This window comes from Mus musculus, chromosome 6 (genome assembly GCF_000001635.26).
Source record: "Mus musculus strain C57BL/6J chromosome 6, GRCm38.p6 C57BL/6J".
Classification (NCBI taxonomy): domain Eukaryota; kingdom Metazoa; phylum Chordata; class Mammalia; order Rodentia; family Muridae; genus Mus; species Mus musculus.
Window position 1 is genome coordinate 59,674,981 of NC_000072.6, and position 72,089 is coordinate 59,747,069.

The 72,089-nt window shown below is 37.4% G+C and overlaps 1 long non-coding RNA gene and 1 other non-coding gene across 2 annotated transcripts; one reads left to right on the plus strand and one right to left on the minus strand.

Moving 5' to 3' along the window:
• The first annotated feature begins 23,186 nt into the window (after nt 1–23,186).
• Gm35195 lies at nt 23,187–30,923 on the plus strand. The gene is made up of 3 exons (XR_377724.1): nt 23,187–23,217; nt 23,421–23,522; nt 30,774–30,923. It is a non-coding gene; the product is annotated as a predicted gene, 35195 (long non-coding RNA).
• On the minus strand, nt 30,766–30,894 carry Gm22622. The gene has a single exon (XR_003956584.1). It is a non-coding gene; the product is annotated as a small nucleolar RNA SNORA44 (small nucleolar RNA).
• Nucleotides 30,924–72,089: the final 41,166 nt, after the last annotated feature.

Sequence of the window (72,089 nt, forward strand, 5' to 3'; positions counted from 1 at the left end):
TTCTGTAAAGAAGGTATATTCTTTTGTTTTAGGATAAAATATCCTATAGATATCTGTTAAATCCATTTATTTCATAACTTCTGTTAGTTTCACCGTGTCTTTGTTTAGTTTCTGTTTCCATGATCTGTGCATTGCTGATAGTAGGGTATTAAAGTCTCCCCCTATTATTGTATGCAGTGCAAAGTTTTCTTTGGACTTTAGTAAAGCTTCTTTTGAACATCCACAAGGGCCCACATAGGATTCCCCACGGGATCCTAGGACCTCTGGTGAGTGGAACACAGCCCCTGCCCCAATCCAATCGCGCAGAACCTGAGACTGCGGTAAATAGGGAAGCAAACTACCTGGGCCCGACCTGGGGCACAAGCCCCTTCCGCTCCACTCGCGCCCCGAGGTACCTTGCCAGCGGAGGTGCCCGAAACCCGCAAGGACCCACACAATATTCCCCACAGGATCCTAAGAATCTAGTGAGTGGAACACAACTCCTGCCAGGAGTCTGGTTCAAACACCAGATATCTGGGTACCCTCCCTGCAAGAAGAGAGCTTGCCTGCAGAGAATACTCTGCCCACTCAAACTAGGGAGAGAGCTACCCTCCCAGGTCTGCTTATAGAGGCTAACAGGTCACATGAAGAACAAGCTCTTAACAGAGACAACTATAACAGCTAGCTTCAGAGATTACCAAACGTAAGAATCCTACTAACAGAAATCAAGACCACTCACCATCATCAGAACGCAGCACTCCCGCCCCACCTAGTCCTGGGCACCCCAACACAACCGAAAATCTAGACCCAGATTTAAAAATGTTTCTCATGATGATGATAGATGACATCAAGAAGGACTTTAATAACTCACTTAAAGAATTACAGGAGAGCACTGCTAAAGAGTTACAGGCCCTTAAAGAAAAGCAGGAAAACACAACCAAACAGGTAGAAGTCCTTAAAGAAAAACAGGAAAACACATCCAAACAGGTGCTAGAAATGAACAAAACCATACTAGAACTAAAAAGGGAAGTAGACACAATAAAGAAAACACAAAGCGAGACAACGCTGGAGATAGAAACCCTAGGAAAGAGATCTGGAACCATAGATGCGAGCATCAGCAACAGAATATAAGAAATGGAAGAGAGAATCTCAGGTGCAGAAGATTCCATAGAGAACATCGACACAACAGTCAAAGAAAATACAAAATGCAAAAGGATCCTAACTCAAAACATCCAGGTAATCCAGGACACAATGAGAAGACCAAACCTACGGATAATAGGAATTGATGAGAATGAAGATTTTCAACTTAAAGGGCCAGCTAATATCTTCAACAAAATAATTGAAGAAAACTTCCCAAACATAAAGAAAGAGATGCCCATGATCATACAAGAAGCCTACAGAACTCCAAATAGGCTGGACCAGAAAAGAAATTCCTCCCGACACATAATAATCAGAACAACAAATGCACTAAATAAAGATAGAATATTAAAAGCAGTAAGGGAGAAAGGTCAAGTAACATATAAAGGAAGGCCTATCAGAATTACACCAGACTTTTCACCAGAGACTATGAAAGCCAGAAGAGCCTGGACAGATGTTATACAGACACTAAGAGAACACAAATGCCAGCCCAGGCTAATATACCCGGCCAAACTCTCAATTACCATAGATGGAGAAACCAAAGTATTCCATGACAAAACCAAATTCACACAATATCTTTCCACGAATCCAGCCCTTCAAAGGATAATAAAAGAAAAGAAGCAATACAAGGACGGAAATCACGCCCTAGAACAAACAAGAAAGTAATCCCTCAATAAACCAAAAAGAAGACAGCCACAAGAACAGAATGCCAATTCTAACAACAAAAATAATAGGAAGCAACAATTACTTTTCCTTAATATCTCTTAATATCAATGGTCTCAACTCCCCAATAAAAAGACATAGACTAACACACTGGCTACACAAACAGGACCCAACTTTCTGCTGCTCACAGGAAACCCATCTCAGGGAAAAAGACAGACACTACCTCAGAGCGAAAGGCTGGAAAACAATTTTCCAAGCAAATGGTCTGAAGAAACAGGCTGGAGTAGCCATCCTAATATCGGATAAAATCGACTTCCAACCCAAAGTTATCAAAAAAAGACAAAAAGGGACACTTCATACGCATCAAAGGTAAAATCCTCCAAGAGGAACGCTCAATTCTGAATATCTAAGCTCCAAATGCAAGGGCAGTCACATTCATTAAAGACACTTTAGTAAAGCTCAAAGCACACATTGCACCTCACACAATAATAGTGGGAGACTTCAACACACCACTTTCATCAATTGACAGATCATGGAAACAGAAACTAAACAGGGACACAGTGAAACTAACAGAAGTTATGAAACAAATGGACCTGACAGATATATAGAGAACATTTTATCCTAAAACAAAAGGATATACCTTCTTCTCAGCACCTCACGGGACCTTCTCCAAAATTGACCATATAATTGGTCACAAAACAGGCCTCAACAGATACAAAAATATTGAAATTGTTCCATGCATCCTATCAGACCACCATGGACTAAGACTGATCTTCCATAACAACATAAATAATGGAAAGCCAACATTCACGTGGAAACTGAACAACACTCTTCTCAATGATACCTTGGTCAAGGAAGGAATAAAGAAAGAAATTAAAGACTTTTTAGAGTTTATTGAAAATGAAGCCACAACGTACCCAAACCTATGGGACACAATGAAAGCATTTCTAAGAGGGAAACTCATAGCTCTGAGTGCCTCCAAGAAGAAACGTGAGACAGCACATACTAGCAGCTTGACAACACATCTAAAAGCCCTAGAAAAAAAGGAAGCAAATTCACCCAAGAGGAGTAGACGGCAGGAAATAATCAAACTCAGGGGTGAAATCAACCAAGTGGAAACAAGAAGAACTATTCAAAGAATTAACCAAACGAGGAGTTGGTTCTTTGAGAAAATCAACAAGATAGATAAACCCTTAGCTAGACTCACTAGAGGGCACAGGGACAAAATCCTAATTAACAAAATCAGAAATGAAATGGGAGACATAACAACATATCCTGAAGAAATCCAAAACACCATCAGATCCTTCTACAAAAGGCTATACTCAACAAAAATGGAAAACCTGGACGAAATGGACAAATTTCTGGACACATACCAGGTACCAAAGTTGAATCAGGATCAAGTTGACCTTCTAAACAGACCCATATCCCCTAAAGAAATAGAAGCAATTATTAATAGTCTCCCAGCCAAAAAAAGCCCAGGACCAGACAGGTTTAGTGCAGAGTTCTATCAGACCTTCAAAGAAGATCTATTTCCAGTTCTGCACAAACTTTTTCACAAGATAGAAGTAGAAGGTACTCTACCCAACTCATTTTATGAATCCACTATTACTCTGATACCTAAACCACAGAAGGATCCAACAAAGATAGAGAACTTCAGACCAATTTCTCTTATGAATATCGATGCAAAAATCCTCAATAAAATTCTCGCTAACCAAATCCAAGAACACATTAAAGCAATCATCCATCCTGACCAAGTAGGTTTTATTCCAGGGATGCAGGGATGGTTTAATATATGAAAATCCATCAATGTAATCCATTATATAAACAAACTCAAAGACAAAAAACACATGATCATCTCGTTAGATGCAGAAAAAGCATTTGACAAGATCCAACACCCATTCTTGATAAAAGTTTTGGAAAGATCAGGAATTCAAGGCCCATACCTAAACATGATAAAAGCAATCTACAGCAAACCACTAGCCAAGATCAAAGTAAATGGAGAGAAGCTGGAAGCAATCCCACTAAAATCAGGGACTAGACAAGGCTGCCCACTTTCTCCCTACCTTTTCAACATAGTACTTGAAGTATTAGCCATAGCAATTGGACAACAAAAGGAGATCAAGGGGATACAAATTGGAAAAGAGGAAGTCAAAATATCACTTTTTGCAGATGATATGATAGTATATATAAGTGACCCTAAAAATTCCACCAGAGAACTCCTAAACTTGATAAACAGCTTTGGTGAAGTAGCTGGATATAAAATAAACTCAAACAAGTCAATGGCCTTTCTCTACACAAAGAATAAACAGGCTGAGAAAGAAATAAGGGAAACAACACCCTTCTCAATAGTCACAAATAATATAAAATATCTCGGCGTGACTCTAACTAAGGAAGTGAAAGATCTGTATGATAAAAACTTCAAGTCTCTGAAGAAAGAAATTAAAGAAGATCTCAGAAGATGGAAAGATCTCCCATGCTCATGGATTGGCAGGATCAACATTGTAAAAATGGCTATCTTGCCAAAAGCAATCTACAGATTCAATGCAATCCCCATCAAAATTCCAACTAAATTCTTCAATGAATTAGAAGGAGCAATTTGCAAATTCATCTGGAATAACAAAAAACCTAGGATAGCAAAAAGTCTTCTCAAGGATAAAAGAACCTCTGGTGGAATCACCATGCCTGACCTAAAGCTTTACTACAGAGCAATTGTGATAAAAACTGCATGGTACTGGTATAGAGACAGACAAGTAGACCAATGGAATAGAATTGAAGACCCAGAAATGAACCCACACACCTATGGTCACTTGATCTTCGACAAGGGAGCTAAAACCATCCAGTGGAAGAAAGACAGCATTTTCAACAATTGGTGCTGGCACAACTGGTTGTTATCATGTAGAAGAATGCGAATCGATCCATACTTATCTCCTTGTACTAAGGTCAAATCTAAGTGGATCAAGGAACTTCACATAAAACCAGAGACACTGAAACTTATAGAGGAGAAAGTGGGGAAAAGCCTTGAAGATATGGGCACAGGGGAAAAATTCCTGAATAGAACAGCAATGGCTTATGCTGTAAGATCTAGAATTGACAAATGGGATCCAATGAAACTCCAAAGTTTCTGCAAGGCAAAAGACACCGTCAATAAGACAATAAGACCACCAACAGATTGGGAAAGGATCTTCACCTATCCTAAATCAGATAGGGGACTAATATCCAACATATGTAAAAAACTCAAGAAGGTGGACTTCAGAAAATCAAATAACCCCATTAAAAAAATGGGGCTCAGAACTGAACAAAGAATTCTCACCTGAGGAATACCAAATGGCAGAGAAGCACCTGAAAAAATGTTCAACATCCTTAATCATCAAGGAAATGCAAATCAAAACAACCCTGAGATTCCACCTCACACCAGTCAGATTGGCTAAGATCAAAAATTCATGTGACAGCAGATGCTGGCGTGGATGTGGAGAAAGAGGAACACTCCTCCATTGTTGGTGGGATTGCAGGCTTGTACAACCACTCTGGAAATCAGTCTGGCAGTTCCTCAGAAAATTGGACATAGTTCTACCGGAGGATCCAGCAATACCTCTCCTGGGCATATATCCAGAAGATGCCCCAACTGGTAAGAAGGACACAAGCTCCACTATGTTCATAGCAGCCTTATTTATAATAGCCAGAAGCTGGAAAGAACCCAGATGCCCCTCAACAGAGGAATGGATACAGAAAATGTGGTACATCTACACAATGGGGTACTACTCAGCTATTAAAAAGAATGAATTTGTGAAATTCCTAGCCAAATGGATGGACCTGGAGGGCATCATCCTGAGTGAGGTAACACGTTCACAAAGGAACTCACACAATATGTACTCACTGATAATTGGATATTAGCCCAAAACCTAGGATGCCCAAGATATAAGATACAATTTGCTAAACACATGAAACTCAAGAAGAATGAGGACTGAAGTGTGGACACTATGCCCCTCCTCAGAAGTGGGAACAAAACAACCTTGGAAGGAGTTACAGAGACAAAGTTTCGAGCTGAGATAAAAGGATAGACCATGTAGAGACTGCCATATCCAGGGATCCACCCCATAATCAGCATCCAAACGTTGATACCATTGCATACACTAGCAAGATTTTATCGAAAGGACCCAGATGTAGCTGTCTCTTGTGAGACTATGCTGGGGCCTAGCAAACACAGAAGTGGATGCTCACAGTCAGCTAATGGATGGATCACAGGGCTCCCAATGGAGGAGCTAGAGAAAGTACCCAAGGAGCTAAAGGGAACTGCAACCCTATAGGTGGAACAACAATATGAACTAACCAGTACCCTGGAGCTCTTGACTCCAGGGTCAAGAGCATATGTATCAAAAGATGGCCCAGTCGGCCATCACTGGAAAGAGAGGCCCATTGGACATGCAAACTTGATATGCCCCAGTACAGGGGAACGCCAGGGACAAAAAGGGGGAGTGGGTGGGTAGGGGAGTGGGGGTGGGTGGCTATGGGGGACTTTTGGTATAGCATTGGAAATGTAAATGAGCTAAATACCTAATAAAAAATGGAAAAGAAAAAAAAAAGCTTCTTTTATGAATGTGGGTGCCCTTGCATTAGTAGCATACATATTCAGAATAGAGAGGGTTTTTTGGCATATTTTTCCTTTGATGCATACTAAGTGTATTTCATTATCTTTTTTGATAGCTTTAGGTTGGAAGTTGATTTTATTTGATATTAGAATGGCTACTCCAGTTTGTTTCTTTGGACCATTTGCTTGCAGAATTGTTTTCCAACCTTGTACTCTGAGGAGTCTGCCTCGGTCACTAAGAAATGTTGGGCCCTGTTTACATATCCAGTCTGTTAGTCTATGTCTTTTTATTAGGGAATTGAGTCTGTTGATATTAAGAGATTTTATGGAAAAATTATTGCTTCCTGGTAATATTTATTTATTTTGTATTAGAGGTAGAATCATGTTTAATTGTGCTTATCTTCTTTTTGGGTTGTTAAAAGATTATTTTCTTCGTTTTTCTAGGTGTACTTTCCCTCCTTGTGTTCGAGTTTTCCACTTAATATTCTTTGAAAGGGTGGATTTGTGGAAAGATTTTGGGGAAATTTGTTTTTGTCATGGAATGTCTTGGTTTATTCATCTATTGTTATTGAGAGTTTTGCTGGGTATAGTAGCCTGGGCTGGCATTTGTCTTATCTTTGGGTTTGTATGACATCTGCCCAGGATCTTCTGTATTTCATAGTTTGTGGCAAGAAATGTAGTATAATTCTAATAGGTTTCCCTTTATATGTAACTTGACTTTTTTTTTCTTCCCGTTAAGGCTTTTAATATTCTTTATTTTGTTCACTTGGTGTTATGATTATTATGTAAAAGTAGGAATTTCTTTTCTGATCCAATCTATTTGGTGTTCTGTAGGCTTCTTGTATGTTAATGGGCATCACTTTCTTTAGGTTTGGGAAGTTTTCTTCAATAATTTTGTTGAAGATATTTACCTTTTAGCTTGGTAATCTTGACACTCTTCTATACCTATTATCCTTAGGTTTCATGTTTTCATTGAGTCCTGGATTTCCTGGATGTTTTTGTGTTATGATCTTTTGGCATTCTGCATTTTCTTTGATTGTTGTGTCAATGTTTTCCATAGTATCTTCTGTGCCTGAGATTCTCTCTTCCATTTCTTATATTCTGTCATGATGCTAACATCTATGGCTCCTGATCTCTTTCCTAAATTTTCTATCTCCAGAGTTGTCTCTCTTTGTGATTTCTTTATTGTTTCTACTTCCAGTTTTAGATCCTTGATAGTTCTCCTGGGAGAACAGGTCTCTCCTGGCAGGACCTGTGTGTAACAGGCTGTGGAACAGCCTCCATGTTTCAACTTTCTTAATGTTTTGTACCTTCAAAAATTTAAAAAATATATGTTAAATTCAAGTATATTTGAAAGCTTCTTTACAAATAGTTTCAGACAAAGTACAAATGCTAAGAATCAATGAGTCTGCTACATCCACTCCAGTAATGACTTGCTTGACAGGTTTAGAAACCTTGAAACAGTTTCAAGGTGAAGTGTTTAACGGAAACTTAGTCTCCTGGAACTGTGGCTTCCCATAGCACCTATGCTCCAATTTCGTCCTTGCGAATGGATCTGTGTGATTCCTTTCAGTATTGTTTTGTTAAGGGTGACTCTAAGCAATGACTTGACAAATACCTAAGCAAAATTGAACTTTGCTTCCTGGCCTTCATCAATGCCCCAGGTAGTCCTTGAGCCGATCCTGGGCTTGGAATTCAGTAAGAATGTTGCCTATTCAGTGACATTCAGAATTGCCTCTAGTATTGTAAGAGAGAGAATGAAAGAAATCAGGCTTTACTATCTACTACATAGAGTTAGAAAAATCAGGGCAAGCTTAGCAAAGTAAGTTTAGAACTCTTATTATTGTTATATATGGCAGACTACATCACTTATTAGTAGAAAGCACCCCCCCACACTATCACTTAGAATAAAAGCAAAGTCACTCCCATATACAGGAATTTACAGTGATTTAGGAAGTAGATCAGGCTGTGGTTTTAGAGTATTGCATTATTCATGAGAAGGTTAGCTAGAGCTGAACTTTCTAATCCATGACTTGGGTGTGAAAGCCCTTGCCCTGGGAATGTAAAAGACCTCACACCTGGCTTTTAAGACTATAGCTGATCTTAGATAGAGCTAACTTTGTCTCAGTTATTTTATTGCCCAGTTCCTGCCAGTCTTTGTGTTTACATTCCTCTCTTTTGTGTAACCTCATTGTACCTTGCCGATGTGTCACCTAACTTCCCTATTTTCTTGTATATAAAAAGTTTGATGCTCAATTTGACATTACATTCAGATTCAGTACACTTCCTCGAGTCATGTAGTTTGTCACCCCATTCTTGCTGACCCTTGCTCACCTGCAACCAGAAACCCGTTCCTTACAGATCAGAGACCCAATAGAGGCTTATCTGTAGCACAAATCAATTTTATTCATTATGTTAAATACTAATTTACATAATTACAAAAATAAGCTTCATTTACTCTTTAGATGGTTTCAAATTTAAGAAATATTAGGTAACTAGAGAGGAACAAATCAGATATATGATAGATATATTGTCTTTAAAGACATCAAAGACCTATAGATTATGGAATAAAGGATGCATTTAAATCTTTTTAAAAGTTAAATGAAGAAATAAATGTCCTTTCCTGAAAATGACATTTCTTCTCTTAGCAACTTCTACTTCATTCTACTTCTACCATTCTACTCAAAGAAGATGATGAGCAATGAAGAACCTCCTTTTGATGTTTGCTTCAAATGTGATCAGTGAGCCACTATTTAAAAAAACAAACAAACAAACAAATAAAAAACCAAACAAACAATCTTTAGAAGAAAAACCAAATGCTGTGCAAACTGGACAAACCAGAAGCATGGAAGCTGACTGCCAAGCATTATAAAGACGAAGCAAGCGACTCCTTTGATATTCCTGCTTTTATAAAAATCTGTCATATCCTGGGTCATAAGGCAAGAGATAATTGCTCCCATGATTCTGAGAAATTTTATGCAACTCTCAAAGCAATCAGCTCTCTCTGTCATTTCTTTAGTTTTGGAAGATGCTTGTTCAGTGCTTCCTTCATACTCAGGTAATATTTATTCCCTCTGATGGGGTTGAAAACAAGATAGGTGCAGTCTCAACATCAAACGTAAATTGTTTAGGGTTTAAAAAAATGTTTTAGAACTAAGAAGATATTCCTTAGTTATAAATGCAAGTTTTGATAGAAAATGATTTAATAAATCTAACCTCATCAAGATAGTACCATTTACCAGGTTGCCAAAAAAATGGATTGAACACTGAATGTAAATTTTACTTGATAAGTTTTCATCATTATTAGTATTGTGTATAGTATATTAATAAAGAAATAACCTTTTATTTTTATTTAAAAGATGGAAGGTTTGGATATGTTTTTGTGCACTCTGTATTCAGACGTTCATTTCTAATCCCAGATATCTGCTTGTAGTCCAGATCATGACATAATCAACCATATCTGGTCTCTATGTTATATAAAAATTGGTTTCTGTGATCTGAGTGTTTATTAAACTATCTGATCAGCCATTTAGCTGGGCAGAAGAAAACAGGGCAGAACTTCTGATTCAGGGCATCCAAGTAGATAGAGGAGAAGAGAGAAGAACCACAAGGGAAATAAGGAGCAGAGAAATCATATGGAGAGAACAAGAGGATTTCACCATAAGATTGTTATGATTAAGCAGCCACGAGGACACTTATGTACTCAAAGAACCTGACAGGATGAAAGTTAATGAAAACCCCTAGACTGGCATCACTATTAACAAGAAAGTAAAAGTTTAACCTGCTTCAGAGAATGTTTGCTTTCCCAATGTTTTGACTGTTTTTTTGAACTCCTGTGTTTGCCAATGTTTTGACTGATTCTTTGAACTCGTGTATTTGCTAACTGTTGTAGCCCTCTCCCAAGTGACTTGGTTGTTGGGCTGAAATCAGAAAATTTCCCCAGCAACTGCAGATAGGACCAATTCTGAGTTGCCACACATATCAGCCAATGGCAATAGAGTTACTTCACCCCTGCACCTGCGCATGACTCCAGCCTTGTACCCCTCTTATATCTATTTCTTGTGAATCACCTTAGATTAAGAGTTGTTTGCTTAAAGACATGTGATTTGGAAATCCCCTACCTTCCCCCTCCACTTTTTCTCCCTTGAGGGCCTATAAAAGGAGGGCCCCATTTCACTTCTGTGTCGACTCCACTACCCCTGCTTGGGATACAAGTTGTCCCCAGAGCTCTGGCTTTCCCCAATAAAACCTCATGTGATTTGCATCAAGCTTGGTCTCTCATGAGTTCTTGGGGGTCCGCAGCTATCCGGAGACTTGATTGCAGGTCCCCCCTTGGGGGGGGGGTCTTTCATTTGGGGGCTCGTCCGGAACTTGCGTGACCACCCTCATCTCAGAAGACCCACTTGGAGGTGAGATTTCATGTCTGAAACTCTGTGTGTGCTGGTGAAGTTTGGTGTTGAACTTTCAATTTGCAGCTGCAATGTTTCATGAGAAACGGAGACCCAAGTCTTGAGATGAGACAAGGAGTGTGATCAGCAGACATGGTGGAATCACTGGCTGCTGCTCTGGGGGATGCCTCAGAGCGAGGGGAAGGGCTTCAGGAGTTCATCTGGAACAGGGTGATCTTCCTGGATTGGAAGAATTACACCCCAACCCGACCTTCTGCATCTCTGGATTGCTTTTGTCTGTCTAATAGGAGAAGGACATTTGTCAGTCTGTGTGGGTTCATTTTTTTGTGTTTGTTTTGTGTCTTTGTGGTTTGGACAGTGGGACAGACTGTGACAACTCCCCTAAGCTTGACCTTTGATCACTGGGCTGAAGTTAGGTCAAGGGTTCTTGACCTTTCAGTAGAAATTAAGAAGGGACCTTGGCGGACTTCTTGTGCCTCCAAATGGCCAACATTTAATATCGGATGGCCACCAGAGGGAACTTTCGACTTGACTTTAATCTTTAAAGTTAAAGCCATTGTTTTTCAGGATGGACCTAGGTCCCACACAGACCAGCAGCCATACATAACTGTATGGCAAGACCTCGTCCAGAATCCACCACCATGGGTTAAACCATGGATTCCACAGCAGAAGTCAGGCTCCTGAGCCTTGTCTCTCTGTGGAGATAAAGTGAAACTGAAGGTTCCCCTGAAACAGAACCTTTGCCTCGACCCTCAGCTCCCCCCAAAATCTACCCCGAGATCGATGGGCCTTCTGAGTGGCCAGAACCTCCTCCCCCTCTCTATCCTCTGCCCCCTCTTGTCCCCGAGTTTCCACAGCCTCTGGAGACAGCCCCTGGGGCCAATAGTGGTGTAATTACTGCACCAGCAGCAGGGACCTGAAGCTAGCGGGCTCGGAGCTTCTCCACAGATGAGGTTCCTGATACCACATCTACTTTCCCCTTGCGAGCTGTGGGAAACCCACCTGCGGAACCGCAGTCCCTGCAGACCCTATGATATTGGCCTTTCTCATTGGCTGATTTGTATAATTGGGAAGCTAATCATGCTTCTTTTTCTGAGAATCCGGCCAGCCTGACGAGGCTGACAGAGTCTCTCATGTTTTCTCACCAACCCACTTGGGATGATTGTCAGCAACTTCTGCAGGTCTGTTCACCACTGAAGAAAAGAAGTGCATCCTCCTGGAAGCACAGAAAAATGTCCCCGAAGTGAATGGAATTCCAACCAACCTGCCTAATGAGATTAATGCTGGGTTTCCTCTGGACCGGCGGATTGGGATTACAATACTGCTCAAGGTAGGGAGATGTTGACAGTTTACTGCCAGGCTCTGGTGGCAGGTCTCAAGGGAGCAGCAAGATGCTCCACCAATTTGGCCAAGGTAAGAGAGGTGATATAGGGACCTACCAAGCCCCCATCTGTTTTTCTAGAAAGGTTACTGGAGGCTTACAGACACTATACTCCTTTTGACCCGACCTCTGAGGTTCAACAAGCCGCACTGGCTATGGCTTTTATAGGGCAGTCAGTATCAGATATTAAAAGAAAGTTACAAAGATTGGAAGGGTTGCATGCCATGGCTTTGCAAGATTTGGTGAGAGAAGCTGAGAAAGTGTATCATAAAAGAGAAACAGAGGAAGAGAAGAAAGAAAGAAAAAAGTGTGAAGAAGAGAGGGAAAACAAGAGAAATAGAAGACAGGAGAAAAACTTGAGCAGGATTTTGGCTGAAGTAGTAGGGGAGCATGAGAGAAATAGTAGAGCTGAAAATAGACAGACAGGATACCTGGGCAACAGAGAATCCAGGTCTGGAGGAAGAAGACCCACTCAGAAGTTTCTGGAGAAGGACCGAGGTGCATACTGCAAAGAGAAAGGACATTGGACACGAGAATGGCCTTAGAAGAAGGGAAAGGCCCCTAAGGTTCTGACCTTAGAGGGAGATGATTAGGGGAGACGGGGCTTGGACCCCCTCTCCTCAAGCCTAGGGTAACCCTGACTGTAGAGGGGATCCCAATGGACTTCCCAGTAGACACTGGAGCTGAACATTCTGTGTTGAAACAACCATTAGGAAAACTTAAAAATAAAAGTACCATAGTAATTGGAGCCACAGGACAGAAACAATACCCCTGGACCACTGCACATACCATAGATTTAGGGAAAGGGCAAGTGAGTCACTCTTTCTTGGTCATCCCCGAGTGTCCCACACCACTTCTGGAGAGAGATCTCTTGACTAAACTAAAAGTTCATATCAGATTTACCCAAAAAGGGCCACGAGTAAATTGGAAATCCCCCAACTCCATGGTATTGACCCTGCAGCTTGAGGAAGAATATCGTGTGCATGAATGCATGAAGCAAGCAGAAGTGCCAGACCTAAAAGACTGGTTGACTGCCTTCCCTAGGGCATGGGCAGAGACTGGAGGCATGGGAATGGCTGTCAGAGTACCTCCTGGAGTCATGGGATTAAAAATGGATGCTACCCCTATAAGAGTGTGGCAATACCCCATGAGCTGTGAGGCAAGGGATGGAATTAGGCCTTATATTCAGAGGTTGTTACAACAAGGTATTTTGGTGCCTTGCCAATCACCCTGGAATACTCCTCTGCTGCCAGTAAAGAAACCTGGCACGAGTAACTATCGACCTGTCCAGGACTTGAGAGAGCTCAACAAGAGGGTCCAAGACATCCACCAAACAGTTCCCAATCCCTATAACCTCCTCAGTTTGTTCCCTCAGAGCACAAGTGGTACACAGTACTTGATTTAAAAGATGCTTTCTTTTGCTTAAAGTTACATTCCTCTAGTCAGCCTATATTTGCCTTTGTGTTGAGAGACCATGACACTGGACAAATGGGACAACAAACCTGGACACTGTTACCCCAGAGGTTTAAGAATTCCTCCACCCTTTTTGATGAGGCTCTACATCAAGATTTAGCCTCCTTCTGAGCTGAAAATCCCTAGATAACTTTACTTCAATATGTTGATGACCTGCTCCTTGCTGCGACCTCAGAGCGAGAATGCAGGTAAGGGACTGAAAAACTGCTAATGGAACTGGGTGTGTTAGGGTATAGGGCCTCCACTAAAAAGGCCCAGTTGTGTCAAACAGAAGTTGTTTACCTGGGATATACTCTTCGGGATGGGAAGCAGAGGCTGATGGAGGCTAGGAAAAAGACTATGACTCAGATACTAGTACCAGCTAATCCAAGGCAGGTGAGAGAATTCTTGGGCACTGCTGGGTTCTGCAGATTTTGGATACCCCAGTTTGCAACAGTGGCTGCCCCCCTTTATCCCCTGTCAAAGGAAAGCGGGGAATTTAAATGGACACTAGAACATCAGAGAGCCTTTGAGAATATTAAGAAGGCCCTGTTGACTGCGCCAGCTTTGGCTCTGCCAGATTTAACCAAGCCCTTTACACTTTATGTCAATGAAAGGGCAGGAGTGGCCAGAGGGGTTCTTACCCAGACTCTGGGGCCATGGAAAAGGCCCATGGTATATCTGTCTTAAAAGCTGGACCCTGTGGCCAGTGGATGGCCCATGTGTCTGAAGGCCATTGCAGCAGTAGCTTTGCTTGTTAAAGATTCTGACAAATTAACATTGGGACAAAAAAATAACTGTGGTGGGCCCCCACTCTCTTGAGAACATTATCCGTCAGCCCCCAGACCGATGGATGCCCAATGCCTGAATGACTCACTTTCAGAGTCTGTTGCTGACTGAACGAGTTATGTTTGTTCCTCCCACTATCCTCAACCCTGCTGCCCTTCTGCCTGAGACGGTCGACTCTTTGCCTGTTCACTGCTGTGCAGATATCCTTGCGGAAGAAACAGGGATCCACACTGATCTGTGTGACTAGCCTTGACCAGGCGTTCCAAGCTGGTACACGGACTGAAGTACCTTTCTGGTAGAAGGTAATAGGATGGCAGGGGCGGTGGTGGTAGATGGCCAGTGAGTCGTATGGGCTAGCAGCCTGCCAGAGGGTACGTCAGCACAAAAAGCAGAGCTGATCGCCCTGACCCAAGCTCTCCAGATGGCTGAGAGACGACTCATCAACATCCACACCAATAGCAGGTATGCTTTTGCTACAGCTCATATCCATGGCGCCATCTATAGACAAAGGGGGTTATTGACATCAGCAGGTAAAGAGAAAAAATAAAGAGGAGATTTTGAGTCTCTTTGAGGCTATTCATCTGCCAACTAAAGTGGCCCTCATGCATTGCCCAGGGCATCAAAAAGGCTGAGACCCTGTGGTTAGAGGTAATCAGATGGCTGACCAAGAAGCAAAAAGAGCGGCACAAGGACCCATGGTCCTTACCATTAAAACCTGGCATAATCAACTTGAAGACCCATATCATTTCTTAAAGGTTAGCTTCCACTACACCCCAGAAGATTATAAACAAATGGATAAATTAAGCTTCAAGTTTGAAAATTCCTATGGCCTAAGAGAAGCTAAAGATGGGAAAGTGATTTTGCTCCAAAAAGAAGGAAAGAAATATGTTGCTAATTTACATCAATTAACCCATCTAGGGGCCAAGCATCTACAGACTTTGGTTAAGTCTTCTAACTATTATGTTTTGGGACTCTCCGCTGTTGCAGAGGCTATGGTTAAAAATTGTGTACCATGTGCCATGACTAATGCAGGACATTCAAGATACTCTCCAGGAAGAAGACTACGAGGAGATTGCCCAGGAGCCTATTGGGAAGTAGATTTTACTGAAGTAAAACCAACTAAATATGGTAACAAGTATCTTTTGGTTTTTGTAGATACTTTTTCAGGATGGATGGAGGCCTACCCAACTAAAAAGGAAACTGCCAATGCCATAGTCAAGAAGATCCTCGAAGATATTTTCCACGATTCAGAATACCTAAGGTAATAGGGTCAGATAATGGACCCACCCTCGTTGCACAGGTAATTCAGGGACTGGCCACCCAACTGGGGATTGATTGGAAGTTGCATTGTGCTTATAGACCCCAGAGTTCAGGACAGGTAGAAAGAATGAATAGAACTCTAAAAGAGACCTTAACTAAATTGACCATAGAGACCAGAGGGAATGACTGGATAGCTCTCCTTCCCTTCGCCTTGTTCCATGTCAGGAACACTCCAGGAAAGTTTAAGCTCACTCCCTATGAGATTCTGTTCGGGGGGCCTCCTTGCTGAGCCTGGAGGAATATTAGATCCACTAGAATATAACTTCAATCCTTCATTCCTCCCCCACTTAAAAGCCTTAGAGGTCGTCAGAAAGACTGCCTGGGAGCAGATCAAGGAAAGGAAGGGTCTGCAGTTATCCTGAGACTCGAGTGAGGATCCCCCCTCGGGGGTCTTTCAGTACCAGAGCAAACCTGCATACATTGTCATGTAATGAGGTATTGTTCTCATGATTACATGTCTAGTCATCTTTGAGTACCTCAAAATCTGACTAACTTAGGCTTGTAGCATGTTAGCTCAAAACCTGCCTATCTAAGGCTTGCAGTGTGTTAATAGGAATGCCTGTTCCCTGTGCCTCTTTTTCAGAAAATAAAATGGGCTAGAGCAGGCAGAAAATGCACACTATTTATTTGAGAGCAAAAGGGACTTTAGAAATCCCTTTTGTAAATAGGACAATAGTATTGCACACATCCATTTGAACAACATGCATGTTTTAATGCACACACATATAGGAACTTACATTTGAATGTTTGGTCACAAGGAAGAGTTGCTTCTTGAAAGGGATTTGAAGTTTGAGCCTTGTTGGGCTGAAATTGGACCTAATGAAGATACTAACAAACCAAAAATTGTGTCATATCAGACAGGATCAAGGCCATGATTGTGTCTATCTTTAAGCAAGATGTGATTTCTTGGGGTACAAATATTGTTTAATATGTTTTGTTTAGGAAAAAATGGGATGTATGGACAACACACAGTTTGGGCTGATAAACTTTGGAGAAAGTTTTGCCCACTTAGTCGTGAGTATCGATGGTTCAGGATTGGTTGGCTGCATTATTTACATGTTCTGTAAGGAATGTGATCTTTATCAAGAATGTCTTTAGTGGATAAATGGTCCACTGTGTCTCATTTTACAGGGAATTTCTTCCAAACAGAATGTCCCAGAAGAAACGGGACTGATTCAATCCGTGGGATCTGGAGATTGCGTGATGCAGTTCACCATTTTCCAAATATCTACCTGTATCCAGCATCTGAGGGAGGATTATATCGAAGTGAGTAAAATCACCATTAACTGTTCCCCTGCAGTGTAGAAGTGGGAAATGCACTAATGAAAGAAGCCTGTTAGGTGGCACAAAACAACCCAAAACAAACAAACAAACAAACAAACAAACAAATACAGGTGTACTAAAGATGGTCAAATATAGGCATACACTTGAATTTTATTTTCAATTTAGAAGATAAGAAAATGTTTCCCTAACTCAATAATTTAATGTGGAAACTATAATATATGTTGCAGTATGCTAGGAATAATGGAATTATTATGAAAGAATATTTAATGTTTGAAAAATCATAAAAATAAAACAGATATGATATACTACTGTTACAGTATATAGACTAAAAGTGCTATACTTATGAATTATTATTTTGTATAGAAGAATGCATATTTTGTATATTATAAAATATAGCATAAATATAATATTATGATAAATATAAGCATATGATGATAATCAGTGACAAAAATATGCAAAGAATTTGATAGTGTGGAAGTGCACACACTCAAATTTTTAAGGGGAAAGGGAGATTAAAAATGGTATAACTTATTAATATCTCAAAAGAAAACTATGCATGTGTTAATAAATGATTAGGATAATCTATAACATGTTTTTATGTTGGAAAATTCATTTATTACAGTCCCAAGTAGATTTTATATTTTGATACATATTGCCTCAAATACCACAATCCTATTCGAAGCCCAGTTTTTTGATCAAAGTAGTAACTTTCTGAAGATGATAGGACCATTGGGTATGTAAATTTATATGGAAGTAAAGATTTTTTTGGTAATTGCAACATAGCTGTGTCCCCTGTATGTAGTTTATGACATACTGTTGCATGAATGTGTTTATTAATGTATTTCAAGTATAATCATTATTCATGGTGAGTTGTGCAGGATAATTTGTGCAATAATATGATAATAATATTAATATCCATGATTAAAGATCAGTAACTGTTGGGAGCCGCGCCCACATTCGCCGTTACAAGATGGCGCTGACAGCTGTGTTCTAAGTGGTAAACAAATAATCTGCGCATGTGCCAAGGGTGTTTTATGACTACTTGTGCTCTGCCTTCCCCGTGACGTCAACTCGGCCGATGGGCTGCAGCCAATCAGGGAGTGACACGTCCGAGGCGAAGGAGAATGCTCCTTAAGAGGGACGGGGTTTCGTTTTTTCTCTCTCTTGCTTCTCGCTCTCTCTTGCTTTTCTCGCTCTCTTGCTTTTCTCGCTCTCTCTTGCTTTTCTCGCTCTCTTGCTTTTCTCTCTCTCTTGCTTCTTGCACTCTGCTCCTGAAGATGTAAGAATAAAGCTTTGCCGCAGAAGATTCTGGTCTGTGGTGTTCTTCCTGGCCGGTCGTGAGAACGCGTCTAATAACAATTGGTGCCGAAACCCGGGACGAGAAAAAAACTCGGGACTGGCGCAAGGAAGATCCCTCATTCCAGAACCAGAACTGCGGGTCGCGGTAATAAAGGTTCCCGTAAAGCAGACTGTTAAGAAGGATTCAACTGTATGAATTCAGAACTTTTCAGCTGGGGAACGAGAGTATCCGTAAGTATAGCTTTACGAGGTAAGCCTGGCCTTGAACTTTCTAAGGAAATTCAAGACAGTCTATCAGAAGTAAAGTGGAATATGTTTGGCCTTGAATTTTTTCTAGTGTTAGAAGCCCTTTTGTTCCTTTTCACATGTTATCAAGTGGTTAAGGCAGGGCGGATTCTAGATGAAATTCAGGACAAGCTATCAGAAGTAAAGTGGGGAGAGAGAGTAGGAACAAAGAGAAAATATGGTACACAAAATAAGTATACAGGCCTTTCCAAGGGTCTTGAACCCGAGGAAAAGTTTAGGTCAGGTAAGAATACCTGGAGAGAGATTAGAAGAAAAAGAGGAAAAAGGGAAAAGAAGAAAGATCAATTAGCGGAGGTCTCTAGGAAAAGGAGCCTGTGCTCATCGCTGGATGGGCTCGGGGAGCCAGCTCTTAGTAGTTCTGAAGCAGATGAAGAATTCTCCTCTGAGGAAACAGACTGGGAGGAAGAAGCAGCCCATTACCAGCCAGCTAATTGGTCAAGAAAAAAGCCAAAAGCGGCTGGCGAAGGCCAGTTTGCTGATTGGCCTCAGGGCAATCGGCTACCAGGTGCACTCCCGCCCTATGCGGAGTCCCCGCCCTGCGTAGTGCGTCAGCCCGTAGTGCGTCAGCAATGCGCAGAGAGGCAGTGCGCAGAGAGGCAGTGCGCAGACTCATTCATTCCCCGAGAGGAACAAAGGAAAATAGAACAGGCATTTCCAGTCTTTGAAGGAGCCGAGGGTGGGCGTGTCCACGCTCCGGTAGAATACTTACAAATTAAAGAAATTGCTGAGTCGGTTCGTAAATACGGAACCAATGCTAATTTTACCTTGGTGCAGTTAGACAGGCTCGCTGGCATGGCACTAACTCCTGCTGACTGGCAAATGATTGCAAAAGCCGCTCTCCCTAATATGGGCAAATATTTGGAATGGAGATCTCTGTGGCGAGAGGCTGCACAGGCGCAGGACCGAGCAAACGCTGCTGCTTTAACTCCAGAGCAGAGAGATTGGACTTTTGACTTGTTAACGGGTCAGAGAGCTTATTCTGCTAAACCTGATAAGAGGTATCAATGGAAGGTCTTACCACAGGGGATGTCCAATAGTCCTACAATGTGCCAGCTTTATGTGCAAAAAGCTCTTTTGCCAGTGAGGGAACAATTCCCCTCTTTAATTTTGCTCCTTTACATGGATGACATCCTCCTGTGCCATAAAGACCTTACCATGCTACAAAAGGCATATCCTTTTCTACTTAAAACTTTAAGTCAGTGGGGTTTACAGATAGCCACAGAAAAGGTCCAAATTTCTGATACAGGACAATTCTTGGGCTCTGTGGTGTCCCCAGATAAGATTGTGCCCCAAAAGGTAGAGATAAGAAGAGATCACCTCCATACCTTAAATGATTTTCAAAAGCTGTTGGGAGATATTAATTGGCTCAGACCTTTTTTAAAGATTCCTTCCGCTGAGTTAAGGCCTTTGTTTAGTATTTTAGAAGGAGATCCTCATATCTCCTCCCCTAGGACTCTTACTCTAGCTGCTAACCAGGCCTTACAAAAGGTGGAGAATGCCTTACAGAATGCACAATTACAACGTATTGAGGATTCGCAACCTTTCAGTTTGTGTGTCTTTAAGACAGCACAATTGCCAACTGCAGTTTTGTGGCAGAATGGGCCATTGTTGTGGATCCATCCAAACGTATCCCCAGCTAAAATAATAGATTGGTATCCTGATGCAATTGCACAGCTTGCCCTTAAAGGTCTAAAAGCAGCAATCACCCACTTTGGGCAAAGTCCATATCTTTTAATTGTACCTTATACCGCTGCACAGGTTCAAACCTTGGCAGCCGCATCTAATGATTGGGCAGTTTTAGTTACCTCCTTTTCAGGAAAAATAGATAACCATTATCCAAAACATCCAATCTTACAGTTTGCCCAAAATCAATCTGTTGTGTTTCCACAAATAACAGTAAGAAACCCACTTAAAAATGGGATTGTGGTATATACTGATGGATCAAAAACTGGCATAGGTGCCTATGTGGCTAATGGTAAAGTGGTATCCAAACAGTATAATGAAAATTCACCTCAAGTGGTAGAATGTTTAGTGGTCTTAGAAGTTTTAAAAACCTTTTTAAAACCCCTTAATATTGTGTCAGATTCCTATTATGTGGTTAATGCAGTAAATCTTTTAGAAGTGGCTGGAGTGATTAAGCCTTCCAGTAGAGTTGCCAATATTTTTCAGCAGATACAATTAGTTTTGTTATCTAGAAGATCTCCTGTTTATATTACTCATGTTAGAGCCCATTCAGGCCTACCTGGCCCCATGGCTCTGGGAAATGATTTGGCAGATAAGGCCACTAAAGTGGTGGCTGCTGCCCTATCATCCCCGGTAGAGGCTGCAAGAAATTTTCATAACAATTTTCATGTGACGGCTGAAACATTACGCAGTCGTTTCTCCTTGACAAGAAAAGAAGCCCGTGACATTGTTACTCAATGTCAAAGCTGCTGTGAGTTCTTGCCAGTTCCTCATGTGGGAATTAATCCACGCGGTATTCGACCTCTACAGGTCTGGCAAATGGATGTTACACATGTTTCTTCCTTTGGAAAACTTCAATATCTCCATGTGTCCATTGACACATGTTCTGGCATCATGTTTGCTTCTCCGTTAACCGGAGAAAAAGCCTCACATGTGATTCAACATTGCCTTGAGGCATGGAGTGCTTGGGGGAAACCCAGACTCCTTAAGACTGATAATGGACCAGCTTATACGTCTCAAAAATTCCAACAGTTCTGCCGTCAGATGGACGTGACCCACCTGACTGGACTTCCATACAACCCTCAAGGACAGGGTATTGTTGAGCGTGCGCATCGCACCCTCAAAACCTATCTTATAAAACAGAAGAGGGGAACTTTTGAGGAGACTGTACCCCGAGCACCAAGAGTGTCTGTGTCTATGGCACTCTTTACACTCAATTTTTTAAATATTGATGCTCATGGCCATACTGCGGCTGAACGTCATTGTTCAGAGCCAGATAGGCCCAATGAGATGGTTAAATGGAAAAATGTCCTTGATAATAAATGGTATGGCCCGGATCCTATTTTGATAAGATCCAGGGGAGCTATCTGTGTTTTCCCACAGAATGAAAACAACCCATTTTGGATACCAGAAAGACTCACCCGAAAAATCCAGACTGACCAAGGGAATACTAATGTCCCTCGTCTTGGTGATGTCCAGGGCGTCAATAATAAAAAGAGAGCAGCGTTGGGGGATAATGTCGACATTTCCACTCCCAATGACGGTGATGTATAATGCTCAAGTATTCTCCTGCTTTTTTACCACTAACTAGGAACTGGGTTTGGCCTTAATTCAGACAGCCTTGGCTCTGTCTGGACAGGTCCAGACGACTGACACCATTAACACTTTGTCAGCCTCAGTGACTACAGTCATAGATGAACAGGCCTCAGCTAATGTCAAGATACAGAGAGGTCTCATGCTGGTTAATCAACTCATAGATCTTGTCCAGATACAACTAGATGTATTATGACAAATAACTCAGCTGGGATGTGAACAAAAGTTTCCGGAATTGTGTGTTATTTCCATTCAGTATGTTAAATTTACTAGGGCAGCTAATTTGTCAAAAAGTCTTTTTCAGTATATGTTACAGAATTGGATGGCTGAATTTGAACAGATCCCTTCGGGAATTGAGACTTCAGGTCAACTCCACGCGCTTGGACCTGTCGCTGACCAAAGGATTACCCAATTGGATCTCCTCAGCATTTTCTTTCTTTAAAAAATGGGTGGGATTAATATTATTTGGAGATACACTTTGCTGTGGATTAGTGTTGCTTCTTTGATTGGTCTGTAAGCTTAAGGCCTAAACTAGGAGAGACAAGGTGGTTATTGCCCAGGCGCTTGCAGGACTAGAACATGGAGCTCCCCCTGATATATGATATATCTATGCTTAGGCAATAGGTCGCTGGCCACTCAGCTCTTATATCCCATGAGGCTAGACTCATTGCACGGGATAGAGTGAGTGTGCTTCAGCAGCCCGAGAGAGTTGCAAGGCTAAGCACTGCAATGGAAAGGCTCTGCGGCATATATGAGCCTATTCTAGGGAGACATGTCATCTTTCATGAAGGTTCAGTGTCCTAGTTCCCTTCCCCCAGGCAAAACGACACGGGAGCAGGTCAGGGTTGCTCTGGGTAAAAGCTTGTGAGCCTAAGAGCTAATCCTGTACATGGCTCCTTTACCTACACACTGGGGATTTGACCTCTATCTCCACTCTCATTAATATGGGTGGCCTATTTGCTCTTATTAAAAGAATAGGGGGAGATGTTGGGAGCCGCGCCCACATTCGCCGTTACAAGATGGCGCTGACAGCTGTGTTCTAAGTGGTAAACAAATAATCTGCGCATGTGCCAAGGGTGTTTTATGACTACTTGTGCTCTGCCTTCCCCGTGACGTCAACTCGGCCGATGGGCTGCAGCCAATCAGGGAGTGACACGTCCGAGGCGAAGGAGAATGCTCCTTAAGAGGGACGGGGTTTCGTTTTCTCTCTCTCTTGCTTCTTGCTCTCTTGCTTCCTGCACCCTGGCTCCTGAAGATGTAAGAATAAAGCTTTGCCGCAGAAGATTCTGGTCTGTGGTGTTCTTCCTGGCCGGTCGTGAGAACGCGTCTAATAACAAGTAACATAGATTTGATTGCAAGGGGAGATATTATCTAGAAAGGATTTCTGACTTCAGAATGTGTCTCTGACTGACATTATCATTCTGGTAGGGAGGGTGGGGTGAAGTATTTGGATTTTAAAACTGGTGACAGATTTAACGAACTTAATTATTAGTGCAATTAAAGTGGCTGTCTCTTTTGACTTTTCTTCCATGAAATGCAGCAACTGGAACAAATATCACTGAAGAGATGTGGGAAGAATACATGAAGCTGACTCAGCAATCTAAAATCCCCACTGAAAATATTGAAAACATCTAAGAAACAGGTAAATTTAACTTGAAATTAGAGCAAATGATAAAGATTCTTGTTTTGCACCTTAGCAGTAAAAAAAAAAAATTACAAAAATATGAAGCCTATCCAATACTATTTTGAAATGTCTCCCTCTTTGTCCCACATCACAGATGCATACCCTAAATGGGATCCTTGATCTCACAAGCAGAAACATATTAATCACTATTCTTGGTTCTCTGGAAATAAATTTTGAGGTCGATTCAAGCTTGTAAACACAAAGTATTTACAATTGTCACTAAGGAATTTAGGTATATATTGAAAATCATTACTGTTTTATGTAGGATTAATTGCATTGATTCCAATATTGCAAAAGAGGTTTTAATTTAGTACCAAATGTACATCATGCAATGGAATTTATGAGGAGCTAATATCAAAGTCACATTATCAGCCTATCATGAATGAGAATATATTGTGCATTTCATAATGATTATATGAAACTCCTAAGGATATCAGATATTTCAATTACATTTCTATTGTATAGTTTATTTTGGGAAATAAACAAAACGAAACGAAACAAATCAAAACAAAACAAAACAACATCCTAAAGGGTCATGCTGAAGGCCAGCCTTGTCAGGTTAGGGTAAACTGAGGTGAGGGTATTGCATTGGCAATTCATCACTCAGCAGACTATCTCTGAGGGAGCAAAGTATGAATGATTCTGTTCAGCCAGCCATTTCTGTAACCTACAAGAGTCTATAGCAACTCTTTGGGGAATGGAGAGATCAACAAAAAGAAATAAAACTTGGAAAAGAATCACATTCACACACACACACACACACACACACACACACACACACACACACACAAACACACACATATACACACAAACCATCAGTGAATGAAGCATGACAACGCATTAAACTCAAGAAGAACGAAGACCAAAGTGTGGACACTTTTCCCCTTCTTAGAATTGGGAACAAAACACCCATGGAAGGAGTTACAGAGACAAAATTTGGAGCTGTGACGAAAGGATGGACCATCTAGACACTGCCATATCCGGGGATCCATCCCATAATCAGCTTCCAAACGCTGATACCATTGCACACACTAGCAAGATTTTGCTGAAAGGACCCAGATATAGCTCTCTCTTGTGAGACTATGCTGGGGCCTAGCAAACACAGAAGTGGATGCTCACAGTCAGCTATTGGATGGATCACAGTGCCCCCCATGGAGGAGCTAGAGAAAGTACTCAAGGAGCTAAAGGGATCTGCAACCCTATAGGTGGAACAACAATATGAACCAACCAGTACCCTGGAGCTCTTGTCTGTAGCTGCATATGTATCAAAAGATGGCCTATTTGGCCATCACCGGAAAAAGAGACCCATTGGACTTGCAAACTTTATATGCTCCAGTACAGGGGAACGCCAGGGCGAAAAAGGGGGAGTGGGTGGTTAGAGGAGTGGGGGGGGGTTGGGTATGGGAGACTTTGGGATAGCATTGGGAAATGTAAATGAGGAAAATACCTAATAAAAAAATTAACTCAAAAAAGAAAAGAAAGAAAAAAAGAAAAGGATTTAAGAAGTCTAAACTCATCAAGGTAGTGCCTTTTCCCAGATTGCTTAATAAAAGGGAGTAAACATTTTAAATGTAAATTTTACTTGGTACATTTTCATATTTGTTATATTTGTATATCAATAATAGAGATGAAACTTTTATTGAACTAAAAGGGTGAATTGTTGGGTTTGTTTTTTTGTGCTGTGTATTCAGATGTTGATTTATGTATCTTGACATCTGGTTGCAGTCAGGCCTACACTGTGGTCATCCATCTTTGGTCTCTATGATATATAGCAAACTGTTTTTCATCCCTTCTTATTGATTAAGAATAAATCTGATCATTTAATTACCTGAGCATAAGGGGGGAACTCCTGATACTAGTCAGGATGTCCAAGAAGGAGTGGGAAAAGAGTAGATACGGACCAGAGGGGAAAGAAGGCTTGGAGAGATCACCTGGAGAGAACAGGAGGGTTTTACCATGAGTTTGCTATGAGTGAGCAGCCATCAGGAAACACATGGACCCCGTAGCCTGTACAAGATGGCAAGTAACAAGGCATTTTTTTTTCTGGGTTTTACCTGTGTAGTCATGTTTGAATAGCTCAACACCTGAGTAATTTGAATTGCAATGTGTTGATAAAAATGCCTTGTCTTGAGCCCAGTATGGTTGCACACACCTTTAATCCCAGAATTTGGGAGGCAGAGGCAGGCAGATTACTGAGTTCTAGGCCAGCCTGGTCTACAAAGTGAATTCCAGGACAGCCAGGGTTATACAGAGAAACCTTGTATCGAAAAAACCAAAAAAGAAAAATAAAACAAAACAAAAACAAAAACAAACAAACAAAAAGCCTGGTCTATGGGTCTCATTTTCAGAAATTAAAATGGGCTAGAGTTGTCAGAAAATGCCTGAGATTTATATGGTGGCAAAAGCAACAGTAGAATCTTTCCTCAAATACTATTACACACATCCATGAAGCAACATGCATGCTTTAATGCACACACATACAGGCTCTTACATTTGAATACTTGGTCACTAGAGAGAGTTGCTGCTTGAGAGAGATTTGAAGGTTGGCCTTGTGGCAGTCGATGTGATCTTGTTGGAAGAAGTGCACTGGGAGTGAGGTTTGAGGTTTCTAATGCTAAAGGCATGTCCAGTGTCTCTTCCTGTTTCATGATGATTAGGATTTGGGACTCTGAATTCCTTCCCCAGAACTGACAGTGCCCATGCCATCCACCATGCTGATTATGACTAAATGTCTAAATCTGTAAGCTTACCTTCATAGGAGTTAGGTCTTCATGGTGTGTTTTACCAGCAACAGAATATTTTGTAAGACATGTCCATCATTGTTTCTTCTTGGAATTAAAAAAAAAAAAAAATGTCCAAATAAAGAAAATCAGACAAACCTTTTGTTGTTTTGGGTATTTGTTTTGTTTTTTGTTTAGTTGGTTTTGTTCTTTGAGGAAGTTGTCAAAGAGCATTAATCTGAAATGGAGAATCTTAAAAGTTAAAATAATCAACATGAGTAAAAACATATTTCTGATATCAATTGTGACCATAAAGGCTTTCAATTATCCAGACTTCTGTAGAGTGTGGATGCACCTACATTTGTGAGTTCAGCTCGGTATAATTGACATCATGCATAAAATCTAGATTTAATATTCACCCTAAAATTTTGTGTCATTGTTTGGAATCCTGTTATTTAACTATTTTTCATGTATCTCATTGAAAATATTGTGTGAAAGAAACATCCCATCAGAAAAAGTGAAGGCAATCCCCTTTCCTGTTTTTCAGCAACACCAGCACTTTTCTATGCAACCATTTTGGCCAGCAGGGAACACATATCTGCCATTGATAAGCAACACTTGGCTCAGATTCTTAAATCCCATAGAAGGAAATAAGTACCCAGACTGATATTATAGAAATTGAGAAGTAAATAACCTTTGTACTTTTTAAATCCCAGTTTCCCACTCACAGCAGTTAATTCTTTCTATAGCTTCAGTCCATCTGAAAGAAAAACAAACAAACAAACAAACAAACGGATTTTCTGCCTCTTCTAGCCCATTTTAATTTCTGAAGAAGAGACACAGAGACCAAGCATTTTTATTAACACACTGCAAGCCCACGTTAGGCAGGTTTTGAGCTATTCAAGCATGACTATAATTTAAGATTACTTAGAGAGAGATTGAGCCTAAATCTTCCTGAAGACAATAGGCACTAATGTAAGGAGCCCATATCCAGGTAGATGAGCACGTATGGGCAACAGTAATTGGATATCATGCAGAAGAACAAACGAAGTGTTGCTGATCTCTGATAATTAATAAATTCTTTATCTTATACCCTTCTATCTTTTACCCTTTTCCACTTTTTTTACACATACTACCCTCTATCAAGAGATCAGAGAGAAAATATATATAAGAAAGAGAGGGGGAGAGAGAGAGAGAGAGAGAGAGAGAGAGAGAGCCTGAGTCTCTTCTTGTTTCATCTTTGAGCAATACAATTAACAAACCATAATCAATAACACTGAATGACCAGGACTCAGGACTAACAATGAATAGACAACAGTCAACCCAGACTCTCAATAATCTAGAATTTTTATACTCCCTGTAAAGGTCTCTGGATTCCAAATATCACACAACAACAACAAAAACTATCTGAATCTGGCAAAATCACAATCCGGCTAAATGATAAGGGAAATAATAGTTTCTGTGGACACTCTGAAGCAGCCTCATACCTCTCATTAATTCAACGAATTCTTATAATATTTCTCTGTGTTTTAAAGAAATTAATATTCCAAAATTGTTATTACAGTGAAGTTGAGAGAAAAATGTGATATATTTCAGAGAAAATCTTTGGAATCTGAAAGGAGTATATGAGGGTAGCTAAGATCAAGATATACTATATATTTATATAAAAATTTTAAAATTGTATAATGCTCCCCCAAAAATACATTATAATCAAAAAATTTGTAAAATCGCCAATTCACGGTTTGAGATTTTTCAACTTGTTCTTAATTATCTCTTAGTGTTCACTGGCTTTCTTAGTCACTGTGGTATTGTTGTGAGCATGCCACCAAACCTGCTTGCCCTTCTTAACTTTTTTTTTCTGAATGTCAACAGTTCTGGAACATTTATCTTACACACCACTGAATTCTAATCCCATGGATTAAAACAAAGCAATGCCCAACACTCACAAATATTGCCAAAGAGTCTGCCAACCTGGTCTGATAAAAAAACAAAAGAGTGAATTAGCGCATTGTGCACACTGAAATGCTTTGAGATCCTCTTCAGTTCATCATTTCATAAGCAGCTGAACACCTATATTTTTCTACTTCAGAAGAAAACATATTCTGGAAGATTCTTCTACTGGCTGTAGCCCCTTGGGTTCCTGAAGCTGAGGAACCCTTAGTGGTAAAACGTTGGGCTTTGACGAAGTTATGTAGCAAGAAAGGTGGATGTGCTGAATTTATCACAGATTGAACTGACAATCAGAGTGATGTATGAACATATTGGTTCCATTATGACTTTTGTATTTAGAATAAAGCCACACTATTTATACAATTTTACCTCTTTCATGCTAGAATCTGAGTAATTTCTAAAAGGAAATTGGTACTAATGCTTTGCAACACAGTCTTTTGACATCTTATATGATTTTTTAAATTTATTGGAATGCATATAGTATGTAGATGTTAGAGACCATACTTTGAGAAAGCGAGCTTTTCACAGTCTCCCACCCTGACAAGCCAAATGGCCTTGTGCTAAGGAGCAGGTTGTCACTTCCTTCTCCCTGTTCCCTTCCTGGAACTTGAGGCTGTAAAAGCTGAATTATAGTCCCCCCTTCCTTATCTCTTTCTGACTCCCATGACATCCAAGGACATGAGTTAAGGTGCTGAGCTGGGCCTGACACCCAAAGCTGTTAAGGAGGATCCGAATTCAGGAGATAAGATGCAGAGTGCTGCCGCCAGGAGCCTGACTTTGGCCCTCGTGTCCCCTGATGTCCACTTCTTTGTTCTTTGTTAATTCCCCCTCAACGCCTCAACATGAATACATGTTTCCAATTAGACATTAGGCAGTTATAAGGTATAAAAAGAAAAACACAATAATGCTGTCACCGCATATATATAATTGTTTTCTATTACAATATTAAATATTTTTATTTCATTACTTAAACATTGATATCATACTTTTCTAACCTTAAATTTTCACTTATTTCATTTTATCATTTTATGTGTATGGGTGTTTGGTCTACATGTATAATATGTTTATGTAGTATCCACCAAGACAATATGACATTTCTCAGAAATGAAGTTACAGAAGATTATGTACCAACAAGTAGGTGTGGGGACTCAAATTCATATGCCCTGACTGATGAATTTAGTTCTTCATTATTATTAGTCTTCAGGGAAATTTAATACCATCTACCTAGCAGGCAAATCTGTGAGTACAATGGCAGTGAGGATGCTGATGTGTGAGGTTAAGTATTTTAACTAATATAGATTAATGATCATGGCATTTTATGTCAGGAAAAAAAGTTATTTGGGTAGAAGAAACAGTTTGTTGAAATGGGAGTCAATGAAGTCACTTGCTTCATTTTGTTGATTTGAAAAACAGTATCAATTAATGTTCTGAGCCCTAATTCCATCCACAAGTCTTGGTGCACACAGTAAGTCAGTCCATTCCCTACAGGAATAGTAGACTGAATAGATGATTAATGAAGTCATTTATGAACCAAAGAATAGCATCACAGAAGACAGGATCAAGACCTGGAATGTGTCTCACTTTCAGCAATATGTGTTTTCTTTAGGGACAAATAGATGTTTCATGATAAATTTGAGAAAAGGGATTGTTTATTGCTTAATATGTATAGTTTAGGGAAAATGAGAAGTGCCAACTACTCACAGTTTGGGCTGATAAAATTGAGAGGATTTATAGCTCAAAGTCCTGTGAGTAGCAATGGTTCAGGATGGTTGCATTATTTACATGTTCTGTAAGGAATGTGATCTTTTCTAACAGTGTCTTCAGTGGATAAATGGTCCATTGTGTCTAATGTTACAGGGTGTTTCTTCCTAAGAGAATGTCCCGGGACAAACAGGACTGATTCCATCCCTGGGATGTGGAGGTTGCTTGATAGAGTTTGTCATTTTCTAAACATCTACTTTTATCCAGCAATTGAGAGAGGCTTATATGGAATTGAGAAAAATCTGCTCCCCAGCAATATGGTGGGGAAATGCACTTATGAAAAAAAAATCTTGCTATGTGACACAAAACAAACAAAAATCAAAGAAATATTTAAGTACAGGTTTTGCTAATATTGATCAAATACAGGCATCGAGATGGTTTTTTTTACTTCATGTTTAGAGATAAGAAAATATTTCCTGGACTCAGTGATTTAATGTAGAAAAAATATTTTGATGTATGCTAGAAAATGGAATTAATATCAAAGAATTTTCAACATTATTTTAAGAATAGTATAATTAAAAACAGATATGAGATATATGAAACTTACATTATATGGGCTAAAAGTGTTATGCTTATAAATATGATTGAAAATTTCATATCTCATATAGTATTACTTTATATAAAATGATACATAATTTGTATATTATAAAATATCACAAACTATTATAATATAACAAATATAACCATATGATGAAAATCAGTGAAAAAAGACTGCATGAATTTGAAGGAGATTATGCATGGGCACAAACTCAGATTTATTTATTTTTTTTATATACAGGAAAGCTGAGTGGTAGCTGCAGGCTTTGTGCTGACCTGCACTGTCAAAGTCTCTCCATTACTCTGGCATGCATTTGAAGATCCCTTGGCTACAAGCAGCCACAGCCCTTGGAAACATGCTTACAAACTCAGATTTATATGGGGAAAGGGAAGTTTCAAAATAATGAAATTATATTAATTTCAAAACTAAACTATAAGTAAGTAAATAAATAAGAATGTCTACACCATGTTCTTTTGAAGGAAAATTTATTTATTCTTGTCCCAAGTGATTTATATATTGTGATACATTTTGTCTCCAACTCCACCATCCTCTTTGAAGCCCAGTTTCTTAATGATAGGAATTACTTCCAGAATCTGGCAGGAGCAGTGAGTATGTAAATCTTATATGGGAGAAAGATTTTTTTTTCTTGTTGTTTACTGCAACACAACAGTGCCCCTAGCATTTACTTTCATGACACACTGGTACAGGGATGTGTTTACTAACATATTTCAAGTATAATCATGATTGTGTGAAATCTAAGTTGAATGGTGCAAGATAATTTGAATACTAATTTAAAAATGCTTTTAAAATTCTTGATTTTAATTCAGTGAATTAGACATGATTGGATGGAGAGATATTATCTTATCCTGAGTAAGAATGTCTGACGTGACTTCAGAATATTTCCCTGGCTGGCATCACCATTGTGGTAGGGAGGATTGGTGAAGCAGCCGGATTTAACAACTGATGAGAAGACTTGATGAACTTTGACCTTTTACTGTGATTATAGTGACTGTCTCTTCTGATATTTCTTCCATGCAATGTAGAAACTAGAACAAATATCACTGAAAAAATGTAAAAAGAATATGTGAAGCTGACTCAGCAACACGGAATTCCTACTAAAAATATTGAAAATGTCTTTGAAAGAGTTAAGTTGGTTCCTGTAAAATTAGACCAGAGGCAACTTCAAATTAGAGCAAATAATAAAGATTCTTGATTTCCACGTAAGTAATATAAAATCCTTACATGAAAATTTGATGGAAATCGAATAGTATTTTAAACTGTCTCCCTCTGTTATTAAAAATCATTACTGGCTTTATGCATGGTTAATTACATTGATTTTAAATTACAATATTTTTCAGTAAGTTACCCAATGAACATCCTGCAGTGAATTTTATCAGGAGTCAGCATCAAACACTCATCACCCTATTTTAAATGAGAACATATAGTACATTTCTTCTTTTATTGGATATTTTCTTTATTTACATTTTGTTTTTCTCTTTTTTATTGGATATTTTCTTTATTTACATTACAAATGCTATCCCATTCCTGGTTTCCCCTCTGAAAAAAACCTTCCCCTATCCCCTCCCCCTACCCCTGCTCAAAAACCCACCTATTCCTGCTTCCTGGCCTGGGCACTCCCCCACACTGGGGCTTTCACAGGACCAAGGACCTCTCCTCCCATTGATGTCTCACTAGGCCCAACTCTGCCACATATTTAGCTGGAGCCATAAGTCCCACCATGTGTCCTCTTTGCTTGGTGGTTTAGTCCCTGGGAGCTTTAGGGGTACTGGCTAGTTCATATTGTTGTTCCTCCTTTGGGGCTGCAAACCCCTTCAGCTCCATAAGTCCTTTCTCTAGCTCCATCATTGGGGACCCTAGGCTCGGTCCAATGAATGGCTGTGAGCATCCACTTCTGTATTTGTCAGGCACTGACTGAGCATCTCAGGAGAGAGCTGTATCAGGCTCCTGTCAGCAAGCACTTATTGGCATCCAAAAAGTGTCTTGATTTTGTGATTGTATATGGGATAAAATGGTGCTTGGTCAACTGGAGATTAGCATGCAGAAGAATGAAAATCGATCAGTTCTTATCTCCTTGTACAAAGCTCAGGTTCCAGTGGATCATGGATGTTTTCTTTATTTATATTTCTTTTTTCTTTTTTATTGGATATTTTCTTTATTTACATTTCAAATGCTATCCCATTCCTTGTTTTCCCCCTTCCCTTGCTTAAAAACCCACCAATTCCTCCTTCCTGATCCTGGCATTCCAATATACTGGGGAACAGAACCTTCACAGGACCAAGGGCCTCCCCTTTATGACCTACTAGGCTATCCTCTGCTACATATGCAGCAAGAGCCATGAGTCCCACCATGGGTTTTCTTTGATTGTTGGGTTAGTCCCTGGGAGCTCTGGGGGTACTGGTTAGTTCATATAGTGAGTTGGAAGACTGTGACGATCCACTTCTGTATTTGCCAGACACTGGCAGAGCCTTGTAGGAGACAGCTATAGTGTCTGGGTTTGATGGTTGTTTATGGGATGGATCCCCAGGTGTGGCAGTCTCTGGATGGTTATTCCTTCAAGTACTATATTTTCTTTTCATAATGAGCCCAGTAGGAGAATGAATTAAAGTGTAATGCTCCAAATAAAATCAAGTCCAGGATCAATTTGATACATGCATGCATCATGTAGTTCTTGTTCTACAAAAATTAACTCCTTTTTCTGCTTCATCTGATAGGCATCTTGGACTGTTTAAATATGAATCACCTCATAAGGTAAAACACAAATTACTTAACTCATATGTACCCATTAACAATTTTAGGCCTCAGCCTTTTAAGATCTCAGTTAATTTATGAAAATCATTAAAGGTTTTCAAGTAGTCTCTAAGTATCTGTAACTTCTATTGTCAAATTTTTCATTGATTGATTTTATAACCCAAAATAACTCATTGAATCTTTTCTGAAGCCTTCTGTAATGCCCCACAAGGAAGATTTTTTTTTATGTTAACTTACACATTTTTTTTCTAAAACATCTTTGTCAGAATCAGCAAATAAAATATCATTCACAAAATAATTAATGATAGACTGATAATAATTAATGATTACTTACAAACTATTTTTATTGTTTGATGCATAGAAATATAGTTGGGCTTTTAATATTCCCTGAGGAAGTACTTTCCAGTGCTATCTTTTTAGTGGATGGCTATTATATAATGTAGGTAGTGAGAAAGCAACCTTTCTCCATCCTTTTGATGCAAGGGTATTGCCAAAAAGCAAACTTTCAAGTCAATTATGTTTATAGGTCATGATCCCAATAACAAAGTTGGTAAAGGAATTCCAGGCTGCAAGGTCTTATTGCTTGAATTACCTAATTAACTGCTCTTAAATCTGCCAATTACCTGAGCAAAAGAGAATAGGGAAGAATTTCTGATTCTAGTCAGGACATCCAAGAAGGAGAGGAAATAGAGTAGAGAAGCACCACAGGTGGAAGAAGGAGGAGAGAAACCATGTGGAGAGAACAGGAGAATTTTGAGTGAGTAGCCATGAAAAAACACACGAACCATGGTGGGCCTATGCAAGATGGCAAGTAATACACCATTTCCTGGGTATTATCTGTCTAGTCATATTTGAAGAGTTCAAAACCTACCTACTTAATTTAGGATTGCAGTGTGTTAATAAAAATGCCTGGTGTCTCTTTTACAGAACCTAAAATGGGCTAGAACAGGGAGAAAATGCCAAAATGCTGCCATTTATGTGAAAATACCCCCCCCTAAATATTGCACACATCCAAAAAACAGCCTGCATGTTTTAATGCACATATATACATCTGTATGCTTTGTTCCTAGGGAGAGTTGCTGTTTAGGAGATTAGAAAGTTGGCCTTGTATATGTGACATTGTTGGAGGAAATGACACTGAAGGTGAGCTTTGAGATTTTAAATCCTAATGCCAGGTTCAGTGTCTCTTCCTGTTGCATGTTGATTAGGATTTGGAACTCTCAGTAACTTACCTAGCACTCTATCTCTAAGTCTCCATGCTAAACACCATGCTGATTATGGACTAAACCTCTAAAACTGTAAGCAAGTCCCAAGTCAAGCATTCCTTTATAAGAGTTGCCATCTTCTTGGTGTCTCTTCACTCTAATAGAACATTTTGTAAGACATTTACCATAAGTGTTTTCTCCTTGGAATTAAAACAAAATCCAAATAAAGAAAATCAGAAAAACCTTTTGTTGTTGTGATTGTTGTTGTTGTTGTTTCTGTTTTTATTCTTTGAGGAAGTTGTTCAAGAGTATCTGAAATTGAGAATAAAAAATTTAAGAGTAATCAACATGAGTAAATGTATTTTTCTGATATCAATTGTGACCATAAAGGCTTGTAAATATCCATACTTCTGTAGAGTGTGGACAATCTGAAGCAGCCCACACCTGGCATTAACTGAAATCACAATCTTATAATATCTCTATGTGTTTTAAAGAAACTAACATTTCAAAATGCTCATTACAATGCAGTTGAGAGGAAGAAATGAGATATTTGGGAGAGGATATTTATAGTCAGAAAGGAGAATTTGAGGTTGGCAATGACCAAGATATACCATATATCTCTATAAAATTTGTTTTAAAAAGTATAATATCCCTCCATAAAAATAAACTTTAACCAAAAAATTTGCAAATTTCTCAATTTATTATGATGTGATTTTCAAACTTGTTCTTACTCATCATTTGATGTTCATTGGCTATCTTCATCACTGTTGTATTGTTCTGATAGGGTCAACAAACCAGCTTTCTGGTCTTGACTTTGTCTCTGAATGCCAACAATTCAGGAAAAAAATGGGCTGCCTTTCTATAGCCAATAGAAGATACACCTAGTCCTACTGCAAATTGATAAGCCAAGGAGTGTTGATATCCATGGTCAATCTCCCCTTCTCTGATGTGAAAAAGAAGGGGAATGGGGAGAAGGGTGGTGAGAAGGAGGGACTGGAGGAGATATTATACTCCACTTAATACTGTTGCATTGTTGTGACAATGTCACCAAACCAGCTTGTTCTTGTTGACTTTGTTTCTGAATGTCAATAATTCAGGAACATTTATATTACAGTCCACTGAATTCTAATCCCTTGGGTTAATATAAAGCAATGCCAGACACTTACAAATACTGCCACACAGTATGACAAACTGTTCTCAAAATTTAAAAGGAGTGAATTAATAGGTTCATCTCACATTGTTCAAACTGAAATGCTTTGTAAGCCTCTTCAGCTCATCATTTCACCAGCAGTTGAACAAACTCTACACTTTTGCTTCAGAAGAAAGAAGATTCTAGAAGATGAAGTTTCTTCTTCTCCTTACTCTAGCATGTTTGGTGTCTGCTGCTGAGGAACCCTTACCGGTACATGGTTGGGCTTTCAGGGAGTTATGCAGAAAAATAGGTGGCTGTGGTGAATTTATCATAGTTTGACATGACATCCAGTGTGATTCCAAGAGTATATTGGTTCCTTTTTGGGTTTTAGACTTAGAATATGTCACATGTCTAAAAATGTTATTTGTTTTAGTTTAAGGTATAATTACCTCATGTGAGCTTCTCATATTGCCTAATTTTATTTTCCCTGGCTAGAGGATATAAAAGTAATCTCTTATTAATGCCATTTTAAAAATTTTTATATAATTGATATTATTTTAATATTGGAAAGTCAATATAGAGTTTCATTAAATGTTTCACTATTATGCACAAATTCAGGGATGACTATTATCTAATATAATAAAAACAAAATAATTTGATATCTGCAGTGTAAACATATTGAATAACTTGTATTTGAGGAATAGATTGCTCTCTTTTAGAATCACTGGACTCTGATCAATATATGTGATATTATTAATATTAATTTTAATTCAGCAATATCTCCAAAAATGGGACTTAGTTTTTGAAGTTTGATTTTACGTGTTTTTGTGTGTGTTTTTAGGTGTGAGTGTGTGCCTGTGTCTACAGGTTTTGAATGGAATGTTGCAGGAAAAATGTAGAAATCATGGATAAAACCACACAAAGTATAAAATTTTAAGTCTTTCCTCCATTGATATGAGTAATTTCTTTTAGTATAAAATTAAGTTTGTTTGGGGGCATGAAAAGGAGGTTTGAGAAGGGGGTAGAGGCAGAAAAAGAGAAGGAACAGTGAATGTAAAGAGAGGGTAGCCTAGGATATGTGTATGTGGGGGGTGGGGATAAAAAGGAGGAGAGGGGTCAGAGAGAGAGAGAGAGAGAGAGAGAGAGAGAGAGAGAGAGAGAAATGTCAGAAAGTGATTTGAGTGATTTTTAAGAGGAAAATTAGTCCTAAGAACTTGCCATACAAAGACTTTTGACATCAAATATGACTGCTTGTTTTTTATTTACTTTGAAAGCATTTAGTGTGTGGAAATATATATATATATATATATATATATATATATATATATATATATATATATAATTTTACTTATATGAGTGCAGTGTAGCTGTCTTCAGACATATCAGAAGAGGGCATCGGATCCTATTACAGATGTTTGTGAGCCACCTTGTGGTTGCTGGGAATTGAACACAAGATCTCAGAAAGCAGTCTTAACTAGTGAGCTGTCCTTCCAACTCTTTATTATATATTTTTAAGATTACTTTTTTATGTTGATGTAGCTTCCTAACAAGAAACTAAAATCTATTTTAAAATCTTTTTCTTAATTTTATTTTACATGATGCAGAACTATTATCAGTATATATATATATATATATATATTTTTTTTTTTTTCAAATAAGATACTAGGCAATTATCAGGTATACCCAGGAATACATAAGAGTACAGTTAGTACATTATATATACATTTTTCTATCACAATACTAAATACATTGTATTTCTTTACTTGAACATCTATAACTTATTTTCTAATTATTTACTTGAACATCTATAACATTTTCTAACTATTATTTTACCCTAAATTTTCACTAAGTTTATTTTATAATTTTAGGTGGGTGTTGGTGTGCCTGGTTCACTATGAGTATGTAGTACCCACAAACACCATAAGGTATCTCTCAGAAGTGAAGTTACATAAGTTTAAGTGCATAAGAAATGGCACCATTCCTCAAACAGGTATACTCTGATATATGAATTAATTCATATTATTTGTTTAGTTTTCAGGGAAATACAATACCATCTACCTAGCAGGCAAATATGCAAGTACAACTGCAGAAAATAGACAAGTGAGGATTCTGATGCGTGAGGTTAAGTATTTTAACCAATACAGATTAATGAGCATGACATTCTATGTCAGGTAAGAAATGTTATTTGGTTAGAAGAAACAATATTTTGAAATGGGAATCAGGGCATTACATATATTTCTGGAAATAAGAAGGTGACTAGGATGTAATACTAATTTGAGGAAAGCTTAAGTTGAAAGTGATCACATCTAAAATATATTAAATCTGAGTGTTCACATCTTGATGATTTAATCTTTCTTTATACCAAAATTGTGAAAATACCAAAAGAGTAAAAAAATATCATATTATGAAACCTGTTTGCTAAAAGTAAAATATTAATAACTGTGAATATGAACAAATGAACATATAATAATATATGATAAAATCAAAGTTTATTACTTCACTCTGAAGTATGTTACTCCTCTTGCAAACCATCCTGGTAACTGGATAACTAGCATTGCATCAATGAGGTAGCTTGCTTCATCACACTGTTGACTTAGGAAATCCTGTCAATTTGATTCTGAGCTCCATTCCCATCCACAAGTCTTGGTGCACACAGGAAGTCAGTTCATTCTCTGACTGAATAGATGATTAATGAAGATATTTACAAACCAAAGAATAGCATCATAAAAGACATGATCAAGGGCAGGAATGTGTCTCACATTCAACAAGAAGTGTTTTCTTGGAGGAACAGATAGATGTTTGATAATAAATGTGAAATAAGAAGTATATATTGTTTAATATGTATTGTTTAGGAAAAATGGGAAGTGCCAACTACACACAGTTTGGGCTGATAAACTTGAGATATTTTGCTTTCACTCACTGCTCTGTAAGTATTACGGGTTCATGAATAATGCATTATTTATAAGTTCTGTAAGTGATGTGATCTTTATAAAAAGTGTCTTTAGTGGCTTTTTTAGAAGGGAATATGTCCCCAGGAGAGTGTCCTAACAGAAACAGGACTAATCCCATCATTGGAACCTGGATGTTGCATGATGCAATTCGTCATTTTCCAAAAATCTACACTTTTCCAGCAACTGAGGGAGGCTTATATCGAGGTAAGTAAAATTGCCCTTTTCTGCTCTCCAGCAATATTGGGGGAGGGGTTGCACTTATGAATGGATCTTGCTAGATGACACACACACACACAAAACCAAAACTAACTAACTAACTAACTAACTAACTATATAAATAAATAAATAAATAAATAAATAAATAAATAAATAAATACAGGTTTTGCTAAACTTAGTCAAATACAGGCATACAGTTGATTTTTTAAATTTCAGGTTAGAAGTTAAGTAAAGGTTTACCTACAGAACAGCAATGGTTTGTGCTATAAGATCGAGAATTGACAAATGGGACCTCAAAATTGTAAAGCTTCTGTAAGGCAAAAGACAATGTCAATAAGACAAAAAAACAAAACAAAACAAAACAAAAACCCAAACAAACAAACAAACAAAAAACAAAAACAAAACAAAACAACAACAACAACAGATTGTGAAAGGATCTTTATCAATCCTAAATCAGATAGGAGACTAATATACAGTATATACAAAGAACTCAAGAAGCTGGACTCCAAAAAAATCAAATAAACCCATTAAAAATGGGGTACAGAGCTAAACAAATATTTCTCAACTGAGAAATACCAAATGGCTGAGAAGCACCCGAAAAAAATGTTCAACATCCTTAATCAACAGGGAACTGCAACTCAAAACATCTCTGAGATTCCGTTTCACACCAGTCAAAATGGCTAAGATCCAAAATTCAGGTGTCAGCATATGCTGGTGAGTATGTGGTAAAAGAGGAACAGGCCTCCATTGCTGGTGGCATTGCAAGCTGGTATAACCACTCTGGATATCAGTTTGGTGATTGCTCAGAAAACTGGACATAGTACTACCAGAGGATCCAGCAATACCTCTCCTGGGAATATACCCAGAAGGTGTTCCAACTTGAATAAGGACACATGCTCCAATATGTTAATAGCAACCTTATTTATAATTGTCAAAAGTTGGAAAGAACCCAGATGTCCCTCAACAGAGGGATGGGTACAGAAAATGTGGTACATTTACACAATGGAGTACTACTCAGCAATTAAAAACAATACATTTATGGAATTATTAGGAAAATGGATCGATCTGGAGAATATCATCCTGAGTGAGGTAACCCAATCACAAAAGAACTCACATGATATGTATTCACTGATAAGTGGATATTAGCCCCGAAACTTAGCATACCCAAGATAACAATTTGCAAAACACATAAAAGTCAAGAAGAAAGAAGACCAAAGTGTTGATACTTTGTTCCTTCTTATAATGGGGAATAAAATTCCCATGTACAGAGTTACAGTGACAAAGTTCAAAGCAAATACTGAAGGAATGACCATCCAGAGACTGCCCCACTCGGGGTCCACCCTATAAACAACCACCAAACCCAGTCAGTAGGCAGATGCCAACAAGAGCCTTTTGTCAGGAGCCTGATATAGCTGTCTCCTGTGAGGTGAGGCTCTGACAGTGCTTTTTATATACAGAAGTGGATGCTCGCAGTCTTCTAGTGAATGGAACACAGGGCACCCAATGGAGGAGCTAGAGAAAGTCCCCAAGGAGCCGAAGGGGTCTGCAACCCTATAGGAGGAACAACAATATGAACTAACCAGTACCCCCAGAGCTCGTGCCTCTATGTGCATATATAGCAGATGGCCTAGGTGGCCATCATTGGAAGGAAAGTCTCTTGGTCTTGCAAAGAATATATGACCCAGTACAGGGGAATGCCAGGGCCAGGAATTGGGAGTGGGTGGGTTGGGAAGCAAGTCAGGGGAGGGTATAGGGGACTTTGAGGATAGCATTTGAAATGTAAGAGGGGAAAATATCGAATAAAAAAAGGAAAAGGTTCCCTGATCCAACAATTGTATATAGAAAAATATGTTGTAGTATCCTAGGAATAATGGGATTATTAGGAAAGAATTTTCAATTTTGTTTTAAGCAAATATAATTAAAAACAGATATTAGATATATCCAAGTTATGTTATATGAACTGACTTATATTTATGAATAAGTATTTCATATCTCACAAATTACTATTTTATATAATTAATACATGATTTGTATAATATAAAAACTATTATAATATGATAAATATAAGGGTAGGATGATAATAAGCAGTGAATAAGGATGCCATGACATTGACGAAGACTGTGGATGGGCACACACCATATTTTAGTGGGGGAGGGAAGATTCTCAATGTTGTATTTATATTAAAATCTCAAACCTAAGCAATATGTAATTAATTAATAACAATCTCTATACAATGATCTTATGAAGGAAAATTTATTTATTTCAGTCCCAAGTACACTTCTTATTGAGATACATTTTGTCTCAAACACTACCATCCTATTTGAAGCCCAATATCTTAATGATGGGAATTATGCCATAAATCTGTCAGGAGCACTGGGTATGTAAATCTTATATGAGAGAAAGACATTTTTATCTTGTGGTTAGTTACAGCATGACTGTGTCCCCTGCAATTTATTTCATGACAGGAATGTGTCTATTATTTCAAGTATAATCGTCATTGTGTGATATTCAATTGAATTGTGCAGTATAATTTGGATCATAATGTAACAATAATTTTAATATTCCTGATTTTAAATCAATGACATAGATATGATTAGATGGAAAGTTGTTATCTTATCCTGAGTAAGAATGTCTGGCCTGATTTCAGAGTGTTTCCCTGACAGGAATCACCATTCTGGTAGGGAGGGTGGGGTAAAGTAGCAGGATTTACCAAAGGATGAGAAGACTTGATGAGCTTAGATTATGATGTGTGATGATAGGGGCTATCTCTTCTGACTTTTCTCCCATGCACAGCAGCAACTGGAACAAGTATAACTGAAGAAATGTGGAAAAAATATGTAAAGCTGACTCAGAAACTTGAAATTCCTACTAAACATATTGAAAATGTCTATAAAACAGGTAAGTTCTGTTTCCTGGGAAAATAACGTAATTTATAACTTGAAATTAGAGCAAATAATAAAGATTCTTGTTTTCCATCTCAGTTATATAAGATCCTTACATGAAAATATAATGTAAATCCAATAGTATTTTAAACTGTCTTCCTCTTTGTCTCACTTTACAGATGTGTGCCCTAAATGGGAGCCTTGATTTCATAAGCAGAAACTTTTTATCAGTTATTATTCTTGGATCACTGGAATTAAATTCTGAGGTCAATTCAAAATAGTAACACAATGTATTCACAATTTTCATTTAGGAATATCTGTAAACCCTACTGTTATTAAAAATAATTACTGAATAACACTCTTCTCAATGATACCTTGATTAAGGAAGGAATAAAGAAAGAAATTAAAGACTTTTTAGAGTTTAATGAAAATAAAGCCACAACATACCCAAACTTATGGGACACAATGAAAGCATTTCTACGAGGGAAACTCATAGCTTTGAGTGTGTCAAAAAAGAAACTAGAGAGAGCACACACTAGCAGCTTGTCAACACACCTAAAAGCTCTAGAAAAAAAGGAAGCAAATTCACCCAAGAGGAGTAGACTGCAGGAAATAATCAAACTCAGGGGTGAAACCAACCAAGTGGAAAAAAGAACTATTCAAAGAATCAACCAAATGAGGAGCTGGTTCTTTGAGAAAATCAACAAGATAGATAAACCAATAGCCAGACTCACTAGAGGGCACAGGGATAGCATCCTAATTAACAAAATCAGAAATGAAAAAGGAGACATAACAACAGATCCTGAAGAAATCCAAAACACCATCAGATCCTTCTACAAAAGGCTATACTCAACAAAACTGGAAAACCTGGACGAAATAGACAAATTTCTAGACAGATACCAGGTACCAAAGTTAAATCAGGATCAAGTTAACGATCTAAACAGTCCCATATCCCCTAAAGAAATAGAAGCATTCATTAATAGTCCCCCCCCCCAAAAAAAAAAAAAGCCCAGGACCAGGTGGGTTTAGTGCAGAGTTCTATCAGCCCTTCAAAGAAGATCTAATTCCAGTTCTTCACAAACTGTTCCACAAAAAAGAAGTAGAAGGTTCTCTACCCAACTCATTCTATGAAGCCACAACTACCCTGATACCTAAACCTCAGAAAGATCCAACAAAGATAGGGAACTTCAGACCAATTTCCCTTATGAATATCGATGCAAAAATACTCAATAAAATTCTCGCTACCCGAATCCAAGAACACATTAAAACAATCATCCATCCTGACCAGGTAGGTTTTATTCCAGGGATGCAGGGATGATTTAATATACGAAAATCCACCAATGTAATCCATTATATAAACAAACTCAAAGACAAAAACCACATGATCATCTCGTTAGATGCTGACAAAGCATTTGACAAAATCCAACACCCATTCATGATAAAAGTCTTGGAAAGATAAGGAGTTCAAGGCCCATACCTAAACATAATAAAAGCAATCTACAGCAAACCAGTAGCCAACATCAAAGTAAATGGTGAAAAGCTGGAAGCAATCCCACTAAAATCAGGGACTAGACAAGGCTGCCCACTTTCTCCTAACCTATTCAACATTGTACTTGGAGTCCTAGCCAGAGCAATTGGAAAACAAAAGGAGATCAAGGGGATACAAATTGGAAAGAAAGAAGTCAAAATATCACTTTTTGTAGATGATATGATAGCATATCTAAGTGACCGTAAAAATTTCACCAGAGAACTCCTAAACCTGATTAACAGCTTCGGTGAAGTAGCTGGATATAGAATTAACTCAAACAAGTCAATGGCCTTTCTCTACACAAAGAATAAACAGGCTGAGAAAGAAATTAGTGAAACAACACCCTTCTCAATAGTCACAAATAATGTAAAATACCTCGGCATGACTCTAACTAAGGAAGTGAAAGATCTGTATGATAAGACCATCAAGTCTCTGAAGAAAGATATTAAAGAAGATCTCAGAAGATGGAAAGATCTCCCATGCTCATGGATTGGCAGGATCAACATTGTAAAAATGGCTATCTTGCAAAAAGCAATCTACAGATTCAATGCAATCCCCATCAAAATTCCAACACAATTCTTCAACGAATTAGAAAAAGCAATCAGGAAATTCATCTGGAATAACAAAAAACCTAGGATAGCAAAAACTCTTCTCAAGGATAAAAGAACCTCTGGTGGAATCACCATGCCTGACCTAAAGCTGTACTACAGAGCAATTGTGATAAAAACTGTATGGTACTGGTATAGCGATAGACAAGTAGACGAATGGTATAGAATTGAAGACACAGAAATGAACCCACACACCTATGGTCACTTGATCTTTGACAAGGGAGCTAAAACCATCCAGTGGAAAAAAGACAGCATTTTCAACAAATGGTGCTGGCTCAACTGGTGGTTATCATGTAGAAGAATGAGAATTGATCCATTCCTATCTCCTTGTACTAAGATCAAATCTAAGTGGATCAAGGAACTCCACATAAAACCAGAGACACTGAAACTTATAGAGGGGAAAGTGGGGAAAATCCTCGATGATATGGGTACAGGGGAAATATTCCTGAATAGAACAGCAATGACTTGTGATGTAAGATCGAGAATTGACAAATGGGATCTCATGAAACTGCAAAGCTTCTGTAAGGCAAAAGACACCTTCAATAAGACAAAAAGGCCACCAACAGATTTAGGATAGATTACCTATCCTAAATCAGATAGGGGACTAATATCTAATATAAATAAAGAACTCAAGACGGTGGACTCCAGAAAATCAAATAACCCCATTAAAAAATGGGGCTCAGAGCTAAACAAAGAATTCTCACCTGAGGAATACCTAATGGCCGAGAAGCACCTTAAAAAGCATCCTTAATCATCAAAGAAATGCAAATCAAAACACCCCTGAGATTCTACCTCACACCAGTAAGAATGGCTAAGATCAAAAATTCAGGTGACAGCAGATGCTGGTGAGGATGTGGAGAAAGAAGAACACTCCTCTATTGTTGGTGGGATTGCAAGCTTGTACAACCACTCTGGAAATCAGTCTGGCGGTTCCTCAGAAAATTGGACATAGTACTACTAGAGGTTCCTGCAATACCTTTCACTCTTCACAGCAATAGAAACTCTAAGACATTATATTAAGGAAAACATGTGACTTTTCCAATTTAGTAGTGTTTGTATTCTGGAACAGTAGTAGGTCTACATAACTTTCTAATCCTTGATGTTAGTCTTTGTCATTTTTATTTGAGCTATTTCTAGACAAACTATTAATTTTTGGTTAGTTATTGTTGTTCTATTATTGTTGATTTTCAAATATTTTACCTCTTATGTATAAGTGGTTTTTGGATTATTTATTAATGCTACCCTCACCTTATCCATCCCTGCCACCTCCCTCACCTTTTTCAAATTCTTCTCTGACAGTTCTACTCTTTCAGTCTCAAACAGGAACCCTTTTCTTATAAAATCACACAAACAGAATAAACTGCAGGTCATCCAATAGAACCCATGTTAAAGATAATACACAGCACAAAACTATGAGAACAAAATTTATTATGCTATAAATCATTTGTTAGCAATGATTTATTTTGATTACTGTGGCCAAAAATAAGATACAGTGAAAAATATGAATTCTGTCCTCAAGAAACTTAGTAATAATGAATCCTTGTTCTTATTCAGTTTGAGAACACATTCGAGGTGCATTTTTAAAATACATGTGAGCAATTGACTGTAGAACCCCAGTACATACAAGTGTGGGGTGTACAATTTTAGTTCCATTAATGAAGAGATAGAGAAAGAAAATACTGAGGGTTCAATAGCTACCCAGTATAGCATAAAATGTGAGCTCTAGGCTTAATGAGAGACACTGTTTAAAAAATTAAAATAAAACAAAAAAGTAATAGGTTGAATATCATAGAAGTCACCAAAGACAACACACACACACACACACACAAAGAGAGAGAGAGAGAGAGAGAGAGAGAGAGAGAGAGAGAGAGAGAGAGAGAGAGAGAGAGAGAGAGAGAGAGGAAAGAGAGAGAGAGAGAGAGAGAGAGAGAGAGAGAGAGAGAGAGAGAGAGGATACACATCTTTATTACCTTGGATAGATAAATATTTTAAAAACCTTCAAAATCATAAGCATAGAACAAAACCATTTTAGAACATATTTTCTTAAGGCTTAGAATTCTAAAATAAGCTTTATGTCCAGTCTTTATTTCCTTAGGAACCAAGAATTGAATGTGAATGTCTGCCACTATAGTTATAGAATAAAAGAGACACCATTCCAAAAGGGAAGTAAATTTGCCTGCACAGACTAGTTTATTGCTATGCTAGGATCTACTGTGTCAATTCTATATGGGATTAGGAAAGTGACCTAGAGTCCTGTTTGTGAAGGGAGTAAAGGTAAGAGGCTTGTAGCCATTCCATTTATAATATTTGCTTTTTTTTCTAGTTAAATATTGAAGGCATCAAAATAAAAATGAAACTCAGTGGAAACAGGTAAATGTATAGATATATCTGCAAAGACATAATACCACAATATTCTTAGAAGTACTACTCCTAGGAAGAGGGTCATAGCTGAAGCAAACTTGAGCAGTGTACTGTCTAGTTTTGTGTCAACTTGAAACAGCTGGAGTTATCAAAGAAAAAGGAGCTTCAGTTGAGGAAATGCCTCTGTAAGATCCATCTGTAAGGCATTTTCTCAAGTAGTGATCAAGGGGAAAGGTGCCTTGTGGGTGGGACCATCTCTGGGCTGGTAATCTTGGTTCTATAAGAGAGCAGGCTAAGCAAGCCAGTAAAGAAACACCCCCCCCCCGGCTTGTCTGAGTTCCAGTCCTGACTTCCTCCAGTGATGAGCAGCAATGTGGAATTGTATGCCAAATAAATCCATTCCTCCCCAATTTGCTTCTTGGTCATGAGGTTTGTGTAGGAATAGAAACCCTTACTAAGACAAGCAGTAATACCAAATATTATGATCAATAATCAGCTATATATAATAAATGATCTTGATTTTTCAAGTTTTAAATGAATACAGATAAAATTTCTTGAGACTCAATTATGGAGTGATTTTCTGCACAAAATAATTTCTATCTATCTTCCTAGGCCACTTTTATTTTCCCGATACCCATCCTCTTACTATCACTTGCATGTAGAAGAAAATGGAAGCTACAGTTCACCAATTCAGGAGAACATTTGTTTTTTTGTTTTGTGTTTTTTGTTTTCTGGGCCTGAATTAACTTATTAGATATATTTGCTAGTACAATTCACTTTTTAGAAAATTCCATGATTATATTTTTTTTCTTTACTGCTAAATAGATCCAAGTATATGCAGATCACATCTAAAGAATATTTTCCATCTTTTGATGGATATTGAGGCTGGTTCATTTACTTGCTTCAATGAACAGAGGGGGAATAAACATGGATGAACAAATGTCTTTGTGATAGTGTGGAGTTCTTTGAGTACATTCCCAGAAAAACTGTACTTGAGCAATAATGAACGTTTAATTTTTCGCTTTTTAAGAAAACTTCACACTGATTTCCACAGTGGCTATACCATCTTACATTTCCACCAACAGTCAATTAGCATTTTTCATTCCCCAGCATTTGTTAATTTTGTCCATTCCCACTGTCCTGAGATGGAATTTCAAAATAGTTTTAATTAGCAATTTTCTGAGAGCTAAGGATATTGAACACACACACACACGCATATATATATATATATGTGTATATATGTGTGTGTGTGTGTATATATATATATATATATATATATATATATATATATATATATATACACTTTGTGCTTCTTCTTTTGAAAAATTTATGCCATAGCCCACTTGTAGCACCTTTGTTAGATTTGTTCTTGTAGAATTTCATACATACATAATGTATTATGATTATGCTTATTCTCTACCTTCTCTTACCTCTTTCCCATTCCTTCTCTTTTCTACAAATCTTTTTCATCACACATGTATTTTTGTCTTGTGACAGAAAAAGTTCTGTGAACTGGAGGTAGGAGTTATTCATTTGTATTTGGAGGGCTCACAATGAGTATATGAATGTGGTGAATAATACAACCGAAGAGAGTAACTTCTGCTCTTCCACAATCTATCAGCTGTCAAAAACTCAATAAGGAGAATGAGAGCTTGTAGAAACTTCTCCAGTCCATGATTGACTGCGAACCACCCCAGTCTGTGTTGCTTTAGTTCAGGTAGCCATATTGCATGAGATGGTCACAATGATTATGTCATGCCTAGGAGATACTAGGCCCTTCTCCCTATTTTTGGCCCATACTGCAAAATTGTTCCCTCAGTTTCAGAGATAATGCTACAAGTTTCTTTCAGTACAATTGTCCTGCAATTTATTCATGATTTTAATTATAACAGTATTTGTTTTTAAATTTTGATGTACTTGTGTTTAAAGAATACATATGTAGAATAGTGATGCTCTCTTAAGTACCAACCAGGCAAGGATATTTTTTTTTCATTGTGCATACTACAGTTGCTTATTCTCTACAATCATTTTGTTTGCAGTGATTTGATTTTATTTAATTTTCTTTTTATTTTTCACATTTTTATTAGATATTTTCTTTATTTACATTTCAAATGTTGTCCCCTTTCCAAGTTTCCCCTCTGAAAATCTCCTAATCCCTATCCTGCTCCGTAAACCATCCACTCACATTCCTGGCCATTGCATTCCCCTATACTGGAGCATAGAATTTTCACAGGACCTAGGGTCTCTCCTTCCATTGATGATCAACTAGGCCATCTTCAGCAACATTTGCAACTAGAGCCATGAGTCCCACCATGTGTTTTCTTTGATTGGTGGCTTAGATCCATGGAGCTCTGGGAGTACTTGGTGGTTCATATTGATGTTCCTCTTATGGGAAAGCAACACATTCAGCTCCTTGGGTACTTACGCTAGATCCTTCCAACTCAATTCTTCACAAATTTCGAAAGGGCAATTTACAAATTCATCTGGAATAACAAAAATCCTAGGATAGCAAAGACTATTCTCAACAATAAAAGAACCTCTGGTGGGATCATAATCCCCGACCTTAAGCTGTACTACAGAGCAATTGTGATAAAAACTGTGTGGTACTAGTACAATGACACAGAGGTAGATCAATAGAACAGAATTGAATACCCAGAAATGCACCCACACACCTATGGTAACTTGATCTTTGACAAAGGAGCTAAAACCATCCAGTGGAAAGAAGACAGTCTCTTCAACAATGGTGCTGGCTCAACTGGCAGTTAGCATGTAGAAGAATGCAAATTGATCCATTCTTATATCCTTGTATAAAGCTCAGGTGTAAGTGGATCAAGAAACTCCACATAAAACCAGAGACACTGAAACTTATAGAGGAGAAAGTGGGGAAGAGCCTCAAAGATACGGGGACAGGAAAAAGATTTCTGAACAGAAGAGCAATGGCTTGTGCTGTAAGATCAAGAATGGGCAGTGATTTTTTAAATCAATTTTTGGAATTAAAGCCCATTTGTCAGATTTTAGAAAAGTGATATATCTTCTTTTTTTCCTATGGCCATTTCCTAAGAATAACCATTTCCATTCCTTTGGCTAAATAAGGTGTCTTTTTTTCCTACCTTTATGCCAATCTGTTCATTTGTGTCTTATAAACTGTGAATTTTTATTTATTCATCCCTCTACCTGTGAATCTATGTATGTATGTACATTTGTATGTATATACATATGTGTGAAAGCATGAATATGTGTATGTATCTATCTACCTATCTATAATCTCTCTCTGTCCATCTGTTTGTCTGCATGTCTATCTATGTATCAATCATCTATCTATCTATCTATCTATCTATCTATCTATCTATCTATCTATCATCAATCATCATCATCATCTCTTTATCATGTGGAGATAAGAGAGTTGATCCTATTTTGATGTCTTCTGTTATTTACTTCATGGTTGTAAGACTTGAAATCATTTTTATCCACTGAGTCATCTTACTGACACATATATGTGTCCCTTTCTTTGGAGTGTAATGGTAATAAAATATTTTAAGTTCTTTATTGAAAGACATATAATTTTCCTATGGTATATTTTGTTTTGTAGTGGCAATTCTTGATCCTTTCATGGTTAACTTTTATTCAAAACTGGCTTGCTTTCCCACTATGTTGAATGTATTGGTCCCTTCTTGGTCTGAACAATACTTCAAGCATCTTTAATAGGGCAGTCTTAGTAGTGATAACTAATTTCAGCACGTTATAATCATGGACTGTTTTCCTTTATCTTTCACGAATGACCAATAGCTTTGCTGGGTATAGTCTGTGCTAGACATTGCTATCTTTTCAAACTCAAACTCATAGTTCGAATACATTTTGCTCTTTCAAAATTCTGTTGAGAAATCTGATTCCATTCTGTTGAGCCTGACTTTATATATTATTTGTTTGTTCAATACAGTTTATGTGTTCAAAGTTTTCAGCAAATATTTAAATATTTTATGTTATGGCAAAACATTTTAGTGATCTCTTTTAAGTGATGCGCTACATGCCTCTGATATTTTAAAAGGCATACCATAATAAGGAAAATATAAGTTATTATTTTGCTGAAAATATTTTCTATGCTTTTGGAAAAAAAATTTGACTCCTTTATACATATGAAAGTTATGCTTGATCTTTTCATAGTATCACACATATCTTGATGAGTCTACTCATATTGTCTCATCAACTACCCTAGTCATTTCTGAAAGGCTCCAATTCTTTAATTTATTTCAGTAAGCTCAAATATGTCCTCCACTTATCCTAAAATTAAATAAATGTAAAAAGGACTATCTAGCATGATTGAGTTGGATTCTTCCATTGAAAAGTATTTGAATCAGTGAATCAGTATTTGAATCAATGTAAATGAGTGAGTAAGCATAATCTATAACACATGCTAAAGGATAAAAATCACAGGGTGAACTTATTATTTAGACTTTGATGAGATACCACATCTCTTCATGATGAAAAACTTTGAGAGATTACAGTTATAAGGAACATGTCTCAATATTAATAAAGACAATTTGTAGCAAACCAATAGCTAACATCATTTAAAACAGAGAAAATAAGAACCAAAATATTTTACTAAATGAGGAACAAGAGAAGAATGTTCACTTTCTCAATAACTATAAATTATAGCATGTGGAGTAGCAGCTAAAAGTAAAGATAACTGAAGGAGATTAGTTAATAGAAATATCAATGAAATAAATATCGACATTTGTGCATGTTATGATTTTATATATAAAATAATCAAAGAACCTAAAGACTCTACCAAAAAATTTCTACAGCTGATAAACACTCTCAGCAAAAGAAGAAAGTAAAAAATTAACACACCTAATTTAATGACCTTTAAATATAAAAAATGATGAACACACTGAGAAAAATATCAGGGTAGTAGTATATTTCACAAATAAATATAGTTATTTTAAAATACTAAGCAAGTTAAAATCGTGTATAATAAATACTTTTAAGACACTGAGTAAGAAATAGAAGTCAGGTGAAGATTCAAAGTTCTCCCATGCTCATGGTTGGTAGAATTAAGATGGTGAAACTGGTCATCTTATCAAAAGCAATTTACATATTCAGTACAATTCTCATCAAAATTTCAACACAACTCTTCTCATAAATTGAATAATCTAAAGTTTCATATGGAAACCTCAAATTTCAGGATAGCTAAACAAATCATGAATAATAAAAGAACTTCTGGAAGTACCACTTTTCTTTTTTTAAATTTTAAGTAGTACTATTGAGATATAGGAATAAAACCAATACAGTATTGACATAGAAACAGTCATGTTATTCAATGGAAACCAACTGAAAACTGGATAAAACTTTAAAACTATAGAAATTTTGTCTTTTTATGAAAGAGACAAATATACACACTGGTGAAGAGACACTCTCTTCTATATTTTTTTGCTGGTTAAACTAAATAACTCCAGGTAGAAGAAGGAAAACATATCTGTACCTATTAATTTCAAAACAAGTTAAGAATCTCAGTATAAGGCTAGATACACTGTAGTGACAGAAGCCAAAGTAAAGAAAACGCTTGCGCTCATTGGCCCGGGGAAAAGCTTTCTGATCAGGCTCTGAGAACATAAACATTAAGACTAATACTTAATAAGTGGGACCTTATAAAGCTAAAAAGCTTATGTTCAGCAAAGGACACCATCATGTGAGCAGAGGAAACTTACATAATGGGACAACTTCTTTATCAATTACATATTTGAGAAGGGCTTAATATCTAGACTATACAAAGACATCCCCCAAGCCCTGAAAATAACGACAATAAATAACACAATTAGAAAGAGGATACACAATTAAACAGATAGTTCTGAAAAGATGAAACACAAAGTATCTAGAAATACTTTAGAAACGTTTAACATCCTTATCCATCAGGAAAATGTAAATATTCAAGTACTTTGAGAATTTTTCTTGTTCCAATCAGTATGGTCAAGTGAGGAAAACAATTATCTATACATGTTGGCCAGGAATTGGGGAAAAAGAAACTGTCAATGCTGTTTGGTGTAACATAGTGCAGTCATTAAGAATATCATTGCAGAAGTTTCATAAAAAGTTGGTAATTGATCAACCACAAGGTCCAGCTATACCAGTCATTGACATATAGCCAAAGACTCTACATCTTACTACCAAGATACTTATTCATCTATAGTCTTTGTTACTCTACTTATAAGAGGCAGGAATTGGAAAAAGTTTTGATGTCAATCAACTCTAACCAGATAATGAAAATGTGGTAAATTTACTCAATGATATATTTAGTGGTTAAGATGTAATTATTAACGCTTAATTGTGAATAATTGTACTGGTAGTTGATGGTGTTGTGACTTACCTCTGTATTATTGTAGCTATAAAATATAGAATTAAGTGGCTACTAAGAAAGTAATTAATAACAAAAAAATGAGGGATGGGGGCTTCCCACAGTCACAACTCTGACCCATATTTGTTCCGGTCTGAAAGAATTACAGGGATGGAAATGGAAAGAGGCCTGAGGAAAAGAAGCTCCAGAGACTGGCCCAAAGAGGGATCCAGCTCAAGGGGAGGTCCAAAGCCTAACAATATTACTAAGGCTATTGAGCACTCACAAAAAGAGATCAAATATGACAGCACTCTGGAAGACCCAACAAGCAGCTGTGTGGGGCCATGAAAGGCAGCCTATTTTGGTTGAATGAGGCTTGCTCCAGCGACCCACTAGAAAACTATACAAGGGATGGAACAGTGAGCCATGTTCCAAAAGACAGGTGCCTGACACAACAGAGACCCCCATCTCCATAATTCTATGACTATAAGTCCCAACCTTCTGGCATTATGGCTAGGGTCCACCCACACAGTTACCTGACTCTAGCCAGGTATGCTCCTCCCCACAGTTACCTGATAGCCCAGCCCACTATAAAAGGGACTGCTTGTCCCCTCCTCCCTCTCTTTAATTTCTTACCTTTTCTTCTGTCATCTCTATCTCTCCTTCTCTTTCTCCCTTCCTCCTTTTCTTCACGTGGCCATAGCCAGCCTCTCTCCTTCTTTCTACCTTCTCTCTTTCTCCCTGTCTTTCTACAATAAAGCTCTAAAACTATAGACTGTCTCTGCTCATCAAGGCAGGCCGTGCTTGAACAATGAGATAGGCTTTCCTCTAAAGAGCAGCATCTAACCTCCAGCCAGAAGGCCTTCCTTTGTTCCAGCCACAGACTGGACCAAGGACTCTTGCCCACGTGGGAACCACCCAGTGCCCTTTCTCTACTTGTCCTCTCCTTCCTTCAGCTCCAGGGCTGACGGAGCTGCCCCCCCCCCCCCACACACACACATACTTTGTTCTCAGCTCTTCTGAGGTATCCAGGAGTGTTTGTGATGCCCAAGACTGAGAACCTGTCATCTCTGACCTCCATGATTCCCAGAAACCTAGGACAGTACCTTATCCATCCCCACAGGCTGTGTCCATAGTTTCTTATAGCTAGACACCCACCGAGAGGGCAGGATGGAAAGCATACATCAGTCTTTTTGCATCTGTCTGCCCAGAGCACTGGAACTCTGGCAGGACCCGGGTTTTCTCCCACTCCCTTTATTCCCCCAACCCACTGCCCCACACAGCTGAAAGAGTCAGAAACAGAGAGTTGCACCCAACCAACGGACAAAAGCAGCTGACATCTGTTTTTGAATTTGGAAAAGCCTGAAAGAAGGTGAGGAGGAGGGCAACCCTGTAGGAAGACCAGCAGTCTCAATTAATCTGGACCCCCAAGATCTCTCAAACACTGAACCACTTACTAGGCAACATACACCAGCTGATATGAGGCCAGCAATACACATACTGCAGAGGACTGCCAGATTTGTGTTCATTCATAGATGATGCACCTAATCCTATAGAGACTGTTGGCCCTAGGGAGTTTAGAGGTTAGGTGGCTTGGGTGGTGGGGACATCCACATGGAGACAGGAAAGTAGAAAGGAGGTATGGTATGTGGAGCAGTAGCAGGGGGCAGGGCAGGATAAAATACAGAGTGTAAAATAAATAAGTAAATTAATTAAAAAAGAAAAATGTCAAAATTAGAAAGCATATGAAGAGATTTTTGTTTGAAGGAAAAAATACCCTCTCCATTTAGATTCATAAGTCAAATTGTTTATATACTTTCTGTGTGACATATTTCTATTTATATGGGCTTTTGCCAACCCTTTATTTCCCTTTCCCCATCAATAGGGCATTGTTCCCACTATAAATGTAAAACCAAACTTTCAATTAGAAGGCACAGCCTATTGAAGAGGATCTGACTCTCCCCTAATTCAGAACCAAGACAGGAAGAGAGAGCCCCATGATGATTTGTGTTTGTAGCTCATCTTAAACATCCAGATCCCATGGATCATTACAGCTATGTCTATAAATTTTTCTCCAGCCAGGCATTCATGATCATATAAGCAGCATTTCTTTCAACTATCAAAATGTTCATCTAGCCATGAACAGATCCTGAATCTATTATATTTCTGTCCTTTATTATTCTTCTATCTTAAGATAATTAAGACATATATCAAATTTTACTTTTTTTTGTATTGTGTTACTTGAGATATTTTTATTTCTCAGAACATCTTCACTTCTTTATATTGTCATGACAGGTTAACTTTCAGAATGATCCAGACACACTGTTAAATTTAATAAGTTAAAATATCATCAAATTCTTCCCTGAGATTTTATCATTTTGTCAACCCTTTAGAATTGGCAAGTCAGTAACCAAACTCTACTTTGGGCAAAGAATAACACCTATGCCATATGGAAAATCTGCATGTGGGAATCTGGTTATACTCTCAATTGCTAAGCTATGTGTGTTAGTCATTTAACTTCACTAGTATATTTTTTTATAATAGATCACGTTGTGACCTCAGTATATGCTTCCTAAGATAAATTACATGCTGTGTGTCTCATAATATATTTGAAAAAATAACAGGACAGTGCAAATTACACCATGGATATCATGTGTGTAGGGATAGAAAACCAAGCATTTTAATTGTAGGAGTAAAATCAATGCCAGAGAAAAGTAACAAGTGGTGTGAAAGTCCACTGCTTAGGAAATGAATGTGATGAGTTTTCACAAGCACTCAAGTTCTAGTACTATTAAATAGAGCACTGGAAATGGGAACAGTCCAATTCTAGCATAGAAACTCTGTCTTTTTACTTCATTCTCGGTTTCTCTGAAAACTCTTATAGGTACTAGAGTTGCTTGAGTGCCTACATATTTTAAGTCTATTTCATTTGAATTTAGGCAAACTGTTTTTTGTGTGATTTGAGTGTGTTTATTAAGATCATATTTCTATCTTAAAATTAAATTTTATTGCATATACACAAAACTGAAAACTGAATTGTAAGGTCTAAATGATGCTAAATGTATTCTTTCAATGAATGTGAAAGTTATTTTATATTTTATGGAAGCCTGATGTCATAGCTCAGTTAGTGACATTGCTATAATATATGAAATAAAGGCAGGTCTTCAAAAATCACATATTAAAGAAATGTAATAATTTTTCCCTCAAATACAGAGAGATATAAAGTCCTCAAACCTACCCTTTCCTACCTTGTCTTCTAGACTAAGCATCCTGTACTATAGCATACCACTGTGTTACTAGGAAAGAGTATCTCTTTAGTATGGAATGAGCAGAGTCAGAGTGTCAAGGGAAAATGACCACACCAAAGGGAAAATCTGAAGACACCTCAAGAAGCCCACCCATGTTACCATGGTTCAATCTACCATCTTGTGCAGTAGCCTCTGAAGCCTCCTTATAAACTTTGACTCCTCCCTGTAGTCAGAAGAAAGGCTACAATTCCTGTCTGCAGATTTCATGTTGGAATGGTCTGGCCTTTGGCTGACCTCGTCTGCTTCTTCCTTTCCCCTTGATTCAGCCACAGCAAGCACTGCCTGCCTCTCCCCATTCTCGCCTCTGTGCTGGCTCCTCACTCCTTGCTGCACCACCCTTCCATGGCATTGTTGCTTGTTCCCACCGAGCTCCCATGACATGGTCTCAGGGCAAAATTTTCTAAGCTTGGCTGTAGAGGCTTTTTGTAGACAAAATCAATAAACTCCTCAAACCTACCCTTTCCTACCTTGTCTTCTAGACTAAGCATCCTTTACTATAGCATACCACTGTGTTACTAGGAAAGAGTATCTCTTTAGTATGGAATGAGCAGAGTCAGGGTGCTCGTTGTTTGAGGAGTTATTTGATTTTGTCATTACTTTTAACAATGGTCTCTTTAGTGAATAAATAAGTACACTGTAGTTGGATGGCTTAATATGAGATAGAAAAAAAAAAACCTCAATGGTTTGGTGATATGGACTTATGCAAAAGTGAAAAAAAAAACATTTCTGAAGGAAACAAAGCATACAAAATATAAATGACCAGAAAAATAATACACACAAAAAGGAGTGATAGCATCAAGCTATGATGGTAGAGGTGGGCACAGATTGGAGCTGGCTGTTTTGATCATGTGAAACAGACACTGATTTCAAGGAAATATACAGATGGAAGAGCAGTTTGCAAGTCTTGAGGTAGTGAAAGGGCACACATTATACCACATGCCCATGTAAGCTTGAATGTGCAGCCAAACAGCTGAGTCAGGAGTCTGGTGCTGGTAGGTGGCATGAACTATGTAGATTCTATCCAGAATTTCATATAAATCTCTATATTATAATACTGATTAAAAAGAAAACCTAAAATATTCCAATAACCAGACAAAACCATATCTACAGTTAGCACCTTGCAACTTCTAGTAACATATATTTCCATAAGACTTTATCTGTTTTGAAATAATGAAAAACTATAGGAAATTAATGGGTAGAAATTAAAATATTTTTATTATAGATTAAAATAATTTGACAGTTCTACTGAGTAAAGAAAAAATACAAAATATTGGAAACAAGAAAAGTCAAATTGTTAACTGAAGGGGTCTGCAACCCTATAGGAGGAACAACAATATGAACTAATCAGTAACCCCCAGAGCTTGTGCCTCTAGCTGCATATGTAGTAGAAAATGGCCTAGTGTGCCATCATTGGGAAGAGAGGTCCCTTGTTATTGCAAACTTAATATGCTCCAATACAGGGGAATGACAGGGCCAAAAAGCAGGAGTGGGTAGTTTGGGGAGCAGGGTGGGTGGAGGGTATAGGGGACTTTCAGGATAGCATTTTAAATGTAAATGAAGAAAATATCTAATAAAAATTGTTTTAAAAAATGAAAAGTTAAATTGTATTCATATTTCAGATAATATTGTATTGTGTTTTTCTCCAGTAATATTGCTTACTGACAAAGTACACATGGGCATACATACCAAATATGATATACACACACAGATAACTAAATATATTTTCTTAATATCTAAATTTTTACGTGCTTAAGTTTATTTTAAAGGCTCCAGTGTAGTCATGTAACTGTGCATGGTCAGTCTTCTATTCTGAGTGGTTGAATCATTCTCAATTTTTCACTATTCCTATCTAATGATGGATATTATGGTACCCAAGTGTTTTGTTGTACTTCACATATTTTTCAATAGAGAAGGTGGCTGAAAGTAAAATATTCTTGAAGAAGGGAAACATGTTAGCACAGAGTACTTTGAAAAAAAAAAACAAAAAAAAATACCTTTTAGAACTATTTTGAGAATACTTAACACACTCATTTTCAGTTTTAAAGGAATACGACACACTGGAATCTCTCATTTGATCTCTTTATTAACTATTGTCTTGGTGACTGTCTTACCGTTATATTTAAATACTTATCAAGATTAAACTTAAGAAAGAAAGAGTTTCTTCTATCTCACAGTTTGAAGATATGGTCCACTATGATGAGAAAAGTACAGCATTGGCTGTGTTGATAACTGTGTTGTCATGAGTGTGGTCACACTCTATTAATAATCAGGGGACTAAGATGAGTGCTCTGATTAGCTCACTCTCTTCTGATTCCATGTATATCTGCTGAAGGACTTCAGCCAATGGGGTGGTGGCACTGACAACTCTTCCTTCTGTAGTTAAGCCTCTTTGAGAGTGGCCTTATAAAGATGTTCAGAGGTCTGTCTCCTAGCTGATGCTAACTTCAGTCAAATTGAGAACAAAGATTAGCAATCACATGCCTTTCCACTTTAAAGCAAACCCTTCAGTGACATTCTCTATTCAGTTGCTCTTGTCAAATCAATTTGTTCACAATTGAGAGTTTTCATGGGGCCATTATTTTTCAAATAGTTACAAATATTTCTTTTTCAACTCTGTTTGTCAAATGCAGCCAAACAAGGCAGGGAAGGCCTGGTGGCAGGAGCAGTTCCATCTACATCAGCTGGGCCATGAGGCAGCATTCTGTCTACAGCTAGGAAGCAGAGAGCAATGGGTACTGATGCTCAGCTCCCTTTCTCCCCTTTAACTAGCAAGAAAGATTATAATTAATAGGCCAATTGGGCACTGTATGCATTTACTGTTTCTTGTTATTTCATTTTGTTTCTTAAATTGAGGTGTTATTAAATATTTTCTGGTAGATTTATTTATTTTTTGTCTTCTAAATATACTCTGTCCTTTCTTTTTCTGCTAGTGTTTTAATTTGTTATTTGGATGTCAAGAGAGGCTAACAGTCTTGGCAGAAACAGGACTTTTTTTACTGTAGACTCAGGGAAGGACACAGGTGTGTGACTGAATATAAGGTACAAAAATTGTAGAAAAACTGAAAATAGGCACAGGGAGTAGAGCGGACACATACCCCTTTCTGGTTGATAGGGGCATGATGGATTATGACATTCATTCTGCAGAATTATGCATCACCAGCAAGTATGCAGGCAAGAAAGGCAAGTGTGGCAGCAGCTTTCTTCATTATCTCAGTGCTCAGTGTTGTATGCTAGTCAGATACTTGAGTTATTCTTGTACATTTTAATACAGGGTTTTGTTTTATTTTGAATTTTTTTTCATTTGAGGTTCCTGGATAATTATTAGCTTTCTTATTAAAAAAAACTGTTATTTCCCTTTTTCCTTCTTCATTATTTGATTCATTCATTTATTTTTATTTAAATATTTTGAAAAGGTCTTTCTAGGTATTCTTAGTTTTTTTTGTACATGTTCTATAGGCCATAATTGGGCTGCCAATTATGACAGCCTGCCTTCCATAGACTCCCAATAGCTGAGATTTTGGATACATACCTCTGTATGGCCAGGTAATTACTTTATTTGTTCTTAAAATTAATATTTTCACAACACTTGTAGTTTAAAACAAATTTCTGTGAATATTAACTAACCTTTCCAATGTACCTATTCAGACATCTTCTCAACTCAATACAAACTTCTAGTATTTTTGATATCACACTTCTGCTTGTTGATATGTATTTTGCAGTGACACTTGGTAGTTATAGATTGCCTCTCCATATCTATTTTTCCTCTATGAAGTGGATTGTTAGCATTCTTTATCCAGACCCTATATTTAACACTTGGTATTCTATCATTAATGCTGATTTTATGAGAGAAATGATGCAATTATGTTATGATTTGAAAAATAAAAGTAAGATAATAAATCTTTAGTAATTGAAATATAATTATATCACTGTACTTTCTTTTCCATTTAACAATCCTTTCCATATTTCCCTTGCAACATTTTCAAATTTGTGAAATCTTTTTCTTTAGTTGTTATTGTTCATATACATGTGTATATGTACATATACATATACACACACACACATATATATATATATATATACTTATATACTTATTCACACATATGCACACCTATGCACATATTAACATAAACACATTTGCATATACACATATATACATAATTTGCATGCATATTCACATATACACCTATATATATTTATGCATTATACACATATAAATATTTGTAAACATATGCACATATACACATATACATATTTGTACATATATGCACATATACACATATACATATTTATATACAATCATAAATATAAAACATATACATATTCACACACATACACATATGTACTCATATACACATATTAACATGTATACATATATACATAAACATTAAAATATATACACATATATGCATATACACAGATACACATATTATATGAATTGCATGAATATATAAATGATACATGCTGAGTCAATTTAGTGTTCCTTGCATATTTGTGTTTTAGGGTTCACTACTTGGGATTGGATAACCATTTAGTGAACTCATTGTTTTTCCTTCTATTTGTAGTCTCTAATTGTCTGAAGCTATTAGTTTAGGGATGGGACCTCATGTGATTTCTTCAATTTCCTCTGGAAAGTCCATAGGTATTGTTATTATGCAGGTCTTGTCTAGGCAGCCATAGAGTTGAGATTTCATGAGTGTAACATCCTTCATATATCTAGAAGACACTATCTCTTAGAAACTATTCCAGTGGCTCTTACTATCTTCCAGACACTTCTTCACATTGTTCCCCGAGTCTGAGGTGTAGGAGTAGTGTTGTAGATGTATCAATTGCGGCTTATAGCCAATGATCAGTTGATCTCTGCATTTGACAAGTTGTGGATTTCTTTAACTGCCTCTGCTGCAAGAAAAGTCTTTGATGAGGTGTGAGAGCTGCTCTTATGTATGGTTATAAGGATATGTACTCAGAATGAAGTTAGTAATGGTTCAGGTTTAGTAAAGTATTAGTTTCTCCATGCTGAACGATCTTACTAGTCAGCAGTAGTTGTCTGGGTTTACAGCATCAGGCATAATTTTCCTCAATCAGAATGGGTCTTAGTCCAGGTAGATATCTGTTGGTTTCCACCAAGTTATGAAAACCTCCATTGCTCCTTTAGGGATATCTTGCTGTGTTGGTCATTGTTGTGGTTCATATGTTGGCTAATATTTCCTTTCTTCTGTAGCAGCTTGCATAGCAATTTTGTATATAATAAGAACTAGTCCTTGATTAGGAGACATTTAGATCACCAGCTCAATTCTTCTGAGTCTTCTGTTCATATCTATTGGTGTCATCAGCAATAAAGACTTAACTTTCAACATCTGGGAGATACCTGAAAGCAACAGCAATAGCCTATATCATTTTGCAAGTCTCCTAGATTTCCCTAAACAACAACTCAAAAGAAGATTTTCTATGCCTCATGTAGGGAAGAAGTTGTTAGATAGTCTGTGGATGTTGGAAATGCATTATCAAACAAGTGGCATAACTTAATTTACACACACAAATACACAAAAACACAATTTGGATGAATATAAAAAATATGATTCCCTTGGCTTTTAAAGATATCTTCAGTGTTATTTATTCCCTGATCCATCTCTCATCTTCTGCATTGTACTCCATTTATAATTGAAATTTCTCATCTCATCCTTCTACATGTGAACATGCACTGCTATTTATTAAAGTTTTGATCTTTAGTATATATTTTAGCACCTTTGTCAAATATCTGAGGGTTAACGTTGTGTACACTCATATTTGGGTCTTCTATTCCGGTCCATGGATATGCTTCTTTGTTTTATATCAGTATCATACTTTTCTTTTATTTCCAGGAATGTTAATAATATGGTGCAAGTATTTTTTTTTAACCAGGAATGTTAAACAGTGTGTACAAGTGTGTGTGTGTGTGTGTGTGTGTGTGTGTGTATGTGTGCACACAACACACACCTGCTCATTTCTTAATATCTTTGAGTTTGTATACTTTCTAGAAACTTGTTGGTGGTTGATTTTAAATTTTATACAGCTATTTGTAGAAAAAATACATAGAATTATTTCAATTTTTTTGAATGTAAAGCTGTTTTATATCCTAGTATGTGGTCTATATTATAGATATTGTTGTGGGCTGCTGAGTAGAATGTATATTCTTTGATATTTGAGTCAAATGTTCTGTAGATATCTGTTAGGTTCATTTGCTACACACACTCCAGTATAGACTGCTTGGCAGGCCAAGAGGCCTGGAAGCACTCACCTCACGAGACAAAGAATTTCAAGGAAACTCACCTCCTGGAATTTGGTGTTCTCAAAACCTGTATACTCATACCCTATCCCCGCATTAGTCTGGTTTATGGATCCTTGTGCTCCCTTTTAGTATTATTTTATTATAAGTGCCTTTAAAGATTGAATTCTGACATACCTAAGCCTCCGGCAGTGTTCCAGTGGACCGGAATCTTTACTACAGCCAGGTACAGCAGGCTACATTGGATATTAGAAGCAAGTTGGTGAATTCTTCTGACAAATGGAGATTCTCCACAGATACTTAAAAGAACAGCCAAGTTACACTCATAAAAGAATTTATCAGTGCCTAGAAAATAGGGAGGTTATGGTGTTGCATTATTCATGAGAATGTCTGCTAGAGCAGAATCCCCTGGTGCTAGCTTTCACAAGGCTCAAAGGAGTAGCACAAATTTTGACTAGGATGTGAAATCCTTACCTGACATTAAGCTGACCCTAGGCAGGACTGCTTTATCTTTACTGTAAACATTTACCTGGTTCCTATAAGTCCTTTTGAAGTCATTCTTTTGTTTTGTGTCAGGTAACTTCAATGTACTGTGCCTGCCATGACATCCTATCCCCTTTATTTTCTGTAGTATATAAGACTTGTGTTCACTTTGTGACAATACATTCAGATTCTACACAATCTCCTGTGTTGATTTGTCTGTCATTCGCTGACTCCTTGCCCATCTGCAACCAGAGACCTGTCCTACACAGACAAGTGACCCAAGAGAGTCTGTGGCATTCATTGATGTATGGTGTCATATTATTATGAAGTTTTTGTGTTTATGATTTTCTTATGTCCAGATAATCTTGGCTATATCATTGGCTTGGCATTGTTCTCCTGCATCAATGCCTATTATTTGAAGATTTGGCCTTTGACTGTTAGCCTGTAATTCTTGCATTTTCATTTCTCTTGTTTTTTTTAAAAGTTCTTTACTGGCATGTTCTAAATTTTTGACTTCATCTTTCAGTCTTAATATCACACATTTTTCTTGATCCATTCTAGTTGTAGAATGTTGTATTGTATTATGTTCATTTCAGCCTGAGGACTCTTCAATGTTGCTATCTCTTTATTGTAGTGTTCTAAAATCTTGGAATATAATTGTCATTTAATACACTCTTATGTTTTTGTATTTTCTTAGGCACCATTCAGGCATTTGGAACCCTGACATTCCATCTCATATCAGTCAGAATGGCTGAGACCAAAAACTCAAGTGACAGTACATTCTGGTGAGGGTGTGAAGAAAGAAGAAGAATACTCCATTGTTGGTGATATTTCAAGCTGGTCAAACTACTCTGGAAATCAGATTGGCAGTTAGTCAGATATTGGACATAATACTACATGAGGACCTAGCTATATTACTCCTGGACATATACCCAGAAGATGCTCCAATGTGTAAAAAAAATACATACTCCACTATGTTCATAGCAACCTCATTTATAATAGTCAGAATCTGCAAAGAACCCAGATGTCCCTCATCAGAGGAATGGATACAGAAAATGTAGCACATTTACACAATGGTGTGATACTAAGCTATTAAAAACAATGAATTCATGAAATACTTTGGTATTTCATGAGTGATGTAACCCAATCACAAAAGAACACACATAGTATGCACTCACTGATAAGTGGATTTTAGCCCAGAAAGCAAAGAATACCCAAGATACAATTCAAAAACACAAGAAACTCAAGAAGGAAGACCAATGTGTGGATCCTTCAGTCATTCTTAGAAGTGGGAATAAAATACCCATGGAAGGAGATACAGAGAAAAGATGTTGAGCAACTTTTCTGCAGAAAAGGCCATACAGTGACTGTCCTATCTGGAGATCCATCTCATATACAGTTACCAAATCCATACACTATTTTTGATTCAAACAAGTACCTGCTGATAGGAGCTGATATTACTGTCTCCTGAGAGCCTGTGCCCATTCCTGACGAATACAGATATGGATGCTCTCAGCCAACCATTGGAATGAGCCACAGGGTCTGCAGTGGAGGAGCAAGAGAAAGTACTGCAGGAGCTGAAGGGGTTTTCAGCCCCAAAGGAAGAACAACAATATCAACCAATAAGTACCCCCTGAGCTCCCAGGGACTAAACCAAAAGAGTAAATGTGGAGGGATCTATGGCTCCAGCTGTATTTTTAGTAGAGGAGTTCTTTATTGAACATCAATGGGAGGTGAAGCCCTTAGTCCTGTTAAGGTTTGAATCCCCAGTGTTGGGGAATGCCAGGACATGGAAGAAGGAGTGGGTTAGTTGGTGAGCAGGGAGAGGGGGTATAGGATAGATATTTTTTCACAGGGGAAATTAGGAAGGGACATAACATTTGAAATGAAAATAAAGAAACTAATAATTTTTTTTGGAAAAGAAAATTTAATAACATTATGCTGCTAAGAACAGCTTATTTACCTTAAACTTTTTCTTTTTTTTTCTTTTTCCTCTTCAGATAATGATGATAAGATCAAGGATGTTTGCAATTGTAACTTCTACATGACAATTATCTTATTCATGTAGTGACAAAATATTTTTTTTCTAATTGTGTTTTTTCATCCCGTTCTATGAAGGCATAATCTCTGGTTCCTTACTTCTTTTTCCACTTTCATGCATTGCTTACATGACTTTTCTCACTTCTGTATTATAATGATACCATATCACATTCATGTTCAAGAAATGAATGTTTGTCAATGTTTATGTACATGATGGCAATTGCAGAGTACATACATATAAAATGCATTAAGAAAGATTATAAAAATTAACTAGAAAGAGGATAGAGAGATGGCTAAGATGTTAAGAGTACTGCTCTAACACATGATAGATGTTTAAATCTTAGCACCTGTGTGGTGATGCAGAATCACCATTAACTCCAGTTGCAGGGGATCTGACATTGAAGAATAGATCAATATTTCAAGAAAAAAATGAACATCCATTGGAACATGGAAGAAAGAATGACACATGATGAACAATGCCTTGAGCAACTGTGAGTGATGCTCAAGGGGGGTGGGGGAAAGGCTTTTAACTCAAGTGTATTTTTTTTCCATATATTTTTCTTGGATGTGATTTGTGTCTCTCATAACAAATATTTATATTCATCTTATAAGATATGTTTATACTAGTTGACAGTCAGATCATAGCTATAGAATCTGGTCTGGGTACCTTGAATCTGCTTATGATCTGCCTTGCTTTTACGCTTTCCCAGATACAATCAATATTACATGTCAGGCAATTGTGTTTAAACCAGTCACTCTTGAGAAAGTTCTGGGTAAGGGCTACAACTTCAATATTTTGTATGTGTTTACAAATGTCTATTTACATGTTTTTCTGAACTGAAAGAACCTTCCTTGGGTTGTCAGTTTCTTTGTTCCATTCATGTATAAATGTTTATTTAAACTGAAGTAAGATTGTCTACAGTATTAGACTATAATCAGCCACATTTTTTCAGGTTCAGGCAACACCAGGTTGAACAGACAAGATCTGAACAGATTGACAAAATTAACAAATTTAAAAGATTTTGGATTTGTTTCTTATCTGTTCTAGTTATTCATTTTTTCTTGAAATTATAATATATTTATATCATTTCCTCTTTCCCTATATGTTATTAAAACTCTCTCATATACCCCTCCTTGGCTTTTTAAAAAAATGTATAGCCTCTTTTTGTATTATTTTCTGTTATACACATATATGCATTGTTATGTACATAAATGATCCTAAATACTTATATGCAATTTTCTTCTTTGAAAGAGAAAACAATCAGAAAAGAAGCTGTAGGAACAATTTACCAAAGGGAAAATGGGAAAGTTAACATTTTAAGAATGGCTTGTATTGCAGAGGAAGGTCACTTGCTAATTTTATTTATTTTGTGAGTATATGAGTACACTGTCATTCTCTTCAGACAAACATGAAGAGGGCATCAGATCCCATTACAGATGGTGTGAGCCACACACCATGTGCTTGCTGGAATTGAACTGGAAGAGTAGCCAGTGCTCTTAACCACTGACCCATCTCTGCAGCCCACAATTGCTAATTTTAAAATCTATTTCTGCTTACTAATGTGAGTACAGAAATTCTTAGAAGGTCATACTCCAGGTGTAGTAGAAATATTGGCAAGCAAATGATTACCATGATGTAAGCCTGATATGCCATAAATGTAATCCCAACTAAATAGTGCTGTTTATCTTTATTTGAATTGCTGTCTATCAATCTTGATGAATACAATGTGACATCTTAAGAAATGTAAAAAAATCTATTTAATAAAAGAAAAATGGAAAAATATATATTCAATATATAGACATTCTTCTTGCATTAGATACATGGTGCTTAGAAAAACAGTCTCTGAACCCAGGAAAATGGATATGAGAGGGTATATCCCTGATATTCAGAGGCCTGATGCTCTCATGGGGGTCACACTGCATTTTCAACCCACCAGTAGCTGACATACACTATTGATCTAATTCTGTCTTAGGATAGATTGAGCAGCAAAAATCCAGGAGTAAGTAGTCAGTTGCATTTTAGGATACAGGAAAACATAAAGAAAACAGAACAGACTGAAGGTGGTAAACTCATACATTAGAAGTACCCCCAGAGCTTGTGTCTCTAGCTGCATATGTAGCAGAAGATGGCCTAGTCGGCCATCACTGGGAAGAGAGGCCCCTTGGTATTGTAAATATTATATTTCCCAGTACAGGAGAATGCCAGGGCCAAGAATTGGGAGTGGGTAGTTAGGGGAGCAGGGCTGGGGAAGGGTATAGGGAACTTTCAGGATAGCATTTGAAATTTGAAATATATATGAAGAAAATATCTAGTAAAAATGTGCAAAGAAAGAAAGAAAGAAAGAAAGAAAGAAAGAAAGAAAGAAAGAAAGAAAGAAAGAAAGAAAGGAAGGAAGAAAGAACGAAAGAAATTCTGGGATATGATTTTCTGAGTTACCTGGTAAAAGTGCATGTTGTGTTTTGCTGGCGCAGACACTTCAGAGACCATGTGATATTTGGAAAGAGTATAAGTATTATCCAATAGACAGTGGACAATGCTTTTGCATTGGTTAGTTTTGCTATTCTTTGCTGGTGTTTGTTTGGTTGATGACACTCTTGCATTGATTCACCTTGCTTTCTTCTCTAATCATACCTTGTTGTGACTTTGTAGAGAGAAATGCACCAAAGAAATTCTGGTGGAATTCCAGCTGCTTCTTGCTGGTGCTGTGGATTTCTGCGGATTTGCAGAATCTTGTGGTATCTTCTGGATTAAGCTGCTACTACTGATTCATGTTTGGTGTTGCTGAGTGAACTCAACTGCTAATGCTGATTCCTCTGTGATATTTTGCTGAAGGACTGCACTGCTGACAACTACGACTTAAAGAACTGTTTCTAAACAAGTCCACGATGCATTTCCTAAAATCTTTCTTCTCCCCTTCCTTTGATGGTTTGTGGGCTAGAAGGGAGGTTGAAGTATTACAGAACTATTTGAAAAATTTAAGCCTAAAATTCACTGCTTTCTTGATATTTATTTTAGTTTTCTGAGTTCTTCATATAGTGTACAAAATTATATAGGATACATAGGTGGTAAGGAGATTACTTTTTTCCTGCTTTTTATGCCATGCTTTCTTCACTCAAAGGTGGTGTCCTTTGCTTTACAGAAACTGCAAGATGGAGAGTTAGTATTCATCAAGGGTGTGGTCCATAGTACAGCTACCATGCTTCAGTATGTGGCCATCCAAATAAGACTACATAAGTAGCAGTAATCAGATATAGGTTTCAAAAAACTTGGGTCATAAAGCTGGGATGCAGTGAATGGTAGGGCATAGAAGAGAAGGGTGAATGTGGTCAGAACAGTGTTTGAATTTCTAAGAAATTAATTAAATATCGTTAATTGGTGGATTTTTTAAGGAGATGGCTAGTGGGTAAAATTGATTTTTGATCAAGAATAAAGACCTACCTGAGGATTTCTATTATCTTTATAAATATTGATGTACTAGTGTGCATGGTTAATCCTAAAATCATATGGCAAAATGGAGAGAAGATGTGGTTATATGGAGTTCAGCATATCCTTAGTGCTGAATAAATCTATCAACTTCTAATATAGTCACAGTTCTTTTCTGATAATTAATTTATATCTTTGATTCAACACAGAGAACTAAAAGCAACTAAGGACTGTTTGGTGTGGGCTTCCTTATTTTATTCCCAATAATAATTTTCCCAAGGGAAAAAAAGAAACCAATTGACTATTCAATAACAAATGGTCAACCCTAAAGTAACATTATACAGACTGAAAAGGTTATATTAGAAATATACATGTATAATCATACAAACAAATTCATATAATAAAAATTAATGAAAAACAGTGGTCATGAAATTGAAAGAGAACAAGTAGGGGGTATATCAGAGATTTGGAAGTAGGACAGGGAATGGAGAAATGATAGAATTATATTATAATTTCAAACCAAATATATTTATTTTATACATATTATTACATTATATATAATGCACTATAATGCATATATAATATAATAAAGAAATATGATCTCCAAAGTATTTTGAAAAGAAAAAGAATCAAAATAAAATGTATTGGAAATGACAAAGTTCCTGACATCAACATCGACTCTAGATACATACAAATGTTCATCTTCACTTACATATGCATGTAAGCATGTAACACACTCACATATTTCAAAATACAGGCTTTTGGCATCAGGCCCATGATTTTAATTTAGTAGGCATGAAGATTCTATGAATAAACATCATTTAGGCTGCTATCAATATGGAATAAAGGAGTAAATATGCTATAACTTTGAACAGCGGTACAGAGTATATTGTTGTTTTTTTTTTTGGCAGATTGTAAATCACAAACAAGATTTTATCTAGAATTAATCAAAGTTATAGAGTTTATAAAGGTTCATATGCTAATTTGGTATATTGAAAATGAAAAGACATTATAGGTGTTAACATTCCAAATTTTAGATAAAGAGAGCATCTATCCCCAAAATAGTGATTTCAACTTTACTGTAGAGTGTGCAATACATCTTGCATGAATCTATAAATTAAATATTTACCCTTCTTATTCTGGTCCTGTTTTTTCCCTCTATTCTTCCTTTTTCATTTAGAATTCTTACAATATAAGTTAATGCACATGTCTGTGAAAATTTGTAAATCATCCCCCTGAATATACTCCAGTGACAAATGATGAAATAAATTACTGTTAGGATTTCTTGCTAACCAAATGAAAATTTAAATACAATACAGCAGAACAACAGATACAGGAACATCAACATGAAATGTAAAACTTATTGGTATAGATTTGTACATTAAAAAAGCACTCTAATGTTATTTTTCCATACATAAATGTGTTAGTAAGTAAAGAAAAGACAGAGAAACATATAAGAAATTAGTTTTAAAATTAGTCAAAACTAAAGAAAAAAATGCCATTTTAAAGGAAATGATGTCTGTTGAGCCTGTCATGAAAACTGCCAAACAAAACACAAATAAACTTAATGATGTAAAAGAAAAAGTTAACAAATAAGCAATATTATGAACAGTGTTAAATTAGCTATATAATATTGAAAGTAGAATGAAATAAGCCCAGAACAATTTTAAAATTATAGATTAGCATCTTTAATCAATATTGATAAAAATTACTCAATAAAATATTTGCATATAGAATGCAGCAGCACTTTATGAAGAGCTTGTATAAAGTGGTAAAACAACTTTTATTATGGAATACCAAGTGTCTTAGTTAAGGTTTCCATTACTGTGAAGAGACATCATGACTAAGAGAATGCCTATATTGGACAACATTTAGTTGGGGATGACTTACAGGTCCAGAGGTTCAATCCATTATTATCATGGTGAAAAGCATAGTAGTGTCCAGGCAAGCATGGCTCTGGAGAAGCTGAGAGTTCTATATCTTGCTATGAAGGCAAGCAGGAGAATACTGAATCTTCTACACTGGGCAGAGTTTCAAACCTCACCCCAAAGTGACAGACTTCTTCCAAAAAGGCCATACCTACCCCAACATGGACATACTTCCTAATAGTGCCATGTCCTGGTCTATGCATATTCAAACCACCACACATTAAAGACTACAAATAAGAAATCAAAAACAAACAAATGAAAACAGAACAAAAGAAAACAAAAATAAAAATGAAAAAAATAAAACTTCTTCATTTCAGCAGAAACAGGAGGAACTGATAAACTCAAAATATTTTTAACACCTATAGCAAACCTATAGATAGAGAAGGCTCCTACTTCATGAAAAAAGTCACCTATTACTCATTTCTAATTTTCCAACACATGCTCTCTTTGGTGCAATATAAGTATCTTATCCAGAATCAACAAATGTTATCTATCACACAAAGGGACAAAGAAACAAAAATCATGTGACCGTGCCAATAGACATAGAAAATTCAACATTGTTTCCTGATGAAAATTACAGAGTGGCTGGGATTGGGGAAAGCTTCTACATAACAAAGGAAATAAACTAAATTTTGATTTAAAGAGCATATATTTTTAGAATTCCATAACTGCTTATACTAAAATGTGAAATATTTCCTGCATCTTGCTGATGGGACTCTTAATGTACATGTTGCCCTTATGACTTAGTACCCAGTGTACTATTCCAGGAGATTGACCTCTATGTGTCTCTTCATTAGAATTCTGCACATTGCAAACATAAGTTTTAATGTACTAATTAGTCACTTAGAACACAGGAATAAATGAGCCTGTGATTGCAGCCTGAACTAACACTAACAATAAGAATAAATAGAATATGAAAGATATCTTCTTGATGTTGTTATAAAATGTACATATAAAGTGCTGTGAGAGGCTTATTGAAAAGTAGTGTAGATTACATTAAATTAAGATACTAGAATATAATACTAGAAAGATATGATATACTCTTTGAAAAATCAGAGTCGTTCAGAATAAGTAATTTACAATGTATCCTCCATTATATAACTTAGACCTTAAGTTTAGGTCACCATGGCCTGTCATAGATTTCTGTGCAAGGGTCATCCTCAATAACATCCATAGTGTTAGAAAACAATGATGTCATACTTCACACAATAGCAGTAACACTGATGAAATAAACCAGTGCCAATGAGATGCCAGTAGTGACTGTCACTCAATCGGGGTGTTCTGCAAACACTCAAAAGAATGATTTTGAAAAAAAAATACTTCTCAGGAGACAGCTATATCAGGCTCCTTTCAGCAAAATCTTGTTGGCATCTTCAATAGTGTCTGGGTTTGGTGGTTGTGACAGTGCCTGGCAAATACAGAAGTGGATGCTCACAATCATCCATTGGATGGAGCACAGAGTCCCGCAATGAAGGTGCTAGATAACATACCCAAAGAGCTGGAGAAGTTTGTTGCCCTATAGGAGGAACAACAATATGAACTAACAAGTACCCCCAGAGTTCCCTGGGACTAAGCCAACAATCAAAGAAAACACATGGTGGGACACGTGGCTCTAGCTGCATATGTAGCAGACGATGGCCAAGGCTAGGTAACACCAGAGATAAGCAGATGGCTAGAGGCAAGTGTAAGCAACAGAAACCAATACTACTTGGTAACATCAGAAACCAGGTTGCCCACCACACAGCAAGTCATGGATACTCCAACACACCTGAAAAGCAAGATTCATATCTAAATTCTCATCTCATGAAGATGATAGAAGACTTTAAGGACATAAATAACTCCCTTAAAGAAATACAGGAGAATACAGGTAAGCAAGTGGAGGATATTAAAGAGGAAACACTTAAATCCTTTAAAGATTTACAGGAAAACACAGCTAAACAGGTGAAGTAATTGAAAACAACCATCTGGGATCTAAAAATGGAAACAGAAATGTTAAGAAAACACAAGGGGAGACAACACTGAAGACAGAAACATAAGAAAGAGAGCAAGAGTCACAGATGCAAGCCTCACCAATAGAATACAAGAGATAGAACAGAGAATCTCAGGTGTAGAAGATACCATAGAAGACATT